This window comes from Cryptomeria japonica, chromosome 3 (assembly GCF_030272615.1).
Source record: "Cryptomeria japonica chromosome 3, Sugi_1.0, whole genome shotgun sequence".
Lineage (NCBI taxonomy): Eukaryota > Viridiplantae > Streptophyta > Pinopsida > Cupressales > Cupressaceae > Cryptomeria > Cryptomeria japonica.
Window position 1 is genome coordinate 676,414,672 of NC_081407.1, and position 72,089 is coordinate 676,486,760.

At 34.0% G+C, this 72,089-nt stretch overlaps 1 non-coding gene across 1 annotated transcript; it reads right to left on the reverse strand.

The window, feature by feature from the left end:
• Window positions 1–6,381: 6,381 nt before the first annotated feature.
• Window positions 6,382–6,463, reverse strand: TRNAS-UGA (transfer RNA serine (anticodon UGA)). Its single transcript has one exon. It is a non-coding gene; the product is annotated as a tRNA-Ser (tRNA).
• Between the last annotated feature and the right edge of the window lie 65,626 nt (window positions 6,464–72,089).

The following is a 72,089-nucleotide window of genomic DNA, read 5'->3' on the forward strand; positions in this document are numbered from 1 at the left end:
TGAAGATTCACAAGATTTTTTTCTGGGGGGGGGGGTATGTCAATCAAAAATTCCAAGAATTCTATCATGCTCGAGGTATTCTTCATCAGTACACAGTGCCATACACTTCTTAGTAGAATAGTGTGGTCAAGCGGAAGGATAGAACCTTACGGGAGATGGCCAATTGTATGATTCATTCTAGATCCATGGCTCCAACTTTTTGGGCAGAGGCCATTAATTGTGCCAATTACATTCAGAATCGTATACCTCACAAGGTGGTTTAGAATATGACTCCCAAGCAGGCTTGGTCTCATGTCAAGCCCAAGGTTTCCTCCTTAAGAGTATCTGGTAGTGATGCATGGACATTCATTCTGGATGGTCGACACAAAGCAATGGAGAAGAAGAGTCAGCGATTCATCTTTGTTGGCTATTGTGAGGATGTCAAGGGTTATTGATTGTTTGATCCCGTCATCCGAGTGGTACATTTTCATTGTTATGCTCACTTTGATGAGACCTTCACTTCGATGGATTTACCATCACATACCTCTCCCTCCCTTCTTCCCATTTCTTCCTTAGATGATGTTTTTCTTCTAGAGGATGATGATGATGATGATGCTAATGCTCCTGATAATGTTGTTCCTGATGATGGTATTGATCTCATTGTTGACATTACTCCATCTTCTTCTTCTCATCCACCTACACCTAGTCGACCCTTATGGGCTCGTATAGTTGTTGAGGATGCCAATTCTCTTACAGGTGATTCCACAACTACTTGCCGCACTCGTTCCCAAACTTTAGGTATCAGTTTTTTGAGTCATACAGTTTCTACTAATCCTCAAAAGTTTTCTGATGCTGGATAGTGCTATGGCTGAGGAATATTCTTCTTTAATGAAGAATCATACTTGGGATTTGGTTGATCTTCCTAAGGGAAGAAAGATGGTTTGGTACAAATGGGTGCATCGTACCAAATTTGCAGTTGATGGTTCTATTGATAAGTATAAGGCTCATCTAGTGGCTAAGGGATTTTCTTAGGTTGAGGGTATTGGCTATTCTAAAACCTTTGCTCCTGTAGCCAAGATGGATTCCATTCATCTCGTACTTTCTATTGTTACATCTAAGGGTTGGTCAGTGTATTAGATGGATGTGAAGAGTTCTTTCTTACATGGTGATCTTCGAGAGGAGATCCATATGTATTTGTGCAGGACCCCTCATTTGTTTGCAGGCTTTGACATTTATTTTATGATCTCAAACAAGCTCCTAGAGATTGGTATGAAAAGATGGACATTTTTTTGCTTAATTCAGGATTCACCAGATGTGGTGCTTTAATTCTACAGTTTACATTCAGAGGCATGGGGGGATCTTCTCATTCTTGTTCTTTATGTGGATGACTTGATTCTCACAGGGACTTGTCTTGCCATGATTGAGGATACTCATAAATCTTTGATGGAGCATTTTGATATGACTGATCTTGGTTTGTTGCACTATTTTCTTGGTCTTCAAATTTGTCAGTCTTCTGATGATATTTCTATTTTCCAGCAGAAGTATACTCTTGATTTGCTTCAAATATTTGGGATGGCTAATTGCAAACCCACCCCTACTCCTTTTTAGCCAAGTATTGTGTTGTCTACCAATTGGATGACTCCATTAGTTGATGCCACCTCGTATCGACAATTGGCTGGTAGCCTTTTGTACTTGACACATAGTCATCCTGATATTTGCTTTGGAGTTGGTCTTGTCTCTTGGTTCTCTCAAGATCCTCATGAGAGTCATTGGAAGGCTACCAAGCGTATCTTGCAGTACATTCAGGGCAATACACAATTTGGCATTCACTACACATGCGGTGTTACTAAGATTCTGGGCTTCACTGACTTAGATTGGGTTGGTGATGTTGATGATCGAAAGTCTAGCTAAGGATTTTTTTTTTGTCTTGGTTCTATTCTAGTTGCTTGGTCTTGCAAGAAGCAAACTGCTATTGCATTATCATCCATTGAGGCTGAGTATCAAGGGTCTATCTTGGCTAGTCAGGAAGTTCTTTGGCTTCGACAATTAGTGGTTGAGTTTGACTTTCCTATTGATCATCCCAATACTCTTTGGTGTGATAATCAAAGTGCCATACATATTTTTCGCAGCCTAGTGGAACATAAATGCACTAAGCATATTGAGATCCACATGCATTTCACTCAACAACTCATTCAAGATGGTATACTTTCCTTGGAGTATTTGCCTATGGAGCAGTAGGTTGCAGACATCTTCACTAAACCTTTGGCATCTCCTTGGTATCTTCAGTTGCGATCAATGTTAGGGGTAAAGGAAATAGTCCTTGGGGGATCTTGAGGAGTCCTTCTTCCTTTCTTTTTTCTTTTTAGCATTTCATTTCTCTCTTTTGGAGAGGATTTTTCTCCCATAGGGTTTTTCTCCTTTTCTTTGGTTATGAGAGATCATTGCATTATAGTTGTAAATGGGTACCCAATATGGCGATGTTGCCAGGACGTATAATGCATCTCTTTCACATTTCTCCCTAATTTTTACTTAAGGAGGGGTGTTAGTGTACACGTGCAACCTCATTCACTAAACTTAGGTGAATATTTAATAGTTTGTTTTTGGTAGCTTCTCTAGCCACTCTCAACACTTCTAGCTGCTCTGAGTGGATCCCATATTGATATCATGATCCCACACTCCCTTCTGGATTTCACAATCATTCCTGTGATAAATATAGGATATTGTAAGTGTAATATCAGCTCTTATTCAACAATGTAAATCATTTTGTTTGTTTTGTGAAGGTGCATTCACAGGTCAGGCTCCTGGCTTTTCTATCACTCTCCTCACATTCTTTTCATCTATAAAGAATTCATCATTCATGTAACTAACAATCTTGTAGAATATGACACAATTAATATCTATGAATTAAGTATGTTGCCAGTCATAAGCCATATGATAGATTAAGACAATAATAATGGGAAATGATTAATTTAATCAATTTTATACATAAATTAAAAGAAATATATGAAGAACGAAAGATAGATGAAAACTATATCAACCAATCATATGGAAAACAAAATGTGAATTCAAATGTAACACGATAAAAAAAATATCAAAAGATTTCAAAAAAGAATAAATTAAATATAACAATAATGATGTGCAAAACTTCTATTTAAAATTTTTGGCTCTAAATATAAACCTTGAAATTACGAGCTAGTATAATTACTATCAATGTTATTAAATTGTTAAATTTCAACAAATACTATATTTAATGGCAAATCAATCATCACAATAGTCATATAAGAATGAGTAGTCATGTTCTAAAAAAATATCTTGTCAAAGTGCATGTTTATAAGATTGTATAGTACTTCTAAGTTTCTTGTTAGGCATAAAGTGCATTTGCTACTTCTCTTGTGTGCATGTCTTGTAGTTTCATTTAGATAATGATCACTCAAAACTATTATGATAAATTGCATTGCAAGAAAAGTTGACTAATGGGTAATAAAATTTGGAAAAGAGAAAAAAATATTTACCTTACAAATGCATTGTTGTAGCCAAGGTTTTAACAAGTGCACACAAAACAAAAATTAATATAAAATAAATATGTACTGTATACCACTTGAAGTGATAGAGAGAATAGAGGAAACATTGATTAAAAAAAACTCACAATAGAGTTTCCTCAAAATGTACTATGGGACATCGTTGTTGTTGCATGGAGAATGACTAATCAAAAAACCATTCACCACCTATCCCAAAATTTAGAGATAAAGAGAATAGAGGAAATATTAAGAAAAAACTCACAATAGAATTTCCTCAAAAAGTAATATGGGACATCATTGTTATTGCATGAACAATGGTAAAAAATCCATTCACCACCTATCCCAAAATTATTTTTTATCCATTAGTGATTGCGCCAATGGATAGAGAACCTCATACAAATATCATGTAAGGGGTGCATTAGGTTTTGCATTAGTGAAAAAAGCACATTATTCAAATTTCAATATATTTTATATTTTACTTGTTGATATAATAATTTGTTGGTATAAAATCAGCTTTCTTCTTCCCTCTCATTTGACTAGGTGTTTATTTGGTCACTTACAAAATTTATGTTAGAGATGATAGATTTCAATGAAGTGCCAAGGGTAGAGCAATGGAAATTTTTTCCATTTAAATAGATCTCAACTTTTCAATTATTGTTTTAAGTTTTTTCTTGTTGTTTTCTTTTTTCCCTAGTATGTTTTGTTTTGTCCTAGGAGGATATCTAGGCATTGTCAGAGGGGCTTGCTATGCTTGTTCTTCACTAGGATATTCATGAATTGGTGAATGAAGATTTTCATGAATTGGTTCAATTCTTGAAAATTAAATAAAATTGACTCGAAATCATTTCTATCTTGCTAATTTATTGAATTTTTATACTGAAAAAATAATAAAACTTACATCCTTGACCTTGAGGAGATTGTGGCAACATTTTGATGATGAATGGACAATAATTTGACAAATATTTGGTAACTTCACAATGCGAGCACACTCTCTACAAGTCATTGTCTGTTGTTTTGTTGGTCTAAGGTCAAGTTGAAATGAGCTAATTAAACCTCTTGATTTTTTAATTTATTTCTTATGTATGAAATTCTCTCAATATGCATTTTATGTAACTAGAGAGTTGCATGACCACTTTTTGGACCCCCCATCTCTTTGTACTTACCAAATGATTTTGAAAGATAAAGTGAGCACCAAAGTAATTCTTCATGTGGGGATTCCAACACTATATTGGCCTTAACATTCTTTTTGGTAATTTAGTAGAAGTCAATTATACATGCAACTTATGATTTGAAGTGTCAATCAACAATTGTAGGTATATTTGACACTAAAGGAATGCCATCTTACTGATTGTTTCATCCTTTGTTTCTTAACATTTCCTATGCCTTCATGCATATATTTTTCCATGATAGTAGCATAGTCATAAAAGGGTATTTTTATGTATGTTTTAAATGTGTGTAGTGAAAATTAGTGTACATTTTTGAGATCATTATTTGTACATAAGTTTGAATAATCAAATTATTGACATCTTTTTTGGAAATGTCTTGCAAAGAACTACATGTTAAGGGGTTCAATTCCCTGTGCTTTATCTCTAAAATGTGAAAGCCAATTAGCTTTATAAATTATCCCACATCTATTATATTTTAATTCTAATATTTTTCATTTTTAAAGCAATGAGTCTTCCTTCTCATAGAAGGAAGCGATTATATTAGGGTCCTTTGTTATATTCCTAGATAACATTTTTTTACATATATTTAAATTGTACTACAAATATGGACATCAGACATCTATATGAATTTGTTGTAAGCCTATATATACTTCTTTTACATATATTTTAATTTATGTTGACAAATAACATTGTATGCCTATATGATTTTTGGTTAATACAATTTTTTTTGCCAATGTTGTGCATAACTTCTATAAATGATTAATTGAATAAATGAATAATTACACAAGTGAAATTTAGATATTTTGATTTGAGTAATTGAATTTAGGTCCCAAATCTTTTAGTCTTTCATCTTGCCTAGTTTTATAATCCAAATCTAAGGTATCATATGATTTCTTAGTTTTTTCAATTTTCCTAAAGCCATAAAGCTTGCCATTCAAGAGGTGTAAATGAAGGAGAAATTGACTTTCACAATTTGATAGCTTTTGTATGGTATTTTGTCTAATACCATTAGTCACATGGCTAGCAAACATTACAATTTGAGAAAAACTTCACACATCTTATATCAAGGATTTTCATTACCCATTGTCCTTAAACTCTAGATCCATGAATATGTTATAGATCTTGATATCTTTCTATATTTTTTCATTCATGATGCTTCCATTCTTTATACTCTTATATGTCATTAAACCTTAGGGATGGAGGTGTTTCCCCTATGGATGTGTTGTTTCTCATTCACAAGATTGATTATTCTTTATCCTTCTATATTATGTGTACTAGATTATTCATTGTCTATTCTTTCTATGACGAGTGATGTAGTTATGCCTAAAAATCATGACATATTACTTTTGAAAACCTCTACTTGCCATCTTGATCATACTTCCAACTTATCATGGCACATCTAGTCTACTCCCTTCATGTGATGTTGAAATAAATAGGAATATTCTCCCTTCCTCGCCTATTTTCCCCTATTGGTACTTCTCATTCTCATTCTTATATTACCTTTATCTTTATGTGGATAATAATAGAAATGGTTTTTTATATACTCTTGATGTGGATAATAATTTTAGTTCACGATGATTTATTCATGGTAGCTCAAGCCCTTGATTCACCATTGGAAGGTAGGTTAACCCATCTTGAAACAATAATAGAATAGGCAATGCGTCAAAAAAATTAACTCTCCTCGTTTCAAAGTATGCGTAAAAATTCAACACATGCGACGTCGACAGCAGGGTTCGAACCTGCGCGGGCGAAGCCCAACAGATTTCAAGTCTGTCTCCTTAACCACTCGGACATATCGACATTTGCTGTACATTTAAAATCATGTTTTCTCTATCATTTTACATTATTTGAAGATTTGTGCACTGCGAACACCCCTTATGATTAATCGGCCGAATGAAGGAACGCTTATAAGTTCCGGACTCTCATTATATGTGTTGTTCATTCAGGTCAACATTAAAGTTATTTATGGGTGCTTATTCTTTCTTATTTTACCTGAAAACTGGATTTTTTACATCGAGTTTGGGTTTTTGAAGGGATCTGCGTGTTCAATCTAAGCGCAAAGCTACTTAGTGACCATCTGGGAGTTTTTAAAATTTGATGTGAGCATTTGTTTGCCGTTTAAAGTAGATGTTTGCATTTGGGTGGTGTTTAAATTGTAGATTTTTGTGGTGGAGAGGGATTTTATCGTCGATATAGTCGATGTATACATTGGTGTTCTACTTTGTCACTGGTGTTTGTTCTTTTGGTTTGTGCATCTGTGGGATTATCACTTTCAATTGCACGTAAGGGTGCATTGTTGAGTGGATTAGTGAACAATGCACATAAGTTCTATTCAATATATTCTATATTTTATTGTTAATAAGATAATTGGTTGTTATAAAATTGACTTTTTTCTTCCCTCTTATTGGTCTAGGTGTTAATTTGGCCACTCACAAAATCTATCTTAGACATGATAGCTTTCAATGAAGTGCCGAGGGTAGAGCAATGAGAAGTTATTCCACTCGAATCTCTCAACTTTTCATTTATTATTCCAAGTTCTTTCTTGTTCTTTTCTATTTTCCCTAGTATGTTTTGTATTGTCCCATGAGGATGTCTAGGCATTATTGGAGGGGTTTGATATGATTGTTTTTCACAAGGATTTTAATTAATTTGTGAATGAGGGTTTTCATGATGAATTTGACAATGATCCAACAAATATTTGGCAACTTCATAAGGCAAGGATGATCTCTATAGGTCATTAAGTGTTGTTTTGTTGGTATAAGGTAAAGTTCAAATGAGCTCGAGGCCTCTTGATATTTTTTTATGTTTCTTATAATGCAATCACATTATGATATGCTCTCATTATGTATTTTATGTGACCAAAGAATGGCATGGCTACTTTTTGGTCCCCCCATAATTTTGTACTTACCAATTGTTCTTTAAGATAAAATACTAAGCACCAAAGTTATGCATCATGTGGGGCGTCTAACACAACATTGGTCTTAGCATCCTTTCAGTAATTTAGTAGAAGTCTTTTGCAACTTATGATTTGAAGTGTCAATCAACAATTGTAGGTCTATATGACACTACAAGGAATGCCATCTTAATGATTATTCCATCCCTTATTTCTTAATATTATCTATGCTTTCATTCATAAGTTTTTGCATTGTCATAAGGGGTAATTTTATGTATGTTTGAAATATGTGTAGTGAAAATTAGTGCACCTTTCTTGGGATCATTAGTTTTACATTAGTATCACTAATGAAATAATGCTTTGGCATTTTTTTTGTAAATATCTTGTAAAGAACTACATGTTAAGGGGTTCAATTTCCTCCCTTTTATCTTTAAAAGGTGAAAGTCACTTAATTCTATAAATTATCATGAGCCTATTATATTGTAATTCCAATAGTTTTTCATGTGTAAAGTAATGTTGACCTTTAGATTCCAATGAATTATTTTTATCCAGTTCTTTATTGACAGTAAACAACTTATTTCACGTAGTATTATATAATGCAAGGTAAAAAAAAAATTGACCATGAGAATAACTCTACAAGATCTTAAATAAACTTATATATAGAAAATGTTTTCAATTGCCCCTGAAATTGCTCAACAGATTAGAAACCATGTCATATATGAAACATGGAAGAATTATATCGGATTAAAATAGGAGATACAATATAGAGAATAATAATTGATCTTTTGTCATCTATGAATTGTGGAAGATATATCCTATAGTCAACTAAACATTAAGTTTATATTCAAAGTAGAATCTTCTCAAAGTTTGGAAACTAATTTGACAAGATTACAATATAAATTAAAGGCACAACAATCTAATTTATTAGCACAATCTTTAATGTGCAATTGCAACAATGAGAACCATGGATTGCATAACAAGATCTATCCAAGGAAGCAGGGGAATCCAATGCATAGTTGTCAAGTGACAATTATCATATATTGTGTCAATGCGTTCTATGCCTATGTTTGCATTGAATTTCACATTATGATTTCCTTAAATTTTTATCGATGACTATTTTTTAGATTGTATTTTTGCAAAAGCATGGCAATTTCAAGGATTTTATGGTTAGCACATGCAACATGATCGTGATGTTCTTTTTGCATACCAAGGATTTACACTACACAACCCTAGCCCTAGTTGTTTCTCCAAAATCATGGTGGTCATTAGCATCCTCACCCTTCTTTATGGCTTCAATAGTGTGATGTTTTAATTTTTCTATGCGCCCATACCTTCTCTTTTTAGTAAAATTTACTTGTGGTAATTTTTTTGGTTGCCTATACAAGCATTTTACATGTATTTCTTGACAAAATCTTGCAAATCTAGTCACTTTCCAACATCATTATTTTTTATCATTGATAAAGCTTTTACAATAATTTTTATCAACTTTTCAATTCATACTACTTTTTCGGTGATATATTTTTTTTGCCAATAATTTTTTCTTTTTATTCATGTTATCTAGTTGGTCATTTAATCCCTTCATCTTATTTTGAGGGGATCCTTTTTCTTTTCATCATAACTTGGGTGTATGGTGTTAGATTTGTGTAATCCACATATCATCAAAAAGATGGCTCTTGCTCTTTTTGGTGGTGTACGTAGTTTTCTTAGATTTTACTATTGGTGCATTTTGTTGCCTATCAAATCTAGATGTGGTATTTTTTTTTTGAGAGCTGATATCTTTTTTCAAATTTCTTCATTCTTCACGATTCTTATGGTATTGGAAATGTCTCTCAGAGATTTCCATAGCTATCCATGCAGTTTTTCTTAGATTTTTCTCTAGTTTTAGTAGATCTATCATGTCCCCCCCTTGTCAATATTATGCGAGGTCCTACTATTGGTGTTAATTCTTTCTTGGTTTTTCTTGGGAGTGAGTTATGTATCAAGTATTTGTTCCTATGTAGTACGTGAAAGAAAAAAACTAGTTACACATGCATTTTAGTGAGATGGATCATTTACCATATAGACACTCTTGGATTCCAATTTTGTGGAGGTGACCTATCCTCAATTTATTAGTCATTTAGACTATTAGAACCTATGCTTCTAACTTGTAACATTCTTTACATTATTGAGTGTTGTTGTTGTGGTAACTCATGTAGATTCATGCACCATTTGTATCTTAATCTGTCATATGTTTGTCTTTTTTTTTAGTAATGTTATTAGGGGCACTCATGTAGATTGTTGTCTTTGAAGTCTTGATAAACATTCTTTAGACTACTAATAGCTGTGTTTTCAAGTTGTACTTTAATCTTGCATAGTTGAGTAATGTTGTTAGGTTCACTCATGTACATTCATGTACCATCTATATCTTTGACTACTAGATGTTTATCTTTGTTTCTCATTTGATTATTTGACTATTCTTTGAGGGTAATCATGTAGATTATTCTTTTTAGGATATTAGTAAATGTATATATGATTTTGTGATGTTTTTCTTTTTCGTCATCCAATTATTATTTGAGTAGTGTTTTTAGGGGCACCCATGTAGATTGTTTTCTTCTTCATCCTAATAATTATCTTGATTTTAGAGGAGGTTCTTCATTTCAACACTATAGCAATTATTTTTTGATAGTTATTTGTAACTTATTCATGCTTTAGAGGAGGGATTTAGTTGTTGGAACCTATCCTTTACATTTCACGCACTTCAATTTAGAGGTTTTAACTTCTCCATAAGCTGCACTTAAGTCGGGGGGGGGCAGGGGCTAGGGGATAGTGTTAGAGTAATCTTGTAGTCTAGTGCTTAATATTATTTATTTCATGTGCCTTTTGGTGTTTTGAGTCATATTATGAGGACACATGTCATGATCTAGTGTTATCCTCACCTAGGTTTTCTCTAGGGTTCTTTATTTGTCTTTTAGGTTTTGTTTATAAGGATTTATTATATCATCAAATAGATATTGTGATGTCTATATAATAAATATAATCCATCTTTCTAGATGTAGTGTCATTAATTATACACCCTTAATTGGGTGGTACAATTCCACACTTAGGTTAGCACCCGCCTTGGTGTGTTGCATTTTAAAATTTCCTTTAAGCATTTAATTAACTAATTTAATTAAATCTAAAGTCCTCTTTTATCACTCTACATATCATAAAATTGGGCCCTTAATCTTAAGTGCGCCCCTTTTTATTTTATCCTTTTAATTAATCAATACATCAAAACCTTGAGTATGTCCTATTTTGACCTTCAATGCCTAATTTTGCACATCTAAACACCTTTAATCATCACACCCAATTGGGGATCACCTTATAATCACGATACCTTGCATCCTTAGAAATTTTGAAAAAACTTGATTGGATCGGTGTGAATCACATTGGTCCTAGCCTTTTCTCGTCAAATTTTGGGATCATGTTTTGGTGGTATTATAATGTTCAAATCCATATTTTTGTGAAAATATATCAATTCTAGGTCATCCTTTGATAAAAAAGAAAGTTAGGGTTTCATACATATAGCCTTTCCCTTCCTTATTCGAAGGATCCGACAAATTTAGCAATTGAAGGAGCCTCTTGTGAAGTGAAAGTGCAGATTATGTGAAGTCTTCAATCAGAAAATATAGCATTCATCAAATCTTCATCAACCATTTTCATCATCAATTGAAGCTTTGAAGATATTTAAGAATAATAGGAGATCACCGACTGTTGATTGGCTTGTACCTCTCCCTTAGGGTTTGGTATGATTTCATGTTATTTTCATATCTTTATATGAGTTTGATAACAATTATTTTTAAATCTACACCATTTATTTAGATCCATTATAGTATTTTTAATTTGAAGCATTCTCATTTACATTATGTTCATTTAGGGTTTATACTATAAGCATAGGGCAGAACTCTAATTCTTGCATTATAGCTCATTTAGGATCTTGTAAACACATGAGATTCTAACACACCCACATTTCAATACATTATTAGCTATTTGTTGAGGTGAAAATCACCAAAACAAGGGGGTTGATGAAAGAAAAACCCTATATAGTCACTCAAACACCATTTTTCAAGTTGTAAGTGCTGGTATAGGAATCTGATAGAGCTGTGATCTTCCAAAAAGCGAGAATTCACAATCACGGTCCCAGATCCAAAGGAAGGCTGCAAATCACTAGGATCAGAGCACCCAACACTTTGGTCTAGGACTAGAGTGCTCATTGCCCTGATCCTCTGCATTTTTGTGAAGTTTTTGGCAGTTTGGCTTTTTAGGACTTCAATTTGCAGACTACATATTTCTAGCTTAATATAGTAACAAGGACCAAAGCGCCCAACACCCTGGTGTGACTCAATCATGCTTAGATTATGATATAAGGTGCACAATATAATTTCCCCTCTAGCTCTGTACTTTGTATCTTAGTTTGAGTTCAATATCTCTCTATTATTGCAATTTATCTAGTCATTTTCTTCATCTTTCTAGTTTAGTTTGTCATCATTGCACATTTAACTCATTTTACTTTCATAGAAGCAAAGGAATAGAAAACCTAAGAGTATTCCTTGAATCTCTTTGACAAGAGTTAGTCAAAGTGAATCACTTCCTTAGGAGCTTTCATATTCCAATGTGTGGAGGAAAGTGGGGTTAGGTTCTAGTTGTCTCAATCCCATTTTCACCATCACACTAGATTAATAATTTTAGCCTCCATAGTTTTTTCCTTTTCTATCACTTTCAGATAGGTACTTGATTGTAGGTGATCCTTGAGAGTTTTGTGGTTGAGGGAACAATTATAAAAATCCTCGACGATACTAAATTATTTAAATAAAAAATATAACTTTTTAACATAAAGTAATTATATTTTGTAAGCCTTAACTATGATCCATTGGGGAGACCAGTGAAATGTATTGCAGAAGACAAGAAGAATGAACCTCACATTTGATAATTATTAGTCCAATGTGGAGATTACCATGAGATAAGGAGAAAGTAATAGGAGATATTAACACTAAATTAGATGAGGAAAATGAGTATAAATAATATCCCATTGAAAATAAAAGAAGATGATAAAAATATTCATCATCTAAGCTATACTAAGAGTAGGATATTCAACAAACATATTCAAGATTACAATTGGTCAAAAAAATATTGTGCATTGATGAGATATTAAGGTTGGTGTTGATTAATTAGTGTGCTCAAACCCCTATGTTTAGAGGTAATTAATTAGTCATAGTAATGAGAATAATAAAAAGAGGAAGATAAATTCAAATAAGGATATTAGTTATGATGATTACCTAATTTAAAAAAGAAGATTTCAAGAGGCCTATAGCTTAAAAGAAAAAGGAGTCAATAGGAGAAACCTCATCAACAAAGGGAGTCATTGTTTCTATATTTCTTGATGATCCCAATAATCCTACTATTTCTATCCTATTTAGTATCATTAGGTCACCTATTTCTATATGTTCTAGGTCAGATTCCTTAATTTAGGAAGATAGAGTCATCCCAATAGTGTAAAAATAAATACATGGATAATTTCCTCCGATTCTGTTAAGGGATCCAAAGGGAAATAACACAATGCTTCAGACTCTTTCCTCTTTGTCAATAAATAATTTTTTTATGTCCCCATGGTCAACAACCAAAACAATAAGGATTGTTGAAAAGATGGAGAAAACAAAATTAGGAAAAGAAGAAGTAATCAACCATACTCATCTAGTTGTAGAAGAAAAATTAATTATCCATTCTCATCTAGTAGAAGAAGATGTTCTAATTGTAAAATAAGTTGCATCTTAAAGTAAAAAGGGAAAAGAGTGAACTACATAAAATGTAGAAAGAACTACATAAAGTAAATCTTCCAAATCCTTCATCACCAATTATTGTCAACATTGATGAAGAAGTGCAATCAGAATTAGATGTTGACACTAAATTTCCTCTTAAAGTCCAAACAATTTACTTGAAATATTCTCCAAAGATAAGTACACAAGATCCTATTTTTGATGAAATGATGCAAATGAATAAAGGAGTAGCTTCTACAATTTGCATTGAACAAGTCATGAGATAGCCAAATAGCACTATTATTTTGGAGATGATAAAAGACCAATCCCTTGAGGAAATGAAGAAGTGGGACTCTCAAGAGGCTACCAAGGAGCTATTTTAATAACATTTCTTGGAGAATGATGACCCTAATGAGGAAAAATATAATTTATTCTCCAACCAATTAGCATGAAATTTGAAGTAAGGAAAGCAACCAATAAGAGAGATAATATTAAAATATAGGAAGTTCATCATAAAGAATAACAATTTTATATCAAATAGAGGGAGACGAGCGGGAAAGGAGGGCACTCTGGAGTGAGGGTTTCAGCACCTGAGGACTCGGGAAATGGAGACGAGGATGGCGATGGTGGGGGCTTCTTCCTATTGGCCCATCTCTGTTGCCATGGTTGCACTATGCTGTGTGATTTGTAGAGTGTGTGGGTTGTGAGCGGCGAGGAGGGCAGTAGTGTTGGTTGTTGGGTCCCCAAGCTTCCGTTTGATGGTTTTTTGGGTTTGGAGATCTGTGTCTTGCCTGGTTATGGGGTCTTCTCAAGGGTGGAAAATGGCTTGTTGTTGTCCCTCTCTGTTTGGTCCCTCTCTCTCGGTGGTGCAGGTTCATCCTTGGAGTGTTGCAGTGGGTTGCAGGCTGTTCTGCGCTACCTTCTCCTTTTCTTGACCATTTGGGGGGTACCCTGTTCCTCTCTACTTTGGCGGGTTTCATGAAGAAGGGATATGTTTTTCCTTGGTAGAGTGTGGTTTTTTTGGAGGGGATTCGTTGTCTCTGGGATGTGTAGACCCTCTGGCCTTCTCCTATTTTATCTTTGGCTTGGGTTTCTTTTGCTCGCTTCCCCTATACTCTTGGATCCTTCCTGGTGTTAGGTTGCTCTTTTGTTAGATGGAGGGGATTTTTTTGGCTGAGAAAGGATTGTTCAGGCTCTATGTTGGCTTTCCTTTCTGTCCTTTAGGGGTGGACCTATCTTCTGTTGAAATAGAGACATGGTTGATCAAATTTTTCTCTATTCTTGAAAGTCCTCCTTTAGAGGTGGAGGATATTTTTCTTTGCTGGTCCATGACTACAATGTGTGGGCTTTTGGGTTGCTCTCTTCCCAGCTTGTCTGAGGCGGCCCTTTCTCCTATTGAGGCGGATATTAGGTGGTTGGGAGCAGACGGGTATCTGCTTGCTACGAGAGAGTCTCTGAGGCTGATGTTCTACCTTCTTTCTATTCCTCTTGAGGTGGACCTCTTCCCTATTGAGGTGGGGAGATGGTGGGAGAAGGTCTTTTGGGTGAGGATGCTACTCGAGTTGCTAGTTGAGATCACCTACCATTACTTTCTTGTGGATCTTCATTGTCAGGGCTGGGGTTTTTTAACCATGTTGTCCAGTCTTTTTGGGGGCTTGAGGGAGCCTTCAAAAACCCTCCTAGTGTATGTCATGAAGGTTAGGGTATCCTTTCAAAACCCCCATGTGTGCTTTCAGGTTCTTCTCTTCTTCATGTGTATTGGTTGTGGGAGTGTTGTTCATTCCATAGGCATGCTGGATGCTAGTAATTTTAAAGGGCCCAGTCTGGCCAGTGATGGTTTTTGGTTAAGGGTTAGTTGTGCTATTGGTAAGCTGGTGACTTTGTTACAGGTTATGGGAACCTGGGAAAAATCTTGTTTGTTGGTTTTGTGAGCCAGTTTAAAACCCTTGATGAAGGTTAGGGGAGCCTTTCAAAACCCCATTATTCTGTAGCTTAAGGGAGCCTTGTAAAACCCTTGTTTATGTGTTAGGGATGTTTTGTGTCCATTTTGTGGCTTGGCTGCTGGTACGTTGATGTTCTTTTCTTTTAGTAGCATTGTTATGTGGGTTCCAGATCCTGGTAAAATTTGAGGGTTTCGGGCCCCTTCAAAACCTGTGGGGTTTCGGGTCCCCTCAAAACCTGTTTACAGGTTTTCTGGTCCCCTCAAAACCTATTTACGGGGTTTCTTGTTCCCTCAAAACTTGTTTACCCTTAATAAAAAAACTACAAGATAGCATTCTTCCTAATCAAGAATGACAAGTGCAAAAAGAAAGTTATCCTAGGCTTGGAGATAAAAATGTGAGAGAATTCTCACAATGAGAAGGAAACTTGTCATTATTAAAAATATATCCATTTGTAGGACAACAAGAACATATTAGTAGGATAGGAGACCAAAATCCCAGGTTCATAATTGGCTAGTTGGCTAGGTGATGGGGTCTAGAGGACACCTCAAGTTGAAATAATCCCATTAGACTTCAACAGTTAACATAGTAAGTAGAGACCCCCAAGCCAAAAAGAGAAGGCAAGGTGATGTCATCCATAAAGAGGGATGCTTTAGGATAAAAAATTGTCAAAGTTTCCATCCCACTAATACGAAAAGAAAAGATGAATTAATGATAATATATTACCAAATATCAATTGTTGGTCTTCAATACCCTACATGAGAACATGAAATTATTGTTCAAACTAAGATCAAATGCGGATATGCCACTTTTATAAATTTGGAAATAAAAGATGACGAAAAAAGAGTTAAAGTTTTAGGTGGTATAGCTTCAAAGATATGTTAGACAATCGGTCATCCCAAATAAAATCATAGAAGAATTTCCTCTGGTCCCTATTCTCTTATCATAAGAATAGATAGAAAATATAGATAAGATGAAGCATAAATAATCTTTTTTAGAAAGATGGATAAATAAATTAATATCTTAGGGGAAAGAGATAGTGAAGATTAAATATAGATATAAAATTTGGATAAGATGAAGTATTTAAAAAAAATATTGTAGAAAGATGGATAAATTAATATCTTAGGGGAAAGATATATTGAATATTTCCACAAGTATAAAAAAGCAATACAATGGAGATAAAAGTAGTCAAATTAAAGAAGTGTTGAGGTGATAGGTTAGAAAAAAAAAATATTGAATTGTCAAGAATGATAAAAATCGAGAATATGGATGATAGTCTATTGTTAAAGGAAAAAAAAGTTGAAGTTAGAAAAGCATATGGTGGATGGACGCGAGAATTAAATAGAAACCCTCAAGTTAAAAGAGGAATATATAAGGTATGAAGACTCAACTATTATTGATGTACTCACTAATTAACCCAAGGATACCAAAAACTTAGTGGGTCATGGGCCTATATTTTGTAAATCCAGAGAAGATGTTTATAAAGCTATGTATGATCCAACAAGCAACTTGAATGGGGAATTATTGAATAAATTCTGACACAAGATTATTCTAATTAAAACATTTACCATATATATATAAGAGAAATAATGATGAACTGGTAAAATTACTAAATATATATGACACATGCAAGTATAGATGGAATACCTCTTAATATTTTAGCAAAAAAAAAAAAAAACTAATAAAGTGCTCATAGCTATTAGGAAATATAGGATGGAACAAGCACTTTGGAAAATATACAAACATAGAATGCCAATTTCACAAGATTTCCTTTTTGTTCATTTTTTGTGAACTCTCTAATTTGTCAATCAACCTTGCAAGATTTATTCTTTTATCTTCCTCCTATATAATGACATCAAATTTTGTTCACGTGACTTAAAAAGATTCTAAATGAAAAGGTTTAAATGAAAAATATAATTTTCTCTAGCTTACATGTAAAGGTGGTGACTATAAGAGAATATGCTAGCATTTTGAATTGAAATTATTCATAATTTTGAATAAAATCTAAGCCATGAAATTGTAACTAACTATTAGTGATTTTTATCTATTAAAGGGATATGTACTTAAGGATTGGAAACTGTTAATTACTATTGGACATTAGTTAAAGAATTGTTAAGTCATTGTTCACTTCATTTTTGTATTATGTAAATTTTTATGAATTTGTGATCAAATGAAGGTCATTTATCAATTTTCAATCATATATGACCTTACATTTATCATATTTTGTAATATTAAATCATTGGGCTAGGATTTGGACGTGTTTGGTCAATTTCATAGTATGATACATGTTCTTTGAAGATTGACATAATCTATGCATAGTAGTGAAAAATTATGGTTAAGTACAAAGTAATTTAGGTCTCTATGATTCTTGAATGACACAGGTATAACTATTGAAAACCTAATTTCTCTAATTTTTTCTAGACTCTCTTTTCGTTATGTTTTTTAAATTTTAATTTTTAGAAGGAAAAAAAAATTATGTTTAATATTTAAACAAATATTGAAATAAATTATATTCATAAATCCTATTAAACTTATGTAATCTTTGAAAACCTTTCTTGATAAATTTAGAAGAATGGATAAAATTTCTATAAAAACACTTTCACATTTGTCAAAATAACTTGTCATATTTACAAATAGAATTGAAATAATATAATTATGATATAATATCTTGTAGGTTCATCTAACCTTAGCTTTAGAAAGTAATATCTTTCACATATAAGCCCTTTTGTAAAATGGTCTACAACAAACTCTAATTGAAACCTACTGTATCAAGACTTGATAATCAAACCTCTTAAGATAATAAACCCATCTCAAATTTATATTCTTTCATAAGAGATGAGATTTCATATATAGATTTTATTTGTGTTGTTGTGCGGATACAAATGACATCAATAAGAAGGGAAATCAAGAAACGAGAATAGGGAAGGATTGGAGGTTAGGATGCAGAGAGGATAATGGATACATCAAGATGAACTCCAAAATTATAATAGAGAGAGGAGATGAAAGAGTGTTGAGAAAATTTATAGAAATAAATATGGGTTCAAGAGGGAAGACAAATATTTAGATCCTTATTAAAATATTTCAAACAATGTATAGGTGAATGGAAGGAATGAACAATGCAATAGATCTTATAAAAATGGATATTGGATTTGTGGGAAATATATGAATGTCCACTAAAATTTCACAAGAATAACAAAAATTAAACGCAAAATTCTTAGACTTAAATATTTTGTTATTTTTGCAAACTTCCAACAAGTGATAGGCACATTAAGAATGAAGGAGGAAAACACTTAAAGAAATGTTTAAAAGTTTGATGTACTTAATGGATTTTAAGATTGGTTATCTATGATTGAAAAATTGGGTTCCAAGAAGTGTGATTTCTTAGTGATTGGACATGGATCATTTGTAATTATATTAAAATTATTTTGTAGGTTTGGAGTGACAAACAAATTACATTAGAGACTCTAGAGCCTTGCTTAGTGTTTTTCGCAATGTTCATCATGAAGAGAAATGTAGGAAAGTGAATTTTTTTTATAGGTATTAGTTTTTCTGTTTATGGGAGTTGTAGATTTCAGTTTTTCTATTTAATTATATTTTGGTTCTACATGTGTATGACATTTAATTCCTAAATAAAAATATTATATTTTTCCTTCTATTTACATAATTATTAGATGAGTTGTAGATTATTATTCCTATTCATATTTTTTCTCACGATGGTTAATAATAGAAAACCAATACCCTTAGAGATACAATAAGAACGCTTTCACACTCTACCACTCTACACTATTTTTACTTGCTTAATCAACTAATTGCATTTAATGCTTTAGAAATTGTATATGATTCATTGTAGTTCAATTTTAAGATTATCATGAACATTAACCTATTTAGTATTACCTTGCATATATTAAACCACATAAAAAAAAAAAAAGTGAGTTTTAAACCCGTATTTGTTTTCATTTTTTAATATTAAAAACTCAATATTATATCCATATTTAGTTGGAAATGTTGGATTAAAATTATGGCTACTTTAATAAACAAATGTAAGAATAATTATTCTTAAGAGTTATACCATTGTATGTAGAGTAAAAAATATGGTATTATACCAAACATAAAAAATCAGCAATTCAAGAGAGTTTAGTACTTCCATAAAATAAAGTGCACTAATGAAGGAAAAATCATTACCAAATATACTAATATGTGCTAGGAAATTGTAACCTGCTCGTCATATCCATTTTCTCTTAATTTTATTTATTTCCACTTGATGAAAATTATTTGTTTAGATTATTTAGTAATAGGTGTCTTAAAACAATCCATAATGATTAATGAGTTGGGTTTATATAAGTTACATTGAATGGATATATTCATAGCCATAATTTCATCTTCTTAGTATAATTGTATCTTTATATTTATTTTTTTTCTTATTTTTATTTTGTCTTTCCTAGTTGTTTACTTGTATTTATACCTCTTTCCTAAACTCAATACTATTGAACATCATCTCCAACATCCTAATTATGAACAAAGGGAAATACTTAACTTTCTTAGATAATAATTGTATTCTATTGTAGCTGTATACATATTCAGCATACCACACATGAATGTAAGTATATAAATGATCTATCATAGTATTTATTATTGTAAATTTCGGTACAATAATTATTTAATCTTATGTATCATAAATGATATTCAATGAATTATGTTATTAGATGCCTTGATGATCTAATAATAAATTAATGGCTTAAGAATTCTCTTTGGTGACCTATTTGAAGTAATTGACATGCAATATGATGAATAATAGTAAAAGAATCTTAAGGAATCAAGTTGAAAAAGTGAGAGGAGAGAGGAGATTTGAAGTAGGAAGGTTAGACCATTGTATTTATCTTGTCTAGTAGAACAGTCTACACTTAACATAATTAAATTTACATAATAAAAATAATTTAAAAATATCTTTTATAATAATTTTTGTATTTTGGGTTTTTTTTATAGTGTGTTGGTTAAGTGGTGGTGGTGTTGTTGTTGGTGATTGCAGGCTTGTGTCTTCACTGATCTAATGTACTCATGATTTAAGCCTCAACTTTATTAAATGGGGATGAGGTCCTCCATTTGTGACCTCACTGGTTCATAACTCTGATTCAAAAACATTTCATATGGTACTAAAAGATATTGTGACAATGTCATTGATCACATTAAAAAAATTACTTGATACTCAAAAAAAAAAATCTTCATAATTTAAATCAACTTACACACAATATGAAACATATTAAACATAAACACTATACATTAATAAAGTAAATTCTAAATAAAGAGAAATGAGATTTAAATATGCACTTTTCTATTTTAATGCCCTTCATTAACATATTTAGAAGTTGGCAATGTTCTATATATAAGCTTAAATGATTAGCTAAAGGTCATAAGTTTACAATAGTTTAAATGGGCCAAGTTATAAATTTAAGCAATATGGTGTATTAAAATACATGGTTGTTCTTATGTATGGGAAAAATTGAATGATCAAGACGCTCTTCCTTCTACTACCATTATTTTGTCATTTATACATATTTCGGATTGTTGTTTTGTATAAAATTTAAAAATACAACTTTTTCCACCCAATTTATTTTAGTAAATATATATCACTCTGTTTTATAAATGATAATATAGACACTTAAATAATAAAAAAAACAGACTTAAATGCATTCTAAGCATACAATCATAACAAAGATTATAAATATAATCTCCGGAGCACCTCGATAAGGATACTATGGTTTCAAAATTCAGAAGTTATAATAATATATGAAGTCATCATAATGCGTACCTAGTTATGTATACTTCAGAGATCAACAATTATAACAAATCGACATGATTCCAACGATAAACAATAAACAAAAAACACTTGTGGGAATGGTTGAAGGTGAGTAATGATTAGATTTGTTTGATTCGCAAATTGATTGTCCAAGTAATTTGGCGGCAGAAAGTCTAAATGATTTCTTCTCACTACCATTAACTCCACAGCAAGGTGAGGAGGTCTTTTTCACATCATTTTAAAGTTAAAGTGTACGTTCTTTCCGTCTATAAAAACTGCAGGGCAGAACATATTTGGAAAGAGATTTCAATACAGAAGACGAATATGTCGCTCTTCTTTTAGGTTTGCCGGTGGTGATCATTATTGCAGCAGCGATGGCTTTGCAGCTGCTTTTCAAGTATTTTACAAATTGATGAAAAACAATCTGTGGGTTTGACTATATTGTGGGACTTTTTTAACTAATATTTGAGTTAGACTAAAGTCAGATCGATTTATGCTTCATCTTGGTTGTTACAGTGATGTCTTTTGTGGGTCGTCGACTATGTTTGAGTACTAATGTTTTCATAATGAATATAACAATTTTATAGATAGTTTTCTTATTTCACGTTTTATAAAAGTGAACTCTCAGCTCCTCAGATTGGCTTTCAAATGTTGGCATACTTAGAGGATTCTTTTGTTTTGTTTTACTACTGAAAATACTAAACGAAGTGTTGTTTCGAATATTACTTTGATTTGGCTTTTGTTACTAGATGAATACTGAAGTACGAAGTGTTGATTCAAATGTTATTTTGAGTTTTTTTGTTTTTTTTTTATAAGCAGCAGAGTCACGAAATTTATTTACTAAGAAAAAAGATTTACAAGTCTGATTCAGAAGGGCATAACGGCAGGAAAGAACGAGGAAGAAAAAAGAAAACTTCCAGTTGATTTGACTTTTGTTACTAAATGAATAAGGTTGGTTGGAATATTTTCTTATTGGGATGCATAGTAATCTCAGAAAATAATATATTTAGGGTTTGAAAAAAATTTCTATGTATTGGTCACTAGCTATCTTATGAATGTTCACACCCAGTCTAATAGTATTGATCTTATTTTGATCACTGTTGGCCAATGAGTCTAGTTTCCTTTTAATAATGCAAGTTATGGTTTAAAAGATGAGTAATCGAATTACAATGGTAATTGGTCTAACTTGTATAGTGAGTATGTAGAATTGGTTTTACTGATTCTATGAGCATCTATAGTGTTTGATCGTTACTGGTTCCAGTTTTTAAATTGATGAGTGTTCTATTGTATCTTGTATTAAAGCTTTAGAGTTACATGTTAATAGGAAAAATAGTATAAGCTAAGCATATTTGTTTACAAAAAAATGTTTTATAAATATGCTTTTCAAAATTTAAATTTCATTGTTCTAAGGCAATTGCACGTATAGAATAGAGAAATAATAATTATGGAAGATTTTCATGTCATATTTTAAAGTAGAAATTCATAATGTTTAAATGGTACACAAAAATTTTGAATTCATTTTATAATTTTGAAATTTTAAAATTTATGTTAATTAATTTTTTGACAAATATAATATTGCAATTATACTATTGTTAATTCAATTTTCCTATGGGGATCATTGCATGGTGTAATGGTTAAGTGGTTGCATTGTTAATATTGCAATAAAGGTTTTAATCCTTGTTTGGGTCACACGGCGTTCATGCTTGGGTGGGCCCACCAATTCGAGCAGACTAAAAATCCATCTCATGTAACTTTAGTTGTGCATTATCAAGAAAAAAAAAATTATAATAAAACTCAATTTCCTAATATTCTTAAGGGGAAATATGATAATTTTAAATGTAGTGTACAAAATTAATGTATAAGCTTATCAAAATTACAACTCATGATGGAAGGCATCCATATAAATAACTAAAATTTGTGTTAATAATTTTTTTCTAAGGATTCTCTTATTTCATGTTTTATAAAAGAGAACTATTAGCTCCTTAGATTGAAATTCAAATATCACCTTACTTATAATATTCATATTTTTTTTCTTTCTATTTAAAATACTAAAATGAAGTGTTGATTCAAATATTACTTTGATTTAGATTTTGTAACTAAATGAATAAGGTTGGTTGGAAGATTCCCTTATTTGGATGCATAGTTGTCTCAAACAATAATATATTTAGTGTTTAAAAAAATTCCTTGGTTTGGTCATTAGCTTTCTTGTGAATGCTCAGATCCAATCTAATAGCATTGATCTTGTTTTTTTCAATTTTTCTCAATAGATATAGTTTCCTTTTAATAATAATGCAAGTTTTGGTTTAATGGATGAGTATGCGACTTACAACATTAATTGGCCTTACTTGTATAAATATCATTGGTGAGTGAGTATGTGGAATTGATTTATTGGTTTTATAAGTGTCTACTAGCTATTCCTTGGTGTTTAGTGAGTCCAATTTCTTAAATTTATGTATATTTTATTGTATCTTGCATTAAAGCTTTGGTATTATTCTTAAATGTGTGATAAATATTTGGTGTTACATGTTAAATTCTCATTACAAAGAAAAATAAGTATGAGCTAAGAATTCTTGTTTAGAAACTATAGTTGCACATATTATCTCAGTTTATGAATTTGTCTACCTTTACCATGTATTAAGTAGGCACAATTTTTTATATTACTCCATGTCCAATCATTACATATCATTGCAAAGATGTATTCACCTTCATATATTGACCTTAAACAAGGATGAAAATGTCTTCAATAGGATACATTTAGTTTTGTAACATACACTTCTAACATCTACATCTACATCATAAGTTTTTTAAACTAAATGATTTTGACACTTAAAATCATATAAATATAGAATTTATTATGATCATGTCCAAACAAATAGTGTATCATATGCTCATGGCATCAGTCAACATATTATTCAATTTCTTGTAGGATGACTCTTTTTTATAAATAACTATAATGTACAAGGTATCTACAACTAAGTTTATATCAATAGGTTGTTGCATAGATAATATTGTAAATATCTTCTTTCATGCATCGCAATCACATTAAAAATTATTCCACCTATTGCATGTACATATGCATATTAATCTAGAGTTTCTTATGGATATTCTATATTGTCTATAGGTTAACAACTCAAAAGGCTTACTCCCTTGCTTCAAAATTCTAGTGTTATCATAAACATTGAGATTAAAGAATGATAGTAGATAAAAACATTGTTATGTTTTTTTGTAATACCCCAAGCTTTTCCGCAAAAAAATGATGATTGAATAGTGCATATATGAAACAATTATGACATCAATAGTTGACACCACACACCTACATGGACAAGGGGCTATGACACAACACAAAAACAAATAGGGAATGCAATACTGATGAACTATGTATGGAAATAAAACTAAAAGACTTACTCAAACATGGATCATCATAATTCAATACTTTTTAAATTCCGTTTGAATCTTTTCTTTATTCTTAATGGTTGAAAATTCCAAGGTACAATGAGGTTTTAGTAAACTAAAATGTTATGGTATAAGTTCAAAAAAGAAATCGTTCAAATTGTATGCTCACATATTCTTTCTACCCCTTTCTTTACTTGTGAAACTCCAAACCAATTTATAAATTTAAACACTTACAAATTTCATACCAACTTAAAATTCCTATAATCATTGATCCCTAAATAAATTATTTAAATATTCATTCCATAAAATATTACACATGCATCACATATATATTGATTAGGTGATCATTTCCCTAGTATATAAAAACGTTGTTTTCTAGTCATGTTAATAAAACCTACCCAAACATGAGGATTTCACTACAAAATGCTATCTAAATTCAACTTTAAAGATAACCAATACAAAAATAAATAATAGATAGATGCAACTTTTTTGGGTGGATTTCCATCTATTATGTTAACCTATTTAATCATAATTATAATTATATATACAACATGTCTCCAACATCTTAAATTATATATTTTCATCAAAAGACACAAAATCAATTTTTGTTACATATATAAGGTTGCATTCTCTTTGAGCTTCTCTAAAGGATTCATAATACCTAGCTATAATTCTATACCACCCAACGATGTGGAACCCTTAGGCCCACCCTGTTCATAAATGAGACAATCAACTAGGTAGTCATACAATACAAATATACCAAATATATGTGTGACATGTGTTCAAAGAGGTATGTTGTTCACCTTGGATTATTATTATAATATAAAATATATTATATAATTATGGCATATCTTAGATATGTGGATGGCACATAGTAGAAGAATTCATTGAGCCAATTGAATGTCACTAACATTATGATAACCAATTAATGTGGGTTGCATGTTGGAAAAACATAGGAGAAATGGAAAAATATCAGCACCAAAGAATAAATGGGGGGGACATATTTTATGTAATACCACTTGGTGGTTTTGTGCACGTTTATTTCTATTAAGAAAGCACATGAATGGTTGTTTAAGTTATCGTATTTTCACTATGTTTGGATTGAGCAACTCTTATAGGTTTTATATAGGATGATAGGATGGATTGGGATGTGTTTTTATTTGATTCTCATTTATCCACATGGAGTGAAATTATATGGATCTTGATGTTGTAGAAACCTTGTATGGAGACTAAGCAAGTGTATTGTAATCTTTATTCATGATCCAATACACTGATTGTATGCATATTTTAAAGATTTTATTTTCTCCTTTGAGAATTTTCCCATGATATGTTGAAAATCTAGTATAATATTGGAGGTATCTTTGTCTATTATTTTTATTATGGATTGTCAATACTTGTTTGCATATTTTTCACTCTTGAAGTTAATTGTAAATGGTTTATATAACTACAAATTTTCATTTAGTTGGTATCAAATATAATTTTTTATGGTGTAGGAGGATATCTTCTTGGTATTTGAAACACTTAGTATGATGATATACTTGTACATAATTAAATTCATGGTTTTGTAGGAAATAATGAAGGTATTTTTCAGTTTTAAGTTATGTTTTTAGGCCTTGAGTGTTCCAAGTTTAAATTTTGAAGAGTAACTGGCAAGTATATTTTTATTTGGGATATTTTTCTAAGGGTTTTGGGATGATACTTTATTAGAGGCCTCATTGACAAAAACATGTTTCCCTATTTAACCCTAGAAAGACCAAACACTATGAATCAATATAATACTTGACTAGGTTTGGAGTTAAAAGAACTTTACCTTTTTTCATGCCCTTGAAGGAATATTTTTCTATGAGAACTATATATAGCTTATAAAACCCTATAGTAAGATAGGTGGTAGAAACTGTAGTTAAGTGTAATTGTCATAATCTATAATTTTCTAGGCATATTATAATATTATGTATTTAATGCATTAGTGTAATATAGCCTACAATTTATTTAAATAAAAATAATTTTAGTTTAGTTGATGCATCGTTGACATATTGATTAGGTATTGCATAAAATGGTTTTATGGGACCAAAGGCCTTTAATCCTATGGGGGGCTAGCCCTTTATTAGGCTAGGGATAGCCCCTTAACATGACCTACCTCTGAGGGCCTAAACCCCACACATCACTAATATCAACATGATTATCACTCATCTTTATTAACTTGCAGAACCTATGCCACATCTATTTAGTACTTAGGGGAGATCGAACTATTATAGAAACTACTCAAGTGGTTCCACCATATTCTCCCACCAAATGTTTTCCACCTTCACCACTTAGCTAGTAGCAATGCATACTAGTAGCCCACCAACTTGCTTCAAATGCACCCACCAAAGTGGATTTCACCAAATTAGATTTTTTTAAAGTCATATTTTGTACATATGGGGTCATTTTTTCTATTCTCTTAAAGTTAAAAAAAAATCTATTTCCTGAAATGCATTTTGGTATCAATAATCTTTCCAAATTTTATTGTTTTTAGATAGCAAACACTAGTTGGAAGATTTTTTTTTCTTTTTTATTTTAAATACATCATATCTTGTGCATGTGGTATGCAATTTTATAATTATTATAGTAAATGTAGAGAATCATTTAAGAAATTTGTAGGTTATCAAGTTTGGATATATAGATATCTAAGTAGAGAACTAATACTTTTGTTTAGTTATTTTGTTGGCTTCTCTTATTGTACTAGTTTGCGAGTTTATAAAAAATCAAGTATAAAAATGGTTTGATGTTCAAGTATTGATAAAATATACATATTTGTTTCTAGTTATCCTTATTTGACATGGTTAATTCTACATTGTTGAATTTGTATATTGATATAAGATCTATTAGTTGTGCAATTTTTTCAGTTGTTTATAATTATAGTTTGCACTAACTTAGATGTTGGTAATCTATACCCATAGATATTTTAGTGTGGATATAAATTTTTTTTTTTTTTCTTGGTTTGATTGTTCTATAAATTAGAGAATGGTATTATCTAGTACATTTATTTTGTGTAACCTATAATTGTTAACTATGGTACAAAATGAGTGAAACTTGGTTAGGTGGTGATTGTGATATCATAAAAATTTCTTGTACACTTTAATATTTGATTGTGAGACCCCACCTATAATTGAACATAGATACTTTGTATTGTGATGCTACTCTAAGATGTTTTCTTGATTTTATCGATATGTAAAATACTTCATGATTAGATTTTGATTCTTGACTATATTACAAGCTAAAATCTTTACTTCAATCTTTTATTTCTTTTGAGGATCCAAGCTACAAATCACCACCTATAGGCTAAATGCAATTTGCTAATCAGCCCAAATATAATTTCCTGACCATGACAACAACTATTATATAGCTGCCAAATGCATAACTTAGAAACTATATCAATCATGGTGATGTGGATCTTAATAAAATGTTGCTATGCAATTAATTTGATTCGCAAGTGTCTTTTTGAGTGATTTGACATCCGAAAGTTTTGAATCATTACTTGTCTGAAGCAAGATAAGGTCATGTCTCTTGATTTTCAAGATGCCCTTACCGTGCGTGTGTATATATATGGAAAGAGAAGTGAAGAGATTGTAGAGAGATTTTGTTAAAAAAAGGAAAAAGATTGGTGATATGGCTTTGTTATATGTGGTGGCTGCTGGTGTTGTTATAGCTGTAATCCTCGCTTGGTATGGCGGGGATTCCTCGCCTGGTACAGCTGAAGCACCTGATTTAGAGGTAGACAAATACTGCGATGACAATGATACCTTCATCTATCGTATAATGCCCTTCGACTTTTGGAAACAAAATCCAACTGCAAAAATCAATTTGTTAGGGTTTCAATGAAAGACAGAGAATATATTTGTCTATATATTTGATCTTCTAGCATATGCAATTTTCTATTACTATCAATTTTCATATTGATGAGAAGATTGAATTTTTCACCTAAATCCTTAAAAGAGATGACACAATCTCCAACATTATGTTCTCAAAACAAAAGCAATAAGAAATGAAAATAATTAAAAAATTCTTTGTTGTTGTGGTTTTTATGTGGTGAACAATGACAGAGTCTTTGAGGAACAATTTTTTTTTTTGATGTTTACCTTTACATGGGGATAGTCATTATTTCTTTAACTTTTTCTTTTCCTCAACTTTTGATGCATTGTGAAATGTCTAAACCAAAGTATCCAACATAAAAAAAAAGTTACTTAAAACAGATAATAGGTGAATGGTCATTGATGAATTTGAGTACTAGAGATGATTAACCATGGAACTCATTAGTGTAAGATTCAAAAATTTGATCTCGACATTGACATAGTTCTTGAAATCATGCATTCATAGTCATAATGTTTAAGGGAATAGCCTTGTCTTATATATAAGTCACAATATTATTTCCCTACACTACCATGGGTTACTTACTTTCCACCAATGATGTGGTGCAACCAATATTTTTAGAATTGTAAAGAAAATATTCTTAATATCCTTAAATTTTTTGATAGAGAAGTATGACTCAAGTTGTCAAATATAGGTATCTAATGCTATGTAATTTAATTTTTTTCTTTAATATTATAGGGCATTCAAGATGACTTCTACCTTAAATGCATGTGATAACGTACTATATTTAATTATTTAATATGCATCATTTTTTTTTGTTAAAATTGAATCATGAAATTGTGAAAATAGTTAAAGAGATATTGCCACAATGCTTTAAAAGTTTCATTAAGCAATTTTTGTAATTTTGTTGAAATTATAGTTATGTGTTTATCAATCATTATTCTTTGTAATTACTTTTTATAAGATTATTCAAAATTTTAACAAGAGGCGTGATCTTTTTGGTAGTCTGATGAGACAAGAGTATGAAAATAGTGTTAGGAATTGCATGCAAAAAATATCAATTATATGTAGATAAATATTAAACACAAGAATGAAAAACACAAAAGTAATAACCAAGAGGAGACAATTTTAATGTGGTTCACCCAAACTTGGGCTACATCCACCAAATAGAGAATCCAATATTATTATCCAATAAATCAAAACCAATTACAACCAACAATCCCCTTGCAACTCAATACCATTGCAAAATGCTGCAAAATTCTCTTTAGAAAACCCTAACCCTTAGCCTTTTATCAAGACTTATGTCAGTTACAAAATTAGGGTTACAAGATGTCAGCCAATAGAAAAATAACACCTGATGCCTTTATAAAAATAATAAAAGTCTTTTTGGCCTCACATGGTGCTGCCCCTTGACCCCGCCCTATATCGTGATAGGGAGCGTGCTAGGGGCACTGCCCGTGGACCCCGCAGGGGTTGCTGCCCCTTGACCCCATCTTGGAGGCCTTGCCCCCAAACACTCGTAAAAAATATGGGGGGCACCGCGCCGATAGAATTAGGGAAAATTTAATCTCTAAATTTGATTAGGCTCCATATAACAACAAATGGGAGACTAAAAGGGGGTCTTACATGGATACTTTTTTTCTAAAGTTAAAAAAATATCATCTTGGATAAGAAAGTGAAGACAGTTATGCTCAATATATATATGAAGATGTGACAAGTTAAGATTCCACTACTTTGAATTTAATTTTTAAAATATTAATTTATTTTTAAGTGGTGGATATTAAGGTGTTGAAATAGGGGGAGTGCACAAATTACTCATTTTGTCAAAAAACAAAACAAATCATCTAATATGCTATTACTAAAATGTTAACTCTTTTTAGTATTTCACAAATCACTTGATGACAATTATTTAAATCCATGTAGTTTATGCCTAATTTTGCATCTTGCATTTTAATGAATATATGATTTTATAGTAACTTTAAATATGGAAACATCTTGAAAAATAAAAAAGATAGCATGTTGTCCCCTTAGTTTTTTGGAGAGTAATCGAAAATCAATTTTATTTGAATGTGTATACAATAGAGTATAATTTAAAAAAAGCAATCTGTCTAAATTTACAATGATTAGATACAAATCAAAACCAAAAGTAGTGTACATAACACTTTAACAAAAAAGGAAATAAACTAGGAAAAAAATTAAAAAATAATCCCAAACATTAAAAATTGAAATGTGGAAAAAATGCATGGTTAGAAAGCTAAAGGAGAGCTCAATGTTATTGTGGTATAATTTTTAAGTAGCAATAAATATGTTCAAATGTTAAGGATAAAACACTTGAAACTTAGTTCATTTTGACAATTTATAAAAAAAACACCCAAATTCATTCCCAAACATTTGGGTTGGATACTTGAGGAAAATTCAATTCGAAAGGTTGAAAATTCCCAAGGAAACTACAAACATAAAAATGTTATATCATTTTCATGTTATAATCTCTTTTCAAGGTTGCTACCCCTCAACCCACACAAAAGGACCTCCAAAAAAATTTTCAACTACCCATGGACTCCTTAGTTACAAAAATGGGATTGAAAAGGCCCAAAAAATCCTAAAAGGGACTAAGATCGCAAAATTGCTAAAAGGGACTATATTAGGAAGATAATCGTGTGTGTGTGTGTGTGTGTGAGAGAGAGAGAGAGAGAGAGAGAGAGAGAGAGAGAGAGAGAGAGAGAGAGAGAGAGAGAGAGAGAGTTCAAAGAAGAAGAAAGGAGAGAGGAAAAATAAGTCTTAAAACATGTCATTAAAATTATTTTAATTTTGAGAAGTAGTGGAAGCAATAAGAGATCTAAAATAATTATTAACACTTATAACCACTTTAAATAAAGAGTAACACCTTCAATGATTGACTTTCAAAAAAAAATTCAAGGAAAAGAATCGAGGCTTAAAAATTATATAATAAAGTAACTAAATTCTAGAAAAATATTCTACACAACCTATATACCATTGTTGAAAGAATTTGTTAAGGCTCATGGTTCTATGGAAAGTATATAAAACAATTCTATTTATTTTTTTCTTTTAAATTCTATTACTCAAAATAAGTGATATTTGAACTGATTATGGAATGGTAAAAAGGAGGCCAATATAGCTTAGTTGGTAGAGCACTCTAGCCACAAATAGAAACCTTTGTCTATCTAGGCATCAAAAATGAAAATCTTATCAAGAAGAGTAAAAAAAAAAACCCTAAGTCCCTCTTGATAAGATTTTCATTTCTGATGCCTGGATAGACGTTTCCCAAATATAAAGTCCTAGATTTGAATCCTAATTGGTTTGTAATTAAAAAAAACACGATTTAAATCCTAACTTATTCATATAACTGTAATTCAGCAATGGAAAAAAATTAAAACGATCAAATAAAAATCTAAATCTACTTATTAGAATAATATCATATATTAAAACAATTGTTGGTAAGAAACAACGAACAAATGCCTTCATCTAGCACAAAGAGAGAATTTTTCTAGAAATGAAACAAAATACTGCGACAAAAAATTCAGCCGTATAGAGATTCGCCCAAAAATCTCACTGAAACTATGTTAAGTGTTTAACATTCTCACAAATTGGAAACTATGTTAAGTGTTTAACATTCTCACAAATTCTATCCTGCTGTCAACGATGCCGATGAGAAAAAAAAAGGTACGAATTGCACGAAAAATATTACGAAACCCTACCAAAGCAGAAGTGTTAAAATGGAGACGAACTAAAATGAATCTCTTTACAGCTTTTCCTTTTATCTATTCACAAATAAACGAAAAGATCTAATAATATCGGGCTTTAAGAGCCACTAGATACTTCAACTTGGGACAAGATTTTTGCACCATTTTAACGAAAATATTGGGTGGAAGCTAAAATGTGTTTTAGGGAGAGACGCAAGGAATGATTAAACCTTGTGAAAGTTGTTTTTTCCGCGGTGAGACAATTTCCCGGGTGAAAGATGCTACAAAATATAGCTGGTACAAGCGATCAAAATTACAGAGATACATCCAGTGTTGGTCGTCCACTATTGTCCAGTGATGTGGTTTACTACGTTTAATTTGTTTATAGTCCAGTGATGTACTTAACTTTTCTACAGTCCATATTGTGTCACCAAAAACCATTGAATTGTCTCTCAAAACTAAAAGTTACTGCGTTTTTACACGAGATAAAAATGACATATCCATTCTGTTCAATTGTGTAAGAGTAGTATAATCTTTCTAATATTATTTCTCACGCACAATCAGAATTAACCTTGTCGTTCAGACATTCTCTTTTTCCTCAGAGGGTATTAGTAGAATTTCATACATATTCATTTCTCGCCTATAGTTTCCGCAAAATTATGACTGATTACTTATTAGTTTCTCATATAGTTCATTTGACCTGTAAGATTATATTCATAATAAGTGGTAAGGCATGAACAGCAAATTTGAGATCGAAATTACAGATAATCTCCCAGGTAGCCAATATGAAGAGCTGAGAACATTCTTTTATAAATCCTGAAATTAAAGAAGCAGTCTATTAAAATATTAGTAACAAAACATAGTTGAAGACCCACAAAATGCATCGCTTCGCCATCGGAGGTGAGTAAGATTGTAGACAACTTTCAGATAGATACAAAATTACAAATATCTCTGACAAATTGAAAGCCGATCATTACAAAAGTCATACATATAATTCACAGTACGTACATCCAATAGGCCTGCAAACAACAAAAAGAACAACAACAATATTACACAAAGGATCAAAAGACAGCAAAAAATTAGGGAGGATCCAATATTTATATGCAGTCAAGGGTACTTCATTTTGAACAGTAGCTGACAATATTAATATCAACCACAGTCACAGCCAAGAGAACAACAACAATATTACACAGAGGATCAAAAGATAGCAGAAAAGTAGGGAGGACCAAGACATGTTATCTTCTTTGTCGAAGGGTGTTGTGATCACAAGACACCAACAAAGTAGAGAGGGCCAAGACATGTCATCATCTTTGTGGAAGCGTTTTGTGAGCCAAAGAAACCAATAAAGCAGAGAGGGCCAAGAAATGTAGTCTTTTGTGTATCGTCCTGTGAGCCAAAGAAACCAATAAAGCAAAGAGCTCCAAGACGTCTCGTCTCTGTTAGAACGTCTTGTGATCCACAGAAACCCATTAATCAGAGAAGACCAAGGCATATCGTTTCGATTGAAGCGTCTTGTGTGTTGCTGTGGATTGCGAAGGAAATACACCAACGAAAGAGTGGGGGCCAAAAATTGTATCTATTGCCAAGTATATAAAGACGGAAAGAGTTCATTGCCTTCGAGTTCAAAATGAAGTGATAAGACTTGGTCTTGGTGCGGAGTAAATGCTACTGCGAAGAAATCCTTCAGAGTTGATCTTGCCGCCGAATCACTCAGACGATCCATTTGCCAATAAAAGAAACTGCTCAGCAGTATTTGATTATACTCTGCTTTCCAATATTTATTGCTCACCTCGAACTATTCCCCCCAAGTATTTTAAAATTCGCTCGCTTTGTTTATCTTTGCAATCATGCTGATTCGATATAATTGTTGATCTTCGAGCTCTACACGAGCACACATCATGATCATTTGATATAATTTTAATAACTTCTGAATTTAAAAACCATAAAATCCTTGTCCTGTTCAAGATATTTTGTTTAAAATCTTTCTTAGAATTGTATGCTGGGAATGCATTTCGGCCATCTATTTTAAACACTCCATATTACTTCAATTTATGGATTAATTCATTTTTTAAAATGTTAAGGGGTAGTACAGTTAGAAAAGGGTATATATATATGTTTTATTTATTTATTTATTCTTAATAAATCTATTATTCTTATGTTTAATTTGTCTAATATTATATATAAATGTATTTAAACTTGTAATTGCATCTTGTTGTGCAATGGGCATATCAAAGAGGTGTGCATCCAAATACAATTGAAACAAAACCTCTAGATCAAGAAGATAATTATGCTCTATTACCAATAGGTTCATGCTATGTTTGCAATATAGATAGATAAAGCGGGGAGAGCTAGAGAGAGATAGAGAGAGGGGTGTAGGGGAGTTGATTTGCCCCCTCCAAGATGATAAATCTTAGAAGGAAAATCAATTCGTCGCTATCTCTTCGAACTGGCGCTAAGATGAGCCAGGGGATAACAAACAACTAAACTAACTAAAACAAAGGAATTATAATACATAAACAATAAGTATACAAACACCAAATTCACAGAATGATGTCATATTAAAAACAAGTTATACCTTCCATCTAGGGAGCTCTCGGGTTTTGGACACCAGCACGGGGCATGGATGGTAGCGCAGACTGTATAGGGGTCTACCTCAGTCAGACCACCGCTTAGGTATTTCCACCGCCATAGATGGCCAAATAGATAGATTGGAAAAATAAATTGGAAACTTGATAAATTGGAAAATAATGCAAATAGAAACTGTACTTCGCTTAATGGAAGCAAACCCCTATTGCATGCAATATAAATATATTGGAAATCATGAATGCACCTAGATGATAGATGCAATCAATAATGAAAAGGACACATTGCCTGTAATGAAAATAGATAAAAGAGAAGACAAGGCGTGAAGCCAAACCCCTCTTTGTTGAAGATATGAGCATGATGAAGCCTGGAATAGTGTTCGTTGGTAAGAGCCACCACAAAGTTGTACATTGATGTTGGTAGAGTATGTATCCAAAAGCATGGAGAGAGCAATGTGATATCAAGTGCATAACAAAAGCCAAGAGCCAAGAACCCAAAGTGGTAACCCTTCAAAATGAGCTAGGAAGGGTTCTTAAACTTGGAAAAGATGCGAAGAGCCGCTACTCCAAAACACGAGTCAAAGGACACACGTCAGCCAACATCCTACTCTCTTCCAAATTTGAGATTCCACTAACTTTTTGGGATGTTCGTGCAGTGCTAGGTTGTCTCTGTGATGTCCTTACATCCATCCAAACATAGGCCCAAAGGGGATTTCTAAGCATTTCGGGGTGCTTTGTCATTTGAGCCCATGATGCCAAAATAATGCAATTTTGATCATAGGTTCGTCATAAATGCACCAGGCACCATGCATAAGTGTCATAAATGCACTGGGTGCAATTTAGGATATTTTGCCCCCACTTTAGTGGACTGATCGGCTCTAGGGATCAGTTGCACTAAAGTACTTTAGAAAGATATGTTCATTAAGCCCATGCAGTGTAATAAATGTAGTAGATGCAACAAATACTTAGCCAAAAAGGATACTATAGAAACCAAAAAGGTCAAGTCGGTGATCACGAGCGATGCCCCCAAGTATCCATGAGAAAACCTAGTATCTGATGTGACAAAGTCCGTACTGCAAAACTAGAAAAGTTGTCAGCACAAAAAATGGAGGAAGCTACTTCGGCGAGAAGAATGCTTAAGAGGCGTTAGTAGGAATAGAAGAGAAAAATTAGATGAAGGCGATTATATGCCCCCTTGTTTTTTTCCCCAGTGAGGTGGGGAAAACAAGAACGAAAATGAGCCAAAATTGTCCAAAAATGGGCAAAAGCCATTTCGGGCAAAAATTAGGCTATATACATGAAAGTGGGCCCAAGAAGGGTCATTTTTGCTATTCACCGCGAGCTTTCGAGCGAAGACGTCAATAGAATTCGAGCGAAAATGCCACACATGCGAGAGAACCGAGCTAGAAGGATCAAGGAGTTGTGGACTGCGGTCGAGTAGGTCAATGAGCCTGACCAGGTATGGCTCGAAACACACTTCATTTTGTCTTTTAATGCTTTTTTAGAGCATTTTAGCTATGATGGTTGCATAGGCGTCCATGGAACGTGATATCATCCGGTCAATGCACCATCATCTTTGACAGGCACGTTCGTCTGGACTACGCACTAACGTCTTGAATGGGCGCTGTCGTCTAGAAGATGCGATGCCATTTTCAAGGCATGCAAGCATTGGTTGGGAAAGATGAATCAAAACTCATGAAAAACTCTTTTTGTGCAGACATTGCCTGAGATGCAGGATCATACGTGAGAGAACTTGTTGTAAACATTACGCAGTCAGGCAGAGGATTTGTTGGCGACCAACAGATGACTTCTCTGCAGAGTAGGTCTGTGGTGGATGTTCACCTTGCCCGACTTTTAGTTCCATGCCTCTATGCTATGTGTGTTGATGGAGAGGTGCAATGCGAAAATCATGTCCTTCTAGCTGGCCATAAGAGAGATGGTTGTTATGTTGATCAATGTCTACCGCATCCTACGATTTCCTATCTAGGGGGAGCGAGTGTCACCATCTATCTTGTCTATAGCAGAGTTGGTCAGTCACTAGGAGTAGGCCCTAGGGTAGAGAATAGATATCACAGGACATGTATACCTAAAAGCATTGGGCTAGGGACAAGTGTCAATTCCCCTGGTATGACGCATCATGAACATGACTATCGCACGACGGGTACTAACAAACGACCATGGCTAAGAGCTGACTGCAGGGTTTGTCCCCTTGATTTGAGAGATGGAGGAGAGGCAGATAGTGTATGCATGGGTTCGCAACATGCTGGCTCACTTATACTATGGAATTTCTTGGTATGTGCACCACGAGTACCAGAACCTAACAGTGTGCACACTTCTACAAGTCTAGCCTTTGAGCATATCACTTGCATGTGGCCACTAGTGGGATTCCTGACGCCCATGCCCTTGGACAGGCCATGGGCACATGCATATCCATTATAGTGTAGAGGATGGCAGACGAGAGACCTGACCTAGTGGAGGATCATCGTCGATCAACTCGGGATCGAAGATGCTATCTAGTAGCCATACTAAGATATGGGAGTCCAGACCACAGACCGCACACAGCTCCCAGAGATGTAGAGAGATTGTTTTCTACTCGGCCACCAAGACCACGTTGTGATGTCATACTACTGGCGACGATGTATGTGGTAGTTTGGATTGGTGAAGATGATCTCAGGTCTGTCACATTGACCTATGCACAATCGGCCAAGGGTGCACTGCGACCATAGGACCTGCCCCATCCCACCTTGGGAGATGTACAGGAATATCCATAGGGGAGGGATGATGACGACATCATGCAACATCTTGATATAGATGATGTCAGAGTCACTATAGGGTTCGCAAGTTGGTGGAGTAGGGTGTGCCCAACACTGATTTTCCCACTAGATCTAATAGGAGGAGATGTTGGAGCCCTAGGAGGTGATATCGATGAGCAAGCCTCCTCGAGTGATGAGGGCGAGAGACCAGCATGGAGACGGCGGACGAGGAGCCCAAGTCCAGACAGATCTGTACCGGCTTCTAGGGAACTTCCACCATCACCAGTAGTACCACCACGGGTGTGACCAGCAATAGCAATAGCAACCACCGAGGGATCCTCCAACAGGGTTCCTCTGTAGGATCTAGACTAGCAGAGGGGCGATCCTAGTATGTATTTGTGATTTCAGTTGATGTACTTTTAGTTTTTCTTGCATATGTAAAGACGTAGATATTTTTGGATATGATGGATATCAATGTTAAATGTTTTATGTTTGCAAAGGGTGTGGTCGAGTGGTTGAGCTTCATCCACCAGGCACTTGCAGAGGTTGTCCCCGATGTGCAAACCCTAGGTCCTGTGCTGGATACCTACTGGCCCATCCAGTCAATAGGGAGACACGTGCAACTTTTTGAGCTTGTAGCATGGCTATGGACAATGTATGAGGAGGTTCAAGTGGAGCTGGTACAGGGAGCAACTCTGTTGGCCACTGTGACAAAGAAGCGAGATCAGGCCTTGCAGGAGGTCTGCGCTGTCCTCGGAGAGAGAGACCGGGCAGTGACGTGAGCCGGGAGTGACAAGAGGGCATGCAACGCTCTACAAAGCCAGGTCAATGACCTCCAACAATAGCTAGATGCTACACCCACAGGTCACTTGGACCACCCTTGAGAGTGCTAGCTGATGGGAGACCTTGAGGCATCACTCCAATGAGGGATGGTGGCACGAGAGGAGCTGATGACACAACAAGAGATTTTTTCCAGGCTACGAGGAGAGATGAGGGGCCTACAATCATGGAGCACTATGGCTATGGGATCGTAGTCGACCTCAGTCAGATAGCCTCCTCGCCGAGACCAAGATCCTCCAGCACCAATGACCTCAGGGACTCGCCAAACAGAGCAGTCATGAGACAGTGTTGACTTATTTAATGTACAACATTTTTTGTGGTATATATACATGGATGTATTGATGTATATTAGAGACACATATGACAACATCATGTGTTTTTGTAGTGATACGATACATGTACATTGACACGATACATTACACACACAACCCCCCCCCCCCACAGACACACACACAAATATATATATGAGATTTGACATTGTTATTCTATCTTGTATCCTCATGGATGGATTTTGTTCTTACTTTACATGCTCATGTGATGGATGATTTAGATTTAGATTGTTACCATGATTTAATTTACATATGTTCATATGTATGATTAAATCCTATGATGATCTTTGTAGAGATATAACACATGTACATGTGCGCACACACACACATGGATGTAACAATGCATAGTCACTCCATAACACAAAGATGAATGTCGTGTCGATGAAGGATATGTGTCAGGACGTGAACCCCCATAGGCATCTAGGTATCACGCGTGAGACACATACTGCACATTCTCTATGCATGGTATCTATGCAGGTGTGTGGCACTGACAGGTTCTTTGAGAGGAATGACATCCATGGAGGATAAACCATATGCACCAGAACCATAAGTGGGGGTGACAATGTACGGACCTAACCAATTCGGGATAAATTTCTTTCTTTGGTCAAGTGGTGCATTAACATTTCTTTGGTTCTCATAAAGAACCAGGTCACCTATCTTAATGGTCTGGGGTAGTACACTTTGGTTATATTGTTTAGATAGATATTTTCAGTAAGCTTGAGGATTTTGAAGAGCCTTTAAGTGGCGCTCATCTAACAACTCAAGCTTATGCAAACAAAGAGTGCAATAGGAATCATTATCAATAACCCCTTTTAAGGATACCTGTAAAGAGGGGATCTCCAATTCAAGAGGCATAATAGCATCAGAACCATACATGAGGTTATAGGGCATCATTCCCATAGCTGTATGAACACTTGTGCGATAGGCCCACAATGCGTATACTAACTACACATGCCAATCTTTACAAAGTTAAGTAACGGTCTTGCGTAAGATCTGTTTGATAGTCTTATTAGATGCTTCTGTTTGATCATTATATTAGGATAATAAGGTGTTGAGAAGTAGTGTTGAATGTGAAATTTGTCAAGAAATTACTTAACCTCCTTGTTCTTAAAAGGTGTACCATTATCAGAAATAAGGGTAGTAGGCAAGCCAAATTGAGTAATGATATTATCCATTATGAAGTCACAAATTATATTAGTGGTAGTTGATCTTAGTGGCACTGCCTCGACCAATTTTGTGAAGTAATCTATAGCGGTGATAATGAAGATGTGACCCTTAGACGAAGGGGGAGATATATTGCCAATGATGTCCAATCCCCAAGTTTGAAAAGGCCACAGAGATACCTGACTACACAGCTCCTGTGCAGGGGCTCAAATCAAGTTGTTGTGTTGTTGACATTGGGGGTACTTTTTGACAAAGGCAAAGGATTTTTGTTCCATCATTTTCCAATAGTACCCCATTTGGATCAGTTTATGTATCATAGATTTTCCTCTGAAATGCCCACCTCTAGAGCCTAAATTGGTTTCCTGAAGGGCAAGGGGGATCTCGAATTTTGTTAGATAGTGCAAAAGAAGGCCATTGTATGATATCCTATAAAGTACATTAGATAAGAGAATATATCAAGTGGCCAACTTTTGAATTTGCACGCATGAACTTTTGCTTGCATCAACGGGAAAACTTCTGGTGTTTAGATAATTGAAGATGTGTGTGAACCATTCTCCCGAACTGACATGGGCACACATAAGGTTATCACATTGAGTTTGATCAGATACAACCGAAGAGCAGAGGACTTGTACCACAAAGCAATATTCATCTTGACTAAAGTTTGGGCCTACAAGGGAAGCAAAGCTTGCCATTGCAACCACATGACAATATTCTCTCAGTGAGATGCTATTGATCATGTAAGTAGAGAATTGCTTTAGTATAGTCAATACCAAATCCATATACAAAGATAACTTCAATTTCTTAACACGATAGGCACCCATCACTTGGTTTACAATAAGATCTGAATCTCCATGGATGTGGATGTCCTCACACCCATGGAAGTCATAGCATGAAGTCCTGCAATCAGGGCCTCATACTTCATGATGTTATCAGTATAGTGAAATTCTAAATATAAAGAGAGAGGAACTCACTTTCCTTCAGGTGAGACAAAAACCACACTTGGGCCTCTGCCAGTTTGAAATCTTGAACCATAAAAATACATGTCCTACATAGAGTCTTGGTCAATGATCAGAACATCCTCATCAGGGAAGAGGTCTAAGGTGGGAAAATATTTGTTTGAGGGAGCGTCAGCCAACTAATCAGTGATGACTTTCCCTGTGATTGACTTCTAAGTTATGAACTGCAGGTCAAACTCAGAGAGCAACATCACCCACTTGGCTAGCCTTGCAGAGAGATCAGACTTTGCAAAGAGGTGCTTGAGGATATCATTTTTAGCAATGACCCGTGTTTTTGAATGGAGGATGTAATGTCTCAACTTCTGAGTCACAAAGACAAGGGCTAAGTGTTTTTTTTTCATAGCAGAATATCGGGTTCCGTATTATATCAAAGTACAACTAATGTAATAGACTTCTCTTTCCCAAACTTCATCATCATGCTAGGCTAACTATTCTACTAAAGCGTGAGATGAGGCAGAAATATACAGGAAGAAAGGTCTATCTGATATAGCTGGCATTAGAATAGGAGGATTAGATAAGTAATGCTTGATGGAATTAAATGCCTTTTGACATTCCTCATTCCATTCGAAACAAGTATCTTTCTTCAGCAGTCGCATAAAGAGGAGGGTACGATCAGCCAACTGTGCCACAAACCGTCAAATGGTGTGGATATTCCCCTGCAAGCTATGAAGCTAAGAGATATTTTTAGGTGGATGCACCTAAAAATTCCTTCAAGGATTGTTCTAAAGGGAAAAGATCCAAGGGAATTTCATTAGGTGATACACCAATGTCAATGAGTTCTGGATGAACAAGCTTTAAAGGAAGGGAATCGGTCAAAATCATGTTAATAGTTAACCATGGTTTTGCCTTTCAACCCATATGATGGTATCCTAGTCTGGTGTTGTGGTGACGAGGTTCAACCTTTAAAGGGATCTGAATACCTTGTTCATTAGGTCCACAACCCTTTCTATCATATCCAAGCTAAGAAACAAGCTTGTATCCAGGACCATAGATGTTTTGTAATTCCTTGAATGATGGTGGTTTCGTATAGAAGAAGTGATCGACATGATAAGCATCACCTAGCTTTATAGATGCATAATCATCTTTTGCAGCCGAGGTGAATGAGATCTTAGGAAAACTTAGATGGACGGGGTCTACTTTTTACTCACTAACATGAGAGTCAGTAAAATCCAAATAACCCTAATCATCACCCAAACATGCATTCACTTTTGATAGAGAAAGTGATTTAGCTAGGGAAAGTTTTACAAGTGTAGACTCCAATGTTTTCACCCTAGGAGTACCTACCTTTGGGGTTTTTTCTTTCAAAGAATCTTGCTTCTCAGGAGATTACTCCATTTTAACAACTTCCTTAGCGACTTCTTCCTTCCCGCACTCTTCCTTTTTAGGGGATGAGACAGAAGAAAAAGTTACAATCGAAGAAGACAAAGTGTGTACACAATTTTGAAATGAAGGTGTAACATAAGCTTGACCAACTGTGACTATTTGAAATAATTGCATAGCCTCAGGATTAGACTTAACCATGACAACCTGATTATTAGCTACAAACTTCACAGATCCATGAAGTGTAGATAAAACAACTCCCAATTCATGTAGCCATGGTTTGCCTAAAAGAAGATTGTATGATAAAGGGCCTGGCATGACGTGCACAAGGATTGGAATAGTGATTGGTACAACCTTCAAGGACAATACGAGAGTCCCCACAATAGTCTTACCCCTATTATCAAAGCCTTGAATGAAAAAGGATGAGGCTGCTAAAGAATTTGGGTCCACCTTGATCTTTGGTAACAAGTCTAAACCACAAACGTTCAACACCAAACCTATATCAACAAGTGTTCATCTAATACCAACGCCATTCACATCAACAATAATCGTCAACTGATCTGCTAACCTCCTCACTTCGGGAGGTGGGGGTTCATGCAGATAGAAGGTAATATTCAGTGAATCTACACAAATATGATTCATCAACACATTCACATTAGCCGGTCTCGTAGAGGAAGGTAGCAAAATCTTTTGCAAAGCTTCCTATAGCATTCCTTGATACATTGGGGTAGTTTGAAGCAAATCCCAAAGTGAGATCTTAGTCAGAGTAACCTTAAGTTGCTCGATAAGATCATAATCGTTTTGTTGCTTATCTGTCGGTAAAGGTGCCTTAGGAAGGATAGGTTGGGAAGGAGGTAAAGAAGTTAGAGGTGGTTCAGGAACTTGTTTGTTCTTCCAAGTGTCATACATGTGAGCAATAGTATCATAAGATGGTTGCTTGGATTGCATAAATCTAGTATATAAATCAAAAACTCCTCCCTTGAAAGGTTTTCCATTAATGGCCTTGACTTTCTAAGTAGAAGGACTTGTTGTTGTCACATGGATGTAAGGTCTCTTAGGCCTTTATGGGGCTACAGAGACAACAATAACATTCACAGACTCTTCATTCTTAAATGAGGATGTCATGGAGAATGGCTCTCCCTTTACACTTCTTTTAGGAGTTCGTGCTACAAGGAAGTCATCCAAGACTTCATCCAATATATCAAGATCATCCTTCGAGAATGCCTTATCAAAGGCATCAAACTCTAAAAGGAAAAGATATGATATTAGGCATTCACATCGGGTTCACCAAAAATATAGGGGAGGAGATTTTCCCCCTCCAAGATGATAAATCTTAGAAGGCAAATCAATCCACCGCTACCTCTTCTAACTGGCACTAAGATGAGATAGGGGATAACAAACAACTAAACTAACTAAAACAAAGGAATTATAATACAGAAACAATAAACATGCAAAAACTAAATTTACAAAATGATGCAATATTAAAAATAGGTTATACCTTCCAGCCAAGGAGCTCTCGGGTTTTGGACACCAGCACGGGGTGAAGATGGTAGTTTGGCGTGTTGTCGTCCGTACGGACCGCGAATAAAGAAGTATCAAAATCCAATTTTGTACGCATTTTCCTGCACACGAAATCTATACGTCACTTGCACACACTAAGATTGGGAAAATTGTTGGGGCTATATAGGGGTCTACCTTGGTTAGACCCCCGCTTAGGTGTTTCCATTGCCACAGACAACTAGATAGATAGATTGGAAAAATAAATTGGTGTAATGGTGGGAAAATGATGAGTGATAGATCAAGAGGAAGACTACCCTTTCCCTCAGAGAGAGATGAGAGTTTCGCTATTGATTATCCTTCAAGCACTTTTCACCATTACATTAGGAAGAACGGGATGAGATAATTCACTAGATTCAATCTCTCCACAAAAAGATGGTAGATTGAATTTTGAATGAATTGAGGATGTTAGGATGATCCCAATTTTCCTTGTTTGAAATGGAAAGGAATTTGATTGAATTATGTAGTGCAAAAGTGACAAAGAATCGATTATAACTTAAGATCAAAATATGGGATAAAGTTGTGCACCTGGATCTGGCAACAAAATGTTGAGACGAAGTCGCCCTACGAATTTGACAAAAAGTTGTCCGAACCTTTGCGGGAATGTACATGGTCCTCCGAAAAATCCATGAAATGAAAAGGGTTTTTCCGCCTCTACAAATGAAGCCCAAATCTGAAAGTACAGCTACGCACTTGCAACCTACACACAAAAATGAGAGGAAAATGGGTTGGGATTAGGGGTTTGTCTTTAGGTCAAATCCCAGTTTTGGAATTAACTAATTAATAAAAGAAAGTACTTGCAAGTAGATGTAAATGACTGAATTATAAATCACCTCAAGGGAGGTTATAGTAGCAATGTTGATAGAAGCACTTGGTGTGGATTTGTATGTTGAAATCAATCTCCTCTTCAATGGTTGAATCCTTGACTTGAATGCAACTCCTAGCCTTGAAGGGAGACTTGAGAATGGTCAATGCTAGAAAAGAATGCTTGAATGCTCTTGAATTCTTGATCGCTTGTACATACTCCAATCTTGTCCAACTTCCACCTATTGAACTTATGCAAATGAGAGAGCGAATGCCCCCTTAAATATATGTTGGTGGATTTGAATTTCATCATGGGCCGACATCGGGGAGGTTTTCCACTTGAGGCACAACCCACAAGGCATGCTCTAGGAAGGGCCCTTCCTTAAAATAGGGTAGGGATAGGGGTACCACACCCTTGTCGTGGGAGGACAAGGGTGCCACGCCCCTGTCCAATGGGGGAAAGTGGCACCATGCCCCTGTCCTACCCCTTTCTCTAGGGGAGAATGCAGATGAGGGGATGCAGAGGCCAAGCAAGAAGCTGTTTTTGCAACCGAGCACTCTTCGGTCTTTGATCAAGCTAGAGGATTCGAGTTCGCATGTGTGAGGACCCTAATACTATTGAAAATTGCTAGGGTTGCAATTTTATGACACTACAATTGGAAACTTGGTAAATTGGAAAATAATGCAAATAGAAACTATACTCCACTTAATGGAAGTAAACCCCTATTGAATGTATTATAAATATATTAGAATACTAGAAATATTGAAAATAACGAATGCACCTAGATGATAGATACAATCAATAATGCAAAGGACTCATTACATGTAATGAAAATAGATAAAAGAGAAGACAAGGTGTGAAGCCAAAGCCCTCTTTATTGAAGATAAGATCATGACGAAGCCTACAATATTGTTCATTGGTAAGAGCCACTAGAAGATAGTTGTAGCTTGATGTTGGTAGGGTATGTATCCAAAAGCATGAAGAGATAAATGTGATATTAAGTACATAACAAAAGCCAAGAGCCAAGAACCCAAAGTGGGAACCCTTCAAAATGAGCTAGGAAGGGTTCTTAAACTCAGAAAAGGCGCAAAGAGTCGTTACGGAAAAATCCAAGCCAAAGGACACATGTCGGCCAGCGTTCAACTCTCTGCCAAATTGGAGATTCTGCCAACTTTTTAGGATGTTAGAGCGATGCGAGGACATCTTGCGTCGTGTTTACATCAATCCAAAAATAGGCCCAAAGGGGTTTTCTAGGCATTTTGGGGTGCTTTGTCATTTGAGCCCATGATGCCAAAATAATGCAATTTTGATCATAGGTTCATCATAAATGCACTGGGAATAATTTAGGACACTACTAGAGGTAAGGAGATGGAGCTAGGACATAGAAATAGAGAGGAAGATAGATATTGAGTGGAGATGGAGATGGAGATGGAGATGGAGATGGAGATGGACAAGGACAAGGACAAGGACAAGGAGAGAGATATGGAGAGAAGGAGAGGGAGAGATAAAGAGAAAGATGAGAGATGGATAGATAAATATGGAAGAGAAAAATATACAAAGAAGAAGACCAAGGGAGAGATAGAGGAATAAATATGGAGAGAACTAGAGATAGAAATGCAAAAAGATAGCTATGGAGGTCTAGGGAAAGGGACCAAGAGAGAGAAAGGGAGACATTTTTAGAGATATAAGGGCATATAGGAAGATAAAGGTAGAGATGAAGATAGAGTTAAAGATGAAGAGGATGACAAATAAATAGAGAGACAAAGAGAGTTAAAGGAAGAGAAAAAAAAGAGTGACAAGGAGAGAACGAGGGAGATGTAAGGATAGAGATATATGTGAAGATAGAGGAGGGATAGAGAGAGAGAGAGAGAGAGAGAGAGAGAGAGAGAGAGAGAGAGAGAGAGAGAGAGAGAGAGAGAGAGAGAGAGAGAAGCTTAGATATAGAAAGGGATAGAAGAAAGATAGAGAGATAGGGAGATAAATGTAGAGAGATATGGATAGAAAGAGATAAAGAGAGAGGAGTAAGAAGATGGAGAGATATGGAAATATATATTAGGAGAGATAGAGTGAATATAAGATAGGGGTGAAGATAATGATATATAGATAGAGAAGGGAAGGGTGATATAGGGAGATAGAAATAAAGGGGAAAATAGAGGGAAATATGGTGACAAAGATAAGTAATAGAGGTATAAAAAGGGAGGGAGAGAGAGATAGAGGGGGGAAGAGAGAGATACATGTATAGATAAGGAACTAGAGAAACAGGGGGTGTGTGTGTGAGAGAGAGAGAGAGAGAGAGGTGGGTTTAGATATAGATAGAGGGGGGAAAGAGTGAAACACAAAGGAGGTGATAAAGATAAGTAATAAAGAGAGGAAGAGAGAGGGGTATTTAGAGAGAAATTTAGAGATAGGGTGTGAGAAATAGGAATCTTTTATGTGTGTGGGTGAGAGTGATATAGAGATAGAGATAGGGATGCAGAAATAGGGAACTTTTTTTTGTGTAAATCAAAGTTTTTATCATTTAATGGTGCATTGTCAATTCCTCAAAATTAAATTAGTTTCATTTAAAAATCTGATTGAATCTATCTATTTAATCCAAATTGTTCTCTTAAAAAGTAAAAGCACCTAACTCTTCAAGCTTAGTGATGTCATGATGAAATTTTCATGATGAATGGATGAATATATGGAAAAATATAGTCTCTACCAATGTGAGCACTTCAAAGGACTTGTATGCCATGGGTTTGTTGAGGGGAACCACATAAATGAAAATTTAAGGATTTTTTTAATTTATTATGGTTAAAAAGACCATAACATAAGTGCATTATATTTCACTTTCATTATGGTCTCTAGTTAGCTAAAATGTGGGGTGGCCACTTTTTGGTCTCCATATTTGTTAACTTATGCAGACACTCCTATTATTTTGTTCAATTGTTCCTAAAATAGTTCTATTTGTATTGAGTCTAGTAATAGGAGTAAATGTTTCATCATAATAAACAATATATTATTGATTAGCCCATACCATTACATATCTGCAAGGTAACACCTACAATGCATGAGGGATGCACAACTAGCTAAGAAAACACCCACTACAACAAAACAAAACCCAGTAGGCCAACCCGAAAGCCAACAACAAAACTAGAAACCCGAAAAAAATAGAAAGAGACCAAAATGCACAAAATCAAGAACAACCACCTAGTAAAGGCATACAGAAATGGCCAACTACATGGGGGAACCCTTTTTCTACCAATCCTGGCACAAACTTAATTTATCAGAAAAGGAAACCTTCTTATTTGAATTGATCCTAGAGCTAGAGGAGACCAACATGGAATAAGGGGTGGTTTTCACCAAAGACGTCATGGGGCCTGAACCTGCAATCAGGTCCTCTGTGTGTTTACATTTCTTCTCCCTTTCCTTGTCCATGTTAGCCTCGATAGCCTAGATAGCCTTCAACAAGGCATTGTGAATATTGGCCGCATTCCTGCAAGCAAGATTAGCCTCCTCAATTTTCTTCTTGAGGGCTATCCTAGGATTTCTATACCTCTTCCAACTCGATTTTGGTCCTTTCCATTTTGAGTTTGGCATCAAAATATTCAAGCTTCCTATTCACCTTATCCCACTAATCCATGAGGTCAACAAGGTCATTGGAAAATATCCACTCTTTCTTCATCTAAATCATCAAACCAAGTCTTAGCCCTGGCTTCAACCTCAACTGCCACCTCCAACCAATTAATTTTCCTGATAGCAACATTCATCTGCCCAAATAGCCATGTTAACAAGTCATCCTAGCTTTGCACATCATCATGCAGGTCCTTTGCAATTTTAGTAAGGACCAAAATAGAACTCGTGGGCTTGGTGTTTGCAGAAGGGGGTGGGTTTATGGGGGGAGCACTAGGGTTAGCATCAACATTAGTAGTATTGGCAGGGGACCAATGCGACCTCGTGGTTTTTGAGGTGCCCAACTCATCTGAGGAAATGGAATCAAAGCCCGAGTCCTCAACAATCTCCACATTCTTGTGCATCTCAGGTTGGGTTTCCACATCTTGGTCCATTTTAGTGGAGGAAATGACTTTAAATTTGGCCATATGTGTAGGGTTTTTTCTAGTGGGCATTTTTTAGCCTAAGTGAGACACTTCACCAGAATTGGAGGGACTCAATAAGATCAACATATAAGTTGGGATCATAGGTGAACCCAATCTCTACAGTGGGGATCCCACTAGAGGGGATTAAGCCCAAGTGGAAATTATATAACCTATGGATGAGACCCTTGCGAAGAGGGGGTTTACTCTTAACACAAGATTTAGAAATAGATTGTGACAAAGAAGACAAAACCCAGTAGGTAAAATTCATTTTTACCCCAATGCAAAGGTGATTCAACATGGGAAAAATATACAGGTGGAATCTCCTCTTCCTTCCATCTAGATTGAAGTACTTCATGATGAGAAGGGATGCCTCCTTCTAGATGCCACATAGCTCTTCCCTATTGTAGCCATTTTGAAGCCTAGAAACCCCTTCCATAGGTTAAAAGAAATGCTCAAAATCCTCCTTATAACTCCCCTTAGGATTTTTAGGAAAGTAAATGCCATCGAGGGCCAACCCAGTCACTTTTGCAATGGTCTCCTCAAAGACCACAAAGGCAACACTCCCAATCTTAACAAAACCATTATCCTAGGCCTAAACAAAAACAATAGAAAGATTAGGATCATGGCCGATCATCCCCTCGACATAGGAGTCCAAATTGCCTTGAATCACCTTACTCTAAAGCTCCCTATTGTTGTTTAAATCGAAGCATTCACCAGGTTCAACCTAGTTCAAGTCACCACCCATCTCTGAATAAGTAGAAGCGAGATTGAGAAAGTGACACAGTGGTAGGTACCAACAAAATTGAAATCTTTTCACCTTATCCAACAGGGAAAGGAAAAGGCAAGAATAGAAAGCACCAAAAATCTACCTAGAAAATTGGCCACTTTCAAATTTAAGATTCTTACTATATCTCTTTGCAGGCTCAGCTAAGTGTTTAAGAAGTAAATCTTTGATTTGTTCCAATTTATTTGTTGGGTTGAGGCCTCACAATATCTATTTAGGAGCTTCTTAATAATCTTGGATTCTCTCCTAGAAGATTGCCTAAACAAAATTGTGTCATCTATGAATTGTTGATGCATTACTGAATTAATCCCCGGTGCTACTTTAATGCCTATTCAATCCCCCTCATCTCTAATTTCACTTATCTTTCTCCCTAGGGCTTCTACTATAATGATAAAGAGAAAGGGGGATAAAGGATCACCTTATCTATTTCCTCTTTTTTGCACTAAAAAGTCCTTGAGCCACTCCATTGAAAAATAGTCAAATTTTTGGAGTAGAGATGCAATTGTTTACCCATTCAATCCAATCCTAATTAAATCTGAATTTAGTAATATTTCCTTTAGGAATTCTCTATCCACTAAGTCATATGCCTTCATAATGTCCAATTTGAGTATCATGCTAGCCTGTGTCTTTTTTCTTGCTGAGTGAACTGCCTCATGGGCAATTATAATGTCTTCCACAATGGATCTTCCTAGAGCATATGAACTTCATTCTTCGACTATAATGGTCCTTAGCATCAGCTTTAGTCTATTTGCAATAATTTTATATATTATTTTATATGTTGTATTACGTAGAGAAATCGGTCTGAAATCACTTATTGTTTGGGACATTTTCTTCTTTGGGACCAATGCAAGAAATGTATGATTAATAGCCCCAAGGATGGTTTTCTTCTTCCTTGACTCCTCTACTACCTTAAAAATATCATCCCCTATTGTTTCCCAAAAACATTTGAAGAAACCTGTAGGGAATCCATTAGGTCTTGGGGCCTTATCCAGATTCATTTTAAATAGTGCTTCTTTCATCTCTTCTTTTTTTATCTTATTGAATAGTTCATTATTATGCTCATTTGTCACAAGTTTAGGAATAGTATCTAATAATTCTTCCCTGACATTCTTTTCCAAATGAGCTACCTTACTGAACATTCCTTCAAGAAACCTGATTGCCTCCTCGTTCACTTCCCCCAAATACTAAGTTTTCAAACCATCCTCTCTAATAATATTAGTCCATCTACTTATTTCCTTATTTTCTATTGATATCTTATGAAATAATTTTGTGTTTCTATCTCCTTCTCTAAGATAGATCTCCCTATATTTTTGTCTCCAAAAGCATTGTTACCTTGCCATAATTTCAAATAATCTCGCTTTTAAAGTATTTTCCTTTTCATATTCCTCCACCTCCATTCCTCTTCCAATTATTTCTTCATTCAAGATTTGGAAAGGATAGTGATATGTGTTGGATTGTTGGCATTACAAAACTGATCTATCTTGAAAACCGGTATATGTGCTAAGGTTTCTCATTTATGTCCAACACTTACCAGTGAAGACAGTAACCGATGAAGTGGTATATGTAGAGTAATGCTTCTGTTCAGTAAGCAATAGTGAATGGAAACAACATTGGTATTGAATGACCAAAGGTTACTTCAACTCAAGGAAAGATAAATTAAGTCAACCGATCTATTACTCAAGAAGATCGGTCACTCTGGTGGTGGTGAAGTCACAAAAGGTGACTTAGGCGAGAAGGAAACTTGTTTGCTACAACTAACTAGTAACTCAATTGTTGGCAGTGGGCTAGCATCCCTCGAGGGTATTCACGACATGGTTTAACAACCTCTTGTGGATTCTATAAGTCTAGTGGTTGTATCGGGCATTGATAGGTCGATCTTTTGGTGCAATGGCAACCCTAGCTTGTAACAAGTGGTATCAAAGTTTGGTCACAGGTTTGAATCACACAGACCACGATGAGAGACCCTGGGAGGGGGATTTTTGGCAGTGGGAAGCGCACGAAAAACAAAGCCATTTATGATTTATGGAGAGGGAAGCACACGAAAAACAAAGCCATTGATTTACTACGGATAAGTCTAGGATATGGCGGAGCTGAAATCGAGCGATCCACCATAATCGAGCGGAATGAACAGAGGCGATTGTTTCAATTTAAGACTGTTTTTTTACCGTTGATTTCTCAAAGCAGGTTGCCCTTTTCAGACGCCTTCGACTGTTCGGCATAATAAATAAAAAATAGATTTTATGGCTGAAAGGCGTGACAGGAAGGCAGTCCTTTCACGCAGCAACAGCGTACGCAAAAAATGAAATAGGGAAACGAACAATCAACGACGGAAACCTTTCCAATGGTCTTGCATTCGTTTTGGCTAACTTTTAGCCATAGATTTTAAAGATTGTGTGGTTCATCTCATATAAGGAACGCCTTCGGCGTAAATATAATTTCCGAAGCACCTTGATAAGGATACTATGGTTTCAAAATTCAGAAGTTATAATAATATATGAAGTCATCATAATGCGTACCTAGCTGTGTATACTTCAGAGATCAACAATTATATCAAATCCACATGATTGTAACGATAAACAATAAACAAAAAACACTTGTGGGAATGGTTGAAGGTGAGTAATGATTATTAGACAATTTTGCTGTGCGATTTGTTTGATTCGCAAATTGATTGTCCAAGTAATTTGGCGGCAGAAAGTCTAAATGATTTCTTCTCACTACCATTAACTCCACAGCAAGGTGAGGAGGTCTTTTCACATCATTTTGAAGTTAAAGTGTACCTTCTTTCCGTCCATAAAAACTGCAGGGCAGAACATATTTGGAAAGAGATTTCAATACAGAAGACGAATATGTCGCTCTTCTTTTAGGTTTGCCGGTGGTGATCATTATTGCAGCAGCGATGGCTTTGCAGCTGCTTTCCAAGTATTTTACAAATTGATGAAAAAAAATCTGTGGGTTTTACTAATATTTGAGTTAGACTAAAGTTAGATCGATTTATGCTTCATCTTGGTTGTTACAGTGATGTCTTTTGTGGGTCGTCGACTATGTTTGAGTACTAATGTTTTCATAATGAATAGAACAATTTTATAGACAGTTTTCTTATTTCACGTTTTATAAAAGTGAACTCTCAGCTCCTCAGATTGGCTTTCAAATGTTTCTAATATTACTTTGATTTGGCTTTTGTTACTAGATGAATACTGAAGTACGAAGTGTTGATTCAAATGTTATTTTGGGTTTTTTTTTTTTTTTTATATAAGTAGCAGAGTCACGAAATTTATTTATTAAGAAAGAAGATTTATAAGTCTGATTCAGAAAGGCATAACGGCAGAAAAGAACGAGGAAGAAAAAAGAAAACTTCCAATTGATTTGACTTTTGTTACTAAATGAATAAGGTTGGTTGGAATATTTTCTTATTGGGATGCATAGTAATCTCAGACAATAATATATTTAGGGTTTGAAAAAAATTTCCATGTATTGGTCACTAGCTATCTTATGAATGTTCACACCCAGTCTAATAGTATTGATCTTATTTTGATCACTGTTGGCCAATGAGTCTAGTTTCCTTTTAATAATGCAAGTTATGGTTTAAAAGATGAGTAATCGAATTACAATGGTAATTGGTCTAACTTGTATAGTGAGTATGTAGAATTGGTTTTACTGATTCTATGAGCATCTATAGTGTTTGGTCGTTACTGGTTCCAGTTTTTAAATTGATGAGTGTTCTATTGTATCTTGTATTAAAGCTTTAGAGTTACATGTTAATAGGAAAAATAGTATAAGCTAAGCATATTTGTTTACAAATAAATGTTCTATAAATATGCTTTTCAAAATTTAAATTTCATTGTTCTAAGTCAATTGCACTTATAGAATAGAGAAATAATAATTATGGAAGATTTTCATGTCATATTTTAAAGTAGAAATTCATAATGTTTAAATGGTACACAAAAATTTTGAATTCATTTTATAATTTTGAAATTTTAAAATTTATGTTAATTAATTTTTTGACAAATATAATATTGCAATTATACTATTGTTAATTCAATTTTCCTATAGGGATCATTGCGTGGTGTAATGGTTAAGTGGTTGCATTGTTAATGTTGCAATAAAGGTTTTAATCCCTGCTTGGGTCACACAACGTTCATGCTTGGGTGGGCCCACCAATTCGAGCAGACTAAAAATCCATCTCCTGTAGCTTTGGTTGTGCATTATCGAGAAAAAAAAAATTATAATAAAACTCAATTTCTTAATATTCTTAAGGGGAAATATGATAATTTTAAATGTAGTGTACTAAATTAATGTATAAGCTTATCAAAATTACAACTCATGATGGAAGGCGTCCATATAAATAACTAAAATTTGTGTTAATAATTTTTTTCTAAGGATTCTCTTATTTCATGTTTTATAAAAGAGAACTATTAGCTCCTTAGATTGAAATTCAAATATCACCATACTTATAATATTCATATTTTTTTTCTTTCTATTTAAAATACTAAAATGAAGTGTTGATTCAAATATTACTTTGATTTAGATTTTGTAACTAGATGAATAAGGTTGGTTGGAAGATTCCCTTATTTGGATGCATAGTTGTCTCAAACAATAATATATTTAGTGTTTAAAAAAATTTCTTGGTTTGGTCATTAGCTTTCTTGTGAATGCTCAGATCTAATCTAATAGCATTGATCTTGTTTTTTTCAATTTTTCTCAATAGATATAGTTTCCTTTTAATAATAATGCAAGTTTTGGTTTAATGGATGAGTATGCGACTTACAACATTAATAGGCCTTACTTGTATAAATCTCATTGGTGAGTGAGTATGTGGAATTGGTTTATTGGTTTTATAAGTGTCTACTAGCTATTCCTTGGTGTTTAGTGAGTCCAATTTCTTAAATTTGTGAATATTCTATTGTATCTTGCATTAAAGCTTTGGTATTATTCTTAAATTTGTGAATATTCTATTGTATCTTGTATTAAATATTTGGTGTTACATGTTAAATTCTCATTACAAAGAAAAATAAGTATGAGCTAAGAATTCTTGTTTAGAAACTATAGTTGCACATATTATCTCAGTTTATGAATTTGTCTACCTTTACCATGTATTAAGTAGGCACAATTTTATATATTACTCCATGTCCAATAATTACATATCATTGCAAAGATGTATTCACCTTCATATATTGACCTTAAACAAGGATGAAAATGTCTTCAATAGGATACATTTAGTTTGGTAACATACACTTCTAACATCTAAATCTACATCACAAATTTTTAAAACTAAACGATTTTGACACTTAAAATCATATAAATATAGAATTTATTATGATCATGTCCAAACAAATAGTGTATCATATGCTCATGGCATCAGTCAATATATTATTCAATTTCTTGTAGGATGACTCTTTTGTATAAATAACTATAATGTACAAGGTATCTACAACTAAGTTTATATCAATAGGTTGTTGCATAGATAATATTGCAAATATCTTCTTTCATGCATCACAATCACATTAAAGATTCTTCCACCTATTGCATGTACATATGCATATTAATCTAGAGTTTCTTATGGATATTCTATATTGTCTATAGGTTATCAACTCAAAAGGCTTACTCCCTTGCTTCAAAATTCTAGTGTTATCATAAACATTGAGATTAAAGAATGATAGTAGATAAAAACATAGTTATGTTTTTTGTAATACCCCAAGCTTTTTCTCAAAAAAATGATGATTGAATAGTGCATATATGAAACAATTATGACATCAATAGTTGACACCACACACCTACATGGACAAGGGGATATGACACAACACAAAAACAAATAGGGAATGCAATATTGATGAACTATGTATGGAAATAAAAATAAAAGACTTACTCAAACATGGATCATCATAATTCAATACTTTTTAAATTCCATTTGAATCGTTTCTTTATTCTTAATGGTTGAAAATTCCAAGGTACAATGAGGTTTTAATAAACTAAAATGTTATGGTATAAGTTCAAAAAAGAAATCGTTCAAATTGTATGCTCACATATTCTTTCTACCCCTTTCTTTACTTGTGAAACTCCAAACCAATTTATAAATTTAAACACTTACAAATTTCATACCAACTTCAAATTCCTATAATCATTGATCCCTAAATAAATTATTTAAATATTCATTTCATAAAATATTACACATGCATCACATATATATTGATTAGGTGATCATTTCCCTAGTATATAAAAACATTGTTTTCTAGTCATGTTAATAAAACCTACCCAAACATGAGGATTTCACTACAAAATGCTATCTAAATTCAACTTTTTTGGGTGGATTTCCATCTATTATGTTAATCTATTTAATCATAATTATAATTATATATACAACATGTCTCCAACATCTTAAATTATATATTTTCATCAAAAGATGCAAAATCAATTTTTGTTACATATATAAGGTTGCATTCTCTTTGAGCTTCTCTAAAGGATTCATAATACCTAGCTATAATTCTATACCACCCAACGATGTGGAACCCTTAGGCCCACCCTGTTCATAAATGAGACAATCAACTAGGTAGTCATACAATACAAATATACCAAATATATGTGTGACACATGTTCAAAGAGGTATGTTGTTCACCTTGGATTATTATTATAATATAAAATATATTATATAATTATGGCATATCTTAGATATGTGGATGCCACATAGTAGAAGAATTCATTGAGCCAATTGAATGTCACTAACATTATGATAACCAATTAATGTGGGTTGCATGTTGGAAAAACATAGGAGAAATGGAAAAATATCAACACCAAAGAATAAATGGGGGGGACATATTTTATGTAATACCACTTGGTGGTTTTGTGCACGTTTATTTCTATTAAGAAAGCACATGAATGGTTGTTTAAGTTATCGTATTTTCACTATGTTTGGATTGAGCAACTCTTATAGGTTTTATATAGGATGATAGGATGGATTGGGATGTGCTGTTATTTGATTCTTCTTTATCCACATGGAGTGAAATTATATGGATCTTGATGTTGTAGAAACCTTGTATGGAGACTATGCAAGTGTATTGTAATCTTTATTCATGATCCAATACAGTGATTGTATGCATATTTTAAAGATTTCATTTTCTCCTTTGAGAATTTTCCCATGGTATGTTGAAAATCTAGTATAATATTGGTGGTATCTTTGTCTATTATTTTTATTATGGATTTTCAATACTTGTTTGCATATTTTTCACTCTTGAAGTTAATTGTAAATGGTTTATATAACTACACATTTTCATTTAGTTGGTATCAAATATAAGTTTTTATGGTGTAGGAGGATATCTTCTTGGTATTTGAAACACTTAGTATGATGACATACTTGTACATAATTCAATTCATGGTTTTGTAGGAAATAATGAAGGTATTTTTCAGTTTTAAGTTATGTTTTTAGGCCTTGAGTGTTCCAAGTTTAAATTTTGAAGAGTAACTGGCAAGTATTTTTTTATTTGGGCTATTTTTCTAAGGGTTTTGGGATGATACTTTATTAGAGGCCTCATTGACAAAAACATGTTTCCCTATTTAACCCTAGAAAGACCAAACACTATGAATCAATATAATACTTGACTAGGTTTGGAGTTAAAAGAATTTTACCTTATTTCATGCCCTTGAAGGAATATTTTTCTATGAGAACTATATATAGCTTATAAAACCCTATAGTAAGATAGGTGGTAGAAACTTTAGTTAAGTGTAATTGTCATAATCTATAATTTTCTAGGCATATTATAATATTATGTATTTAATGCATTAGTGTACTATAGCCTACAATTTATTTAAATAAAAATAATTTTAGTTTAGTTGATGCATCGTTGACATATTGATTAGGTATTGCATAAAATGGTTTTATGGGACCAAAGGCCTTTAATCCTATTGGGGGCTAGCCCTTTGTTAGGCTAGGGATAGCCCCTTAACATAACCTACCTATGAGGGCCTAAACCCCATACATCACTAATATCAATATGAGTATCACTCATCTTTATTAACTTGTAGAACCTATGCCACATCTATTTAGTACTTCGGGGAGATCGAACTATTATAGAAACTACTCAAGTGGTTCCACCATATTCTCCCACCAGATGTTTTCCACCATCACCACTTAGCTAGTGGCAATGCATACTAGTAGCCCACCAACTTGATTCAAATGCACCCACCAAAGTGGATTTCACCAAATTAGATTTTTTTTAAGTCATATTTTGCACATATGGGGTCATTTTTTCTATTCTCTTATAGTTAAAAAAAAATCTATTTCCTAAAATGCATTATGGTATCAATAATCTTTCCAAATTTTATTGTTTTTAGATAGCAAACACTAGTTGGAAGATTTTTTTTTCTTTTTTATTTTAAATACATCATATCTTGTGCATGTGGTATCCAATTTTATAATTATTATAGTAAATGTAGAGAATCATTTAAGAAATTTGTAGGTTATCAAGTTTTGATATATAGATATCTAAGTAGAGAACTAATACTTTTGTTTAGTTATTTTGTTGGCTTCTCTTATTGTACTAGTTTGTGAGTTTATAAAAAATCAAGTATAAAAATGGTTTGATGTTCAAGTATTGATAAAATATACATATTTGTTTCTAGTTATTCTTATTTGACATGGTTAATTCTACATTGTTGAATTTGTATATTGATATAAGATCTATTAGTTGTGCAATTTTTTTAGTTGTTTATAATTATAGTTTGCACTGACTTAGATGTTGGTAATCTATACCCATAGATATTTTAGTGTGGATATAAATTATATTTTTTTGCCTTGGTTTGGTTGTTTTACAAATTAGAGAATGGTATTATCTAGTACATTTATTTTGTGTAACCTATAGTTGTTAACTATGGTACAAAATGAATGAAACTTGGTTAGGTGGTGATTGTGATATCATAAAAATTTCTTGTACACTTTAATATTTGATTGTGAGACCCCACCTATAATTGAACATAGATATTTTGTATTGTGATGCTACTCTAAGATGTTTTCTTGATTTTATCGATATGTAAAATACTTCATGATTAGATTTTTACAAGCTAAAATCTTTACTTTAATCTTTTATTTCTTTTGAGGATCCAAGCTACAAATCACCACCTACAGGCTAAAAGCAATTTGCTAATCAGCCCAAATATAATTTCCTGACCATGACAACTATTATATAGTTGCCAAATGCATAACTTAGAAACTATATCAATCATGGTGATGTGGGTCTTAATAAAATGTTTCTATGCAATTAATTTGATTCGCAAGTGTCTTTTTGAGTGATTTGACATCCGAAAGTTTTGAATCATTACTTCTCTGAAGCAAGATAAGGTCATGTCTCTTGATTTTCAAGATGCCCTTTCCGCATGTGTGTAGGGGAAAGGACCCAGTAGTTGAGCATGTATCAATTGTTGTGAGGGTTGTTGATACCTTTTGTTCCAAAAATTGAACAAATAAAACCTACTGTTTGAAACAAAAAATATCAATTTTTGTTAGGAAATGTATCAATAGTTGTTAAGAAATGTACTAATATTGTAAAAAGTAACCAATCAGGTGATGCCATGTTAGTTGCACAACTATTGGGGTCTCTTTTGCACGTCTATTGGTCTCCTTTTTTGGGGGGTTGTTTTGGACACCTTGGCAAAAAGCATGCTGATGTGGCATCATATTTGATGATGTGGCCCTGAAACCTTAGTTATAAGCAGGGGACTTGCCAAGTAAGCTGCTGTAAAAAAATCGGAGTGATTTGAAATTTCCACGTAGGATTTTGAGAAGCGCGAAGTTAGGGTGCACAACTACTGGGTCCTTTCCCCTATATATATGGAAAGAGAAGTGAAGAGATTGTAGAGAGATTTTGTGAAAAAAATGAAAAAGATAGGTGATATGGCTTTGTTATATGTGGTGGCTGCTGGTGTTGTTACAGTTGTAATCCTCGCTTGGTATGGCGGGGATTCTTCACCTAGTACGGCTGAAGCACCTGATTTAGAGGTACACAATTACTGCGATGACAATGACAGTGGTTCCTTCATCTATCATATAATGCCCTTCGACTTTTGGAAACAAAATCCAACTACAAAAAACAATGTGTTAGGGTTTCAATGAAAGACAGAGAATATATTTGTCTATATATTTGATCTTCTAGCATATGCAATTTTCTATTACTATCAATTTTCATATTGATGAGAAGACTGAATTTTTCACCTAAATCCTTAAAAGAGATGACACAATCTCCAACATTATGTTCTCAAAACAAAAGCAATAAGAAATGATAATAATTAAAAAATTCTTTGTTGTGGTTTGTATGTGGTGAACAATGACATAGTCTTTGAGGAACAATGTTTTTAGTCCCTGCCTTAAGCAAGGAACTAATGTTTTCATCTCTCCAAAAAATAGGCATTAGTTTACATTGATAGTCATGCAAGGTAAAAAATTTAAGCTTATGCTAAATTTTTCTTTTTCTTTTTATTAAACTGTTTTAAAATTTATCAATTTTCTGATTTATGTTTGGATATTTGTTTTTTGGCTGAGGTTTATTTTGTTTTATTTTTTCTAAATATTTCCTTGCACTCATTGTACGAGCATTGGCCGGTTTCATTAAGACTGACATTTAGCATCATTCATTTACTGCAAATGTCTCACGTCGATGCCAGTCTTTTCCTTTGTTGTTGTCAGCTGTCAATGCCGGTCTTTTCCTTTGTTGTTGCCGGCTGTGCATTTATTGCCATCAGAAAAAATAAGATCCACCGAGCAAGTTGACAAGATGTGCATTCCAAGAAGATACATTTCCAAGCATTTTCATTTTGAGTGCTTATTAAATGCACATCTATCGGAAGACTCCAAAAAATATTTCATTTTGAGTGAATATTAAATGCATAGTACTACACATCTACAGAAGATTAATTGCCCTTAAATACATATTGAATGCATAATATTGTGGTGCCCAACCTTTCGTGCCATTCTATGGTATTTGCAGGTGAACATTAGTCTATCCAACACACAGGTTTGCGATATTTTGTCTGTGACTTATGTTTTTTTAATTAGAAGATTGTTAAGGACGATTTTGTTTTCCATTTCATTTTCAGATAGCTTGCTCTGCAACTTGAATATTTTGGAGGATAGCTTGCTCTGCAACTTGAATATTTTGGAGGATTAGTTCTGATAAATTAGAAAACATTTTCCCAGAGCAACTTGAATATTTTGGAGGATTAGTTTTGATAAATTAGAAAACATTTTCCCCCCTCTTTGGGTGTGCTCGACCTCTCCGTTTAGGTGTGCATGAATGGTTAGTGGAATTTAAGCTACCCTATTTACTATGTTATTTTTTTCTTGTTACATAATTACTGAAACCTCATAAAAAAGTCGGGAAGTCGGGAATTTTAGCCACTCTATCTACTATGTAATTTTTTCCCTTATTAGACAGTTATTATACAGTTATACAGTTATTATATAGTTACTGAAGCCCTGGAATGAAATCCATGATTTTATACAAGGAATCATTCAAAAAATAAGCTGATGTAGACCCATTGAATATCATAAATGAGAAACCCCTCTTCAAAATTGCAAGCCAAGCTTCCAAAAATTGTAAATGTGATAAATGGGAAGTTCATAAAATTTATCTGGACAATAGTTTAATGAAGTCATTAGATTAAAAGTTAAACATAATATGCATGTATTTGATCACATTCTTAAGAATAGAAATAGCTATGGGCATATTTGATTTTCGATAATCTTACAAAATGTAAGTTAAGAAGTTACTCCTTTCACAAATTCAGACATAGCCAATTCTCCCACATAGATATGCCTTGTAAACTCGTTTGCCACAAAAATTTGTGCCCCAGGTACCAAATTTTATCGAAACTCCTTTGCCTCTCAAATTGACTCCCAACGAGCTGCAAGCCACAATGGAATGCAAAAAGGTGTTTAACCTCATATTTTGCTTGTTAACTTTGTTTCTCACAATCTTGATAGTCATGGCAGATAACCAAAAATTAGAGGAGAAAGCAAATGCCAGCAATGAAGGCACCGTGCAAATTTTGTACATGAAAAGAACGTCTGGCAAGGATCCTGAATCTACCCATATCCAAACGCTTACTTTCATTCTCGAAAAGTATGTTCTCTAGCTGTTTTTCATTTTTTATTCTCTTTATTGGCTAGATGAACCCAATTTCTGTGGCAAGTAGATTATCTTCTGCAAGACATTCTTAAGCATCCAATATTTTTCCTCGTGTGCCTTTAGGAACCACAGTCTCCATTCCTGGCCTTTTCAAATAGCTCCTGCTTAGATGCCATTTCTTTATATTGCTATGCTTTACATAGGTTAATCAAACATAAAAAAACTACCGAATTAGAAAAAAATCGCTTGATGTCTAGCCATTTCTATGGAGGACGTTTTATAACTTCCCAATTAATACTACGTGGTGATATAGAGTTTTGGTATACGGCTACTACAGCCATATGTACCTGGTATGTGGACTCTTCTACATTGTCCACAATGAACTTCATTATATAGCCACGTTTCATTTGGTTGGTGTTGTTTTTATCCAAAAATTTGTAGTTAAAGAAAATAAATCAAAACCTAAATTTGCATGGGATTTTCAATCACACTTTGAGAATCATTTATCAATATCAACTAACTGTTTGCCCTTTTAAAACATGATTTAAAAAAAAAATTCTAACCAGTGGATGTTAAAGCAGATAATTTTTTTACAGAGTTTAAGGCGCTATACTTATCTTCAAAGTTTTGAAGAATGTCGTCCCTGAGTCTCTATAATCCATTCAGCCAAAAGGATTATGGCATCCAACAACATTAATATCATAATTTAGAATTTCAGTTTAAGTTTATGAATACTACATATTCAATTACACCACCAATATTCCTATGGGCGGTTAATTTTTAATATAGTTTTTTCTTTACCTAATGGATGTTTGGGATTTGATACCATACAAAAATATAGGAATTTGGAGAATACCAAACGCTTAACACAATTCTTCAAACTAATGTCAAAATTTTAATCAAATATATCTCATATTTAAATTTTGTTTTATGTGTGTGATGTGATGTTCAATAATATTTGTACAGATTAAATCACTCTGGCTAAATTTCGTATGTATTGAAGCATCTAGGTAAAAAAAATATAATTGTGAAAGAAATAAAATTTGATAGTTTTTAATTTTATATATATATATATATATATATATATCATTGTGGCTAAATTTCATATGTATTGAAACATCTAGGTAAAAGAAATATAATTGTGAAAGAAATAAAATTTTATAGTTTTTAATTATATATATATATTGGATAAATAGAATTATTTTATTTTATTTTATTTTAAATATAAATTTAAACTCTCTCAGTATATATCCAAATCTTTTTTTCATTTATTTTTGTATTGTAGTTTGATTAATTAAACGTTATAATTAATGTAAAATGTAAATAATAATAAAATTGAGGTAAATATATATTAGAAAATTAAATGAAAAAAAATGGATATCAATTTTCATAGTCTAATTTTTTTTTTAAAATAATATAATGGTTATATTGATTATTATATTTTCTACTTTTTATTACAAATTTATATTATGTTGATTGTGAAAAACTCAAAAATAAAATTAGAAATAGACATTTGAATAGCAAAATGAAATAATAAAGAATTAACTTAGAAAATACGAGTTGTGTTGTGCGAACAACAGAGGCTAAAAAAGTTATAAAACTAGTAGCTCTAAACTTAAGAGTACCACGCTTTCATTTTAGAAAAAAGTCTAAGACCGCATATTTATCTCTATCATCTCTTTATCTCTCTCCTTCTCTCCTCTTGGTATTCTCTCCATATTCCTTTCCTCCATTTTCATCTTTATCTATACCTTTTTTTATCTCCATCTCCTTACCCCCCTCTTTCACTCTTCCCCACTCCACCTCTCCCTCTCTCCCTATTATGAACATATCATTAGCCTGTCTTCCTGATTCCTAGGTTTCATTTCACACTTGAATGGATCTTTATAAGTGGATGCATAGTTGATTTGAAGATATCATTTCTCTATTAAGACCTTTGTTGGAAAAATTACATCACATGCTAAATGACCTACCAATTGACCTCATTTAATACACAAAAGTATGAAACTAATAATTACCTCTTCGGTGTATCTTAGACATTTTCTAACATAAATATAAAACAAATCTCAATTTTTTAGCAAAAGGCAGGGACTCTAGCTGCATCACAACTCTTTTTTTTTATGTTTACCTTTACATGGGGATAGTCATTATTTCTTTAACTTTTTCTTTTCCTCAACTTTTGATGCATTGTGAAATGTCTAAACCAAATTATCCAACATAAAAAAAGTTACTTAAAATAGATAATAGGTGAATGCTCATTGATGAATTTGAGTACTAGAGATGATTAACCATGGAACTCATTAGTGTAAGATTCAAAAATTTGATCTCGACATTGACATAGTTCTTGAAATCATGCATTCATAGTCACAATGTTTAAGGGAATAGCCTTGTCTTATATATAAGTCACAATATTATTTCCCTACACTACCATGGGTTACTTACTTTCCACCAATGATGTGGTGCAGCCAATATTTTTAGAATTGTAAAGAAAATATTCTTAATATCCTTAAATTTTTTGATAGAGAAGTATGACTCAAGTTGTCAAATATAGGTATCTAATGCTATGTAATTTAATTTTTTTCTTTAATATTATAGGGCATTCAAGATGACTTCTACCTTAAATGCATGTGATAATGTACTATATTTAATTATTTAATATGCATCAATTTTTGTTAAAATTGAATCATGAAATTGTGAAAATAGTTAAAGAGATATTGCCACAATGCTTTAAAAGTTTCGTCAAGCAATTTTTGTAATTTTGTTGAAATTATAGTTATGTGTTTATCAATCATTATTCTTTGTAATTACTTTTTATAAGATTATTCAAAATTTTAACTAGAGGCATGATCTTTTTGGTAGTCTGATGAGGCAAGAGTATGAAAATGGTGTTAGGAATTGCATGCAAAAAATATCAATTATATGTAGATAAATATTAAACACAAGAATGAAAAACACAAAAGTAATAACAAAGAGGAGACAATTTTAATGTGGTTCACCCAAACTTGGGCTACGTCCACCAAGCAGAGAGTCCAATATTATTATCCAATAAATCAAAACCAATTACAACCAGCAATCCCCTTGCAACTCAATATCGTTGCAAAATGCTGCAAAATTCTCTTTAGAAAACCCTAACCCTTAGCCTTTTATCAAGACTTATGTCGGTTACAAAATTAGGGTTACAAGATGTCAGCCAATAGATAAATAACACCCGATGCCTTTATAAAAATAATAAAAGTCTTTTTGGCCTCACAAGGTGTTGCCCCTCGACCCCGCCCTGTATCGTGACAGGGAGCACGCTAGGGGCACTGCCTGTGGACCCTGCAGGGGTTGCTACCCCTTGACCCCATCTTGGAGGCCCTGCCACCAAACCCTCATAAAAAAATATGGGGGCAACCAGGCCGATAGAATTAGGGAAAATTTAATCTCCAAATTTGATTAGGCTCCATATAACAACAAATGGGAGACTGAAAGGGGGTCTTACATGGATACTTTTTTTCTAAAGTTAAAAAATATTATCTTGGATAAGAAAGTCAAGATAGTTATGCTCAATATATATATGAAGATGTGACAAGTTAAGATTCCACTGCTTTGAATTTAATTTTTAAAATATTAATTTATTTTTAAGTGGTGGATATTAAGGTGTTGAAATAGGGGGAGTGCACAAATTACTCATTTTGTAAAAAAACAAAACAGATCATCTAATATGATGTTACTAAAATGTTAACTCTTTTTAGTATTTCACAAATCACTTGATGACAATTATTTAAATCCATGTAGTTTATGTCTAATTTTGCATCTTGTATTTTAATGAATATATGATTTTATAGTAACTTAAAATATGGAAACATCTTGAAAAATAAAAAAGATAGCATGTTGTCCCCTTAGTTTTTGGAGAGTAATCGAAAATCAATTTTATTTGAATGTGTATATAATAGAGTATAATTTTAAAAAATCAATCTGTCTAAAATTACAATGATTAGACACAAATCAAAACCAAAAGTAGTGTACATAACACTTTAACAAAAAAGGAAATAAACTAGAAAAAAAATTAAAAAATAATCCCTAACATTAAAAATTGAAATGTGGAAAAAATGCATGGTTAGAAAGCTAAAGGAGAGCTCAATGTTATTGTGGTATAATATTTAAGTAGCAATAAATATGTTCAAACGATAAGGATAAAACACTTGAAACTTAGTTCATTTTGACAATTTATAAAAAAAACACCCAAATTCATTCCCAAACATTTGGGTTGGATACTTGAGGAAAATTCAATTCGAAAGGTTGAAAATTCCCAAGGAAACTACAAACATGAAAATGTTATATCATTTTCATGTTATAATCTCTTTTCAAGGTTGCTACCCCTCGACCCACACAAAAGGACCTCCAAAATTTGTTTCAACTACCCATGGACTCCTTAGTTACAAAAATGGGATTGAAAAGGCCCAAAAAATCCTAAAAGGGACTAAGATCACAAAATTGCTAGAAAGGACTATATTAGGAAGATAATCGTGTGTGTGTGTGTGTGTGTGTGTGTGTGTGTGTGTGTGTGTGTGTGTGTGTGTGTGTGTGTGTGTGTGTGTGTGTGTGTGTGTGTGTGTGTGTGTGCGTGTGTGTGTGTGTGTGTGAGAGAGAGAGAGAGAGAGAGAGAGTAAATCTATAGAGGAAAATAGAGATATAGTTATAAAGTTCAAGGAAGAAGAAAGGAGAGAGGAAAAATAAGTCTTAAAACATGTCATTAAAATTATTATAATTTTGAGAAGTAGTGGAATCAATAAGAGATCTAAAATAATTATTAACACTTATAACCACTTTAAATAAAGAGTAACACCTTCAATGATTGACTTTCAAAAAAAAATTCAAGGAAAAGAATGGAGGCTTAAAAATTATATAATAAAGTAACTAAATTCTAGAAAAATATTCTACACAACCTATATACCATTGTTGAAAGAATTTGTTAAGGCTCATGGTTCTATGGAAAGTATATAAAACAATTCTATTTATTTTTTTCTTTTAAATTCTATTACTCAAAATAAGTGATATTTGGACTGATTATGGAATGGTAAAAAAAGGGCAATATAGCTTAGTTGGTAGAGCACTCTAGCCACAAATAGAAACCTTTGTCTATCTAGGCATCAAAAATGAAAATCTTATCAAGAAGAGTTAAAAAAAAAACTAAGTCCCTCCTTGGTAAGATTTTCATTTCTGATTCCTGGATAGACGTTTCCCAAATAGAAAGTCCTAGATTTGAATCTTAATTGGTTTGTATAAATTATAGTTCAACACATGAAATTAAAAAAAAGTTCCATAACTTAATTGATAGAACACGATTTAAATCCTAACTTATTCATATAACTGTAATTCAGCAATGGAAAAAAATTAAAACGATCAAATAAAAATCTAAATCTACTTATTAGAATAATATCATATATTAAAACAATTGTTGGTAAGAAACAACGAACAAATGCCTTCATTTAGCACAAAAAGAGAATTTTTCTAGAAATGAAACAAAATACAGCGACAAAAAATTCAGCCGTATAGATATTCGCCCAAAAATCTCACTGAAACTATGTTAAGTGTTTAACATTCTCACAAATTCTATCCTGCTGTCAAAATGAGTCTCTTTACAGCTTTTCCTTTGATCTATTCACAAATAAACGAAAAGATCTAATAATATCGGGCTTTAATAGCCACTAGATACTTCAGCTTGGGACAAGATTTTTGCACCGTTTTAACGAAAATATTGGGTGGAAGCTAAAATGTGTTTTAGGGAGAGACGCAAGGAATGATTAAACCTTGTGAAAGTTGTTTTTTCCGCGGTGAGACAATTTCCCGGGTGAAAGATGCTACAAAATATAGCTGGTACAAGCGATCAAAATTACAGAGATACATCCAGTGTTGGTCGTCCACTATTGTCCAGTGATGTGGTTTACTACGTTTAATTTGTTTATAGTCCAGTGATGTACTTAATTTTTCTACAGTCCATATTGTGTCACCAAAAACCATTGAATTGTCTCTCAAAACTAAAAGTTACTGCGTTTTTACACGAGATGAAAATGACATATCCATTCTGTTCAATTGTGTAAGAGTAGTATAATCTTTCTAATATTATTTCTCACGCACAATCAGAATTAACCTTGTCGTTCAGACATTCTCTTTTTCCTCAGAGGATATTAGTAGAATTTCACACATATTCATTTCTCGCCTATAGTTTCCGCAAAATTATGACTGATTACTTATTAGTTTCTCATATAGTTCATTTGACCTGTAAGATTATATTCATAATTAGTGGTAAGGCATGAACAGCAAATTTGAGATCGAAATTACAGATAATCTCCCAGGTAGCCAATATGAAGAGCTGAGAACATTCTTTTATAAATCCTGAAATTAAAGAAGCAGTCTATTAAAATATTAGTAACAAAACATAGTTGAAGACCCACAAAATGCATCGCTTCGCCATCGGAGATAAGTAAGATTGTAGACAACTTTCAGATAGATACAAAATTACAAATATCTCTGACAAAATGAAAGCCAATCATTACAAAAGTCATACATATAATTCACAGTACGTACATTCAATAGGCCTGCAAACAACAAAAAGAACAACAACAATATTACACAAAGGATCAAAAGACAGCAAAAAATTAGGGAGGATCCAATATTTATATGCAGTCAAGGGTACTTCATTTTGAATAGTAGCTGACAATATTAATATCCACCACAGTCACAGCCAAGAGAACAACAACAATATTACACAGAGGATCAAAAGATAGCAGAAAAGTAGGGAGGACCAAGACATGTTATCTTCTTTGTCGAAGGGTGTTGTGATCACAAGACACCAACAAAGTAGAGAGGGCCAAGACATGTCATCATCTTTGTGGAAGCGTTTTGTGAGCCAAAGAAACCAATAAAGCAGAGAGGGCCAAGAAATGTAGTCTTTTGTGTATCGTCCTGTGAGCCAAAGAAACCAATAAAGTAAAGAGCTCCAAGACGTCTCGTCTCTGTTAGAACGTCTTGTGATCCACAGAAACCCATTAATCAGAGAAGACCAAGGCATATCGTTTCGATTGAAGCGTCTTGTGTGTTGCTGTGGATTGCGAAGGAAATACACAAACGAAAGAGTGGGGGCCAAAAATTGTATCTATTGCCAAGTATATAAAGACGGAAAGAGTTCATTGCCTCCGAGTTCAAAATGAAGTGATAAGACTTGGTCTTGGTGCGGAGTAAATGATACTGCGAAGAAATCCTTCAGAGTTGATCTTGCCGCCGAATCACTCAGACGAACCATTTGCCAATAAAAGAAACTGCGCAGCAGTATTTGATTATACTCTGCTGTCCAATATTTATTGCTCACCTCGAACTATTCCCCCCAAGTATTTTAAAATTCGCTCGCTTTGTTTATCTTTGCAATCATGCTGATTCGATATAATTGTTGATCTTCGAGCTCTACACGAGCACACATCATGATCATTTGATATAATTTTAATAACTTCTGAATTTAAAAACCATAAAATCCTTGTCCTGTTCAAGATATTTTGTTTAAAATCTTTCTTAGAATTGTATGCTGGGAATGCATTTCGGCCATCTATTTTAAACACTCCATATTACTTCAATTTATGGATTAATTCATTTTTTTTAATGTTTAGGGGTAGTACAGTTAGCAAAGGGTATATATATATATATGTTTTATTTATTTATTTATTCTTAATAAATCTATTATTCTTATGTTTAATTTGTCTAATATTATATATAAATGTATTTAAACTTGTAATTGCATCTTGTTGTGCAATGGGCACATCAAAGAGTTGTGCATCCAAATACAATTGAAACAAAACCTCTAGATCAAGAAGATAATTATGCTCTATTACCAATAGGTTCATGCTATGTTTGCAATATAGATAGATAAAGGGGGGAGAGCTAGAAAGAGATAGAGAGAGGGGTGTAGGGGAGTTGATTTGCCCCCTCCAAGATGATAAATCTTAGAAGGAAAATCAATTCGTCGCTATCTCTTCGAACTGACACTAAGATGAGCCAGGGGATAACAAACAACTAAACTAACTAACTAAAAGGAATTATAATACATAAACAATAAGTATACAAACACTAAATTTACATAATGATGTCATATTAAAAACAAGTTATACCTTCCATCTAGGGAGCTCTCGGGTTTTGGACACCAGCATGGGGCATGGACGGTAGTGCAAACTGTATAGGGGTCTGCCTCAGTCAGACCCCCGCTTAGGTATTTCCACTGCCACAAATGGCCAAATAGATAGATTGGAAAAATAAATTGGAAACTTGATAAATTGGAAAATAATGCAAATAGAAACTGTACTTCGCTTAATGGAAGCAAACCCCTATTGCATGCAATATAAATATATTGGAAATAATGAATGCACCTAGATGATAGATACAATCAATAATGAAAAGGACACATTGCTTGTAATGAAAATAGATAAAAGAGAAGACAAGGCGTCAAGCCAAACCCCTCTTTGTTGAAGATACGAGCGTGATGAAGCCTGGAATAGTGTTTGTTGGTAAGAGCCACCACAAAGTTGTACATTGATGTTGGTAGAGTATGTATCCAAAAGCATGGAGAGAGCAATGTGATATCAAGTGCATAACAAAAGCCAAGAGCCAAGAACCCAAAGTGGTAACCCTTCAAAATGAGCTAGGAAGGGTTCTTAAACTTGGAAAAGATGCGAAGAGCTGCTACGACAAAACATGAGTCAAAGGACACGCGTCGGCCAACATCCTACTCTCTTCCAGATTTGAGATTCCAATAACTTTTTGGGATGTTCGTGCAACGCTAGGTTGTCTCTATGATGTCCTTACATCCATCCAAACATAGGCCCAAAGGGGTTTTCTAAGCATTTCGGGGTGCTTTGTCATTTGAGCCCATGATGCCAAAATAATGCAATTTTGATCATAGGTTCGCCATAAATGCACCGGGCACCATGCATAAGTGTCATAAATGCACTGGGTGCAATTTAGGATATTTTGCCCCCACTTTAGTGGACTGATCAGCTCTAGGGATCAGTTGCACTAAAGTACTTTAGAAAGATATGTTCATTAAGCCTATGCAGTGCAATAAATGTAGTAGATGCAACAAATACTTAGCCAAAAAGGATACTATAGAAACCACAAAGGTCAACTCGGTGATCACAAGCGATGCCCCCAAGTATCCACGAGAAAACCTAGTATCTGATGTGACAAAGTTCGTACTGCAAAACTAGAAAAGTTGTCAGCACAAAAAATGGAGGAAGCTACTTCGGCGAGAAGAATGCTTGAGAGGCGTTAGTAGGAATAGAAGAGAAAAATTAGATGAAGGCGATTATATGCCCCCTTGTTTTTTTCCCCAGCGAGGTGGGGAAAACAAGAACAAAAATGAGCCAAAATTGTCCAAAAATGGGCAAAAGCCATTTCGGGCAAAAATTAGGCTATATACATGAAAGTGGGCCCAAGAAGGGTCATTTTTGCTATTCACCGCGAGCTTTCAAGCGAAGACTTCAATAAAATTCAAGCAAAAATGCCACACATGCGAGAAAACCGAGCTAGAAGGATCGAGGAGTTGTGGACTACGATTGAGTAGGTCAATGAGCCTGACCAGGTATGGCTCGAAACACACTTCATTTTGTCTTTTGATGCTTTTTTAGAGCATTTTAGCTATGATGGTTGTGTCGGCATCCATGGAATGTGATATCCTCCGGTCAGCGCACCGTCGTCTTTGACGGGCACGTTCGTCTGGACTACGCACTGACGTCTTGAATGGGCGCTGTCATCCAGAAGATGCGATGCCATTTTCAAGGCGTGCAAGCATTGGTTGTGAAAGATGAATCAAAACTAATGAAAAACTCTTTTTGTGCAGACATTGCCTGAGATGCAAGATCATACGTCAGAGCACTTGTTGTAGACATTACGCAGTCGGGCAAAGGATTTGTTGGCAACCAACAGATGACTTCTCTGCAGAGTAGGTCTATGGTGGATGTTCACCTTGCCCAACTTTCAGTTCCACGCCTCTATGCTATGTGTGTTGATGGAGAGGTGCAATGCGAACACCATGTCCTTCTAGCTGGCCACAAGAGAGATGGTTGTTATGTTGATCAATGTCTACCTCATCCTACAATTTCCTATCTAGGGGGAGCGAGTGTCACTAGCTATCTTGTCTATAGCAGAGTTGGTCAGTCACTAGGAGTGGGCCCTGGGGTAGAGGATAGATATCACAAGACATGTATACCTACAAGCGTTGGGCTAGGGACGAGTGTCTATTCCCCTGGTATGACGCATCATGAACATGACTGTCGTACGATGGGTACTAACAAACGACCATGGCTCAGAGCTGACTGTAGGGTTTATCCCCTTGATTTGAGAGATGGAGGAGAGACAGATAGTGTATGCGTGGGTTCGCAACATGCTGGCTCACTTATACTATGAAATTTCTCGGTATGTGCACCACGAGTACCAGAACCTAACAGTGTGCAGACTTCTACAAGTCTAGCCTTTGAGCATATCACTTGCACGTGGCCACCAGTGGGATTCCTGATGCCCATGACCTTGGACATGCCATGGGCACATGCATATCCATTATAGTGTGGAGGATGGTAGACGAGAGACCTGACCTAGTGGAGGATCATCGTCGATCAACTCGAGATCGAAGATGCTATCTAGTAGCCATACTAAGATATGGGAGTCCAGACCACAGACCACACACAGCTCCCAGAGATGTAGAGAGATTGTTTTCTACTTGACCGCCAA